Below are 72089 nucleotides of genomic sequence, written 5' to 3'. Positions count from 1 at the left end.
CTTACATGACCACCTTTTTCATCGTGGGGCGAACTCACTTTAACGACGGAGAACGGGATGCCGATTACTGCCAAACTTTCGTTGAAAATCAGGCAGGAGCTGCTCTTAATTGGTTTTCTTGGTTGGAGGCCAACAATAAATAACTTTAAACCACTCTTAACTGTATTCATGAAACACTACCCGATGTTCTTAGAGAAAGGAGCTTACGATACTGACCTGTGGGCCATGTCTCAGAAGGATCAAGAGTAACTTCCCTCCTTCATCTGCATATTCAAACTATTCTCTCCAACATCGCTGTGAGTGATGGTGCAGGAATACCCGCGTTCCAAAATATCCTATGGCATGACTCACGCTTCCCTAAAGAACTCCTCAATAAGCCAGCCACCTTGGAGGATTCCCTCCACTGAGCTTCAAAGTATGTGGAAATTGAAGAAGAGAAGAAAGCTTTTACTGAATAATGTCGTCAATGTCATATCGAAAAGATAGGACAAATGAGGATATTAATGATCAGCGAAGGGGACGCAGACCAAGTAGAGACGAAAATCCATAGATGGGTCCTTTAAAGTAACGAAGAAGACAAATCCGAAGAAAACAAAGAGAAATAAACTTCAAAATCACGGTCAAACTAACCCAAGTCGAACACATGGAACAAGAAAGACAATGAAATAGACAATCCCGACATATGGTGTGATTATCACAGCAGAGGAGGACATACCACTCAAGAATGTCACGGTTTCAACCAAATTACACGAAGAAGGATTAGCACATTTCAAGGAAGCTATGTCAAAAGCCAAAGAATTTATTGTAAAGAGAGATCGGTAGACCAAGAGCTCGGAAATACCATGACCACCAAGAAAGAGAGTGATATGCTAAGGAGGATTTACGTGAGGAAGAGAAAGGAGGAAGAGAGGAGAGAAGAGCAGAGGATTGAAGAGGACTTGGAGGAAATGGAATGACGTGGCATTTGTTTGTTACGAGTCGCTTTAATGAACTTTGTATTTGTGCTTGGGCCTGGAGTATATAAATGAACCCAAGAGGAATAAAGATAGTTAGTTAGTTGGATAGTCTGAGGCTTGCTTCTCTTTAGAGAGCAAGATTTTAATTGGCTTAGTTCTCTGAGCTGTAGAGACTAAGAGAGGGAGGTTGGGAGGTTACGCAATCAATATACATCAAGATTCTATCAAATTGGTTCGGTGTGAGCGCTCTGGATCGAGAAACTTCGCGCAACAATGCCGAAAGCGACGAGAGGCGACGGCGTTAGTCAGACGGAGACGATGATGACCTTGGATGGACTAGCGACGACGTTACAAGAGCATACAGCGTCTCAGGTGGAGATGAATCAAAGATTCACGGAATCGTTCTTCGAATTGGAGAAGAATGCGAAGGCGATGGAATCACGAATGGAAGCATCGCTGGAGGCGAAAATCGAGGCGTGTTACGAGAAGATGTGTGAAAGGCTGGAGAAGAAATTATCAAAATCGATCGAAGTTTCCGACGATTCACCACCTCCGTATCGTCACCCTAACTATCAGGGTCATCAATCGACCTCAGATCTGGGCCGTAGCGGAAGGCAGGACGAGGTAGCTGATCGGAACACGGTAGTCGGAAGTAGAGATAGAATGCTGAAGCGCGTTGAGCTGCCTATCTTTGATGGCGCAGATGCTTATGGCTGGTTCGCATTGGCGGAGCGATTCTTTCGAATTGGAGCATATGACGAGAAGGCTAAGCTTGAGATTGTTTCGGTGAGCTTAGCAGGAGATGTTTTGAGTTGGTTTAACAGCGAGATGCATCGCAGAGATTTTCAAAGCTGGAGAGAGTTCAAAGAGAAATTGATAGCGAGGTTTAGCAAAGAGAAGTTCAGGGATCCTAGCCAACCGTTTTTTGCGGTTAAGCAAACAGGGACTGCTGCTGAGTATATTCACGCATTTGAAGATTTGTCTACTCAAGTGACGGGGTTAACAGATAGACAATTGGAGGGCATATTCATGAATGGAAACAAGATATGCGTGAGGTTGTGAATATGTGTAAGCCAGTGGATTTGGATGAAATGATCTCTTCGGCTTATCAAATGGAGGACAGTGTGTTGTATAAGGTGGTCTGTAGAGAGCGACAGTTGGAAAATAGAATTGTTTCCAAAGCTGTTCCAGCAAAGACGTATTCAACGGCGAGGAGCAATCCAGGGTGGAATACTAAACCTCCACAGCTGAAACAGAGTGACAATGGAGCGCAGAGACCTCAAGTGAGATTGACTGAAGCTCAGATAGCTGAGAAGAAGAGGTTGGGGCTGTGTTTTACGTGTGATGATAAATGGTCACAGCAGGATTGGTGTCCCAACAGGTCCTTACAAGTGCTAACGGTTATCAATGGTGTGGAGATGGAGATAATGGATCAGTCTTTCGTCGAAGTCAAGGACGAAGTGGAGGAGACAGAAACGTCTATGATGGAACTGTCATTAAGCTCTTTCTTGGGACAATCTTCACCTACAACTACGAAGTTGAGAGGAGTTTTTAAGAAGAACCAAGTGGTGGTATTGATTGATAGTGGAGCGACACACAATTTCATCTCGCCGTCTGCAGTAGAGAAAAACAAGCTCACAGTTACCGCAAATACCAAGCTGAGAGTTTTGTTGGGAACGGGGACGTCAGTTCAAGGAACAGGTGTGTGTAGTAATGTGAGTGTGAGGTTGCCGCAAATGGAGTTTGAAGCCGACTTTATTGTGTTGGAGTTAGGCAATGTTGATATGATTTTGGGAGTGCAATGGTTGAGAACATTGGGTAAGTGTGTGGTGGATTGGGAGCGTGATGAGTGGTCTTTCTTTTACAAGGGAGTACAAGTGTCTCTTCGAGGTGACCCAACTCTTCATGGCCAAAGAGTATCCCTCAAGACGTTTACAGTGGGTACGACAGTGGGTAGGCACGGCGTGAAGATGGAAGTACATTCTGGAGGAGGGAACGGTGAGCAACCAAAGGAGTTACCAGGCTCTATTGCTCAGACGTTACTTCAATATGCAGCGGTATTTCAAAAACCAGTGGGATTACCTCCAATCAGAGGCAGGGAGCATGCCATTGTGTTGCGGGATAAGTCTAAACCAATAAGTGTCAGACCTTATAGGTATCCGCAGGCACACAAGGAGGTGATGGAATCAATGGTTCGAGAGATGTTGGAAGAAGGGTTGATAAGACCGAGTCAGAGCCCTTATTCGAGTCCAGTTCTTTTGGTTAAGAAGAAAGATAATTCACATAGGTTTTGTGTGGATTATAGAGCGTTGAACAGAGCTACAATTCCCGACAAGTATCCCATTCCCATGATTGACCAACTGCTGGATGAACTACATGGAGCTAGGATATTCTCGAAGTTGGATCTGCGAGCAGGATACCATCAGATACGAATGCAAGAAGCAGATGTTGAGAAAACAGCATTTCGTACTCATGATGGACATTTTGAGTTCTTGGTGATGCCTTTTGGGCTCACTAATGCTCCTGCCACATTTCAAGCTCTGATGAATGATCTCTTCCGACCGTTCTTAAGGAAGTTTGTATTGGTCTTCTTTGATGATATCCTCATCTACAGCGGCACGGTAGAAGAGCATGTGAAGCATTTGGAGATGGTATTGGATGTCTTTGTGGAACAGAGGTTGTTTGCGAATAAGAAGAAATGTGCATTTGCTCAAGGGAAAGTGGAGTATCTAGGCCATGTGATTACCAGTGAGGGTGTTTCAACTGATAATCAGAAGGTGATAGCAGTTCAACAGTGGCCAAATCCGAAAACAGTTAAAGAATTGAGAGGTTTTTTAGGTCTTACTGGCTACTACAGAAGATTTGTGCAGAGTTATGGGTCGATTGCAAGACCTTTGACAGAGTTATTGAAGAAAGAAGCATTTCTTTGGACGGAATTGTCTCAAGGTGCTTTTGAGAGATTGAAACAGGCGATGACTTCAGCTCCGGTGCTAGCATTGCCTGATTTTACAAAGTTATTCATAGTGGAATCAGATGCTTCTGGTTTTGGTCTGGGAGCTGTGCTAATGCAAGATAATCACCCTATAGCATTCTTTAGCCGTGGGTTGACGCATAAGGAACAACAGAAGCCAATATATGAGAGAGAACTGATGGCCATTGTGATGGCTATACAGAAGTGGCGACATTATTTGCTGGGGCGTAGATTTGTGGTGAGGACAGACCAACAAAGCTTGAAATATCTTCTGGAGCAGAGGGAGATAACATTGGACTATCAGCACTGGTTAACAAGAATACTGGGATATGATTTCGATATAGAGTATAAAGTTGGGCCAGATAATAAGGTGGCTGATGGGTTGTCACATATTAATCACGAGGAGAAAGTAAGACTTACACTTGATCTGTTTGCGTTAACGGTTCCGTCATCACTACAGCTACAAGACTTATATAAAGAAGTGGATGAGGATGGAGTGATTCAAGAAATGGTGAGGAAGCTGGGAAATAGTAACAGATTGGTGATCCCATCAAACTCCACACAGATTCAACTGATTTTGCAGGAGTGTCATGATAGTGTAATGGGAGGTCATGCTGGAGTTTTGCGAACCTTACAACGTGTGAAAGCTTTGTTCTATTGGTCTAAGATGCGGAAGAGAGTGCAGGAGTATGTAGCAGGGTGTCATGTTTGTCAGCGACACAAGACTCCGACTCTTTCTCCGGCGGGGTTGCTACAACCTATTGAGTTGCCGGTAAGGATTTGGGAGGATGTCGCTATGGATTTCATTGAAGGACTACCTACTTCGCAGGGGGTGAATGTGATCCTTGTGGTGGTAGACGGGCTTAGCAAGTATGGCCACTTTATGACACTGAAACATCTGTTTACAGCTGTGGATGTTGCTAACAAGTTTGTGAAAGAGGTCATAAGGCTACATGGATATCCCAAGTCCATTATTTCAGATCGGGATAGAATTTTTCTGAGTTCATTTTGGAAGGAGTGCTTTCGACTATCAGGAACGAGATTGCGTTTAGTACGACATTTCATCCGCAGTCTGATGGACAATCCGAAGTGTTGAATCGATGTTTGGAAACGTATCTTCGATGCTTTGCCTCGACTCACCCGAAGATTGGTCGAAGTTCATTCCATGGGCAGAGTGGTGGTACAACACCTCTTATCATACAGCTTTGAAGTGTACGCCTTTTCAGTTGGTTTATGGTCGAGATCCTCCGCAGTTACTTGCTTGTGAACCTGGTTAAACAGCAAATTTTGAGGTGGAAGCTGCCTTTCAAGAGAGAGATCGTATGTTGGTCACTATTAAGGATAATCTCTTACGAGCTCAAGAGTTGATGAAGAATAATGCTGATAAGCATAGACGAGATTTGGAGTTTGAGGTGGGGATGATGGTCTTTCTGAAACTCAGACCGTATCGACAACATTCGGTTAGTCGTCAGTTGTTTCAGAAATTAGCAGCTCGTTACTATGGACCGTTTGAAGTAATTGGAAGAGTTGGGAAGGTTGCTTATCGTCTGAAGCTGCCTGAGTCGTCGCGCATTCATCCCGTCTTTCACATCTCTCAGCTGAAACCGGTGGTGGGCGTTTCAGAGGTGACTTCAGCATTACCGCCGTTGTTGGATGATAGTAATGAGGTGGTAGTTGAGCCGGAGACTATTTGTGACACTCGTTATGACAGTGACGGCTACTTGGAAGTGCTGATTAAGTGGCGTCATCTTCCAGATCACGAGACTTCTTGGTTGAGGGCGAATGAAGTTAAACATCAGTTTCCGAATTTTTCACTTGAGGACAAGCTGAAACTTGTGAACGGGGGTATTGATATGCTAAGGAGGGTTTACGTGAGGAAGAGAAAGGAGGAAGAGAGGAGAGAAGAGCAGAGGATTGAAGAGGACTTGGAGGAAATGGAATGACGTGGCATTTGTTTGTTACGAGTCGCTTTAATGAACTTTGTATTTGTGCTTGGGCCTGGAGTATATAAAGGAACCCAAGAGGAATAAAGATAGTTAGTTAGTTGGATCGTCTGAGGCTTGCTTCTCTTTAGAGAGCAAGATTGTAATTGACTTAGTTCTCTGAGCTGTAGAGACTAAGAGAGGGAGGTTGGGAGGTTAAGCAATCAATATACATCAAGATTCTATCAGAGAGGTAACGTGATAGTAAAAGGAAACCCCTTTTGTGATGATTCCGTATGAGCACTCAAGGGATGTGGCAGGTAAGTAAATTATATATCCACAAAGACTAGAGAGATGGTAGCAGATGGCACAATCATCGAATTCACAGACCAAGAAACGGAGAACCTAGACTGGCCACATAACGACCCATTGGTGATATAGATAATGCTGATGGACTGGAGATAATCAGGTCATTAGTAGACACTGGAAGGTCAGTAAATGTGATCTACAAAGACATACTGGACAAGATGGAACTAATGACCTTTAAATCAAACCATCTAGGCAAGCCGTAACAAGCTTTAACGGTTTCTCACAAAGTCTTTTTGGAACCATAAGGCTACCGACCTATGTCAGTGGATTCATGTTGGACACTAAGTTCACAATCATCGACTGCCCATATATATATAAAATTATCCGTGTGACACCTTGGATATACAAATGAAAGCGGTTGCATCGACCTACCATCAATATGTCAAATTTCCAACAGCAGGGTGTATAACCACCATATATGGAAGTCAAAAAGCAGCAAGGTTGTGCCACATCCATGAACTTCTGTTCAAAAAACCTAATCGATTACAGGCAGAGCCCGAAGAAATGGCTAAACCAAAAGAAGGCGAGGATGGTAAAAAGAAGTAGAAGGAGTTCAAAAGCTAAAAACACGGTTCATGATGAACCTCATATTTTGTAATAAAAGTGAACTACGGCAAGGCTTGATCCCACTTAAGATACGTAGACAACCCTTTTTGAGTACATATATTAATAAAATAAAATTTCAGAACATCAAGTTCATTACGAGCTCCTTAGCTCTGAGTAAATACGAGCTCCCTAACTCTAAAAATAGACACGAGCTTCTAAGCTCTATCCTTGAAACGAGCTCCCAAGCTCTACAAATTCTATAAATCTATAAAGCCTCATGTCTTAGAGCTCCCTCGTTCTTTACATCGGCACCCTGGCCAGGCAGTCCTATTTCTTTTGGGCATCTCTCATAGGTTCCTTGGTGAAACGACACCCATGCCCGTGAAAAGAATCTTCTGAGATCATTTACCGTGCCCCTCCCCCACCCCCTGGTAAACACTTGAGAAATTCAAACCACCAAGCGTCCTAAATAACACTCAAGTGGATACAAGATAAGCCGAATTACTCGCACCTATTACCAATTCTGATACAAGATAAGCTGAATCTACTTCACACCTATTTTTGCCTTGAAATACGCCAGACCTCCTGCATCTGATGCCGCTCATACATAATAACAAAAGTCTTGGCAAAAGACGATCTTAAACCATAACGATAAGAAAAAAATTAAGCTGAAATGCTGAAATGTCGAAAGAAAAAGACTTATTAAGGTAAAAGCCTCCTCATGCACTTGTTAAAATAATAACCTTCCCAGGTACTTCAAATAAATTAAGTGGGTCACTATCAATTACTCTAAATAGTTTGAAAATTGTATTTATCAATTTTTATATGGGCTTTAGACCCATTTTATAAATAAGTGTAACACCTAAAATGCCAGTTTTTAATCTATATTATTAAAATATAAGTAATATAAGTTTTTGTTTGGCAACACAAATAGCAGTTAAAAAAAAAATAGTGATGTTTGGAAACAGAGATATCAGTAAGTAAAAAAAAAAAGTAATAGGCTTAAGCTATTAAAAAAATTAGAAGTCCATTACATCTTATCTTATATATTAAAACAGAAGTCACAACCTTGATTCATGTGTGATTTTTTTTTAAAATGGACCTAATGGATCTATTCCTATAAAGTCATGTTACATATAATCTCTAATCTTATTATTATTATGCCTAACAATATTCCTAAAATTCTGTTTTGAATAACCATCATTAATTATCTTCCAATAAATAGAATTGTAATCTGCAACTTATTGAATGTACTTAACCACTAAAATCTCGACCACTATTCTGTTTTGGATAACCAGCATTAAAAAATATTTATTTCTTGAAAAGCAACTATAATCATAAAATCTAAGTAGTCGTAATTTTTTTTTAACTTGAAAAGCAAGTATACTCTCAAAATATCTCAATAGATACGATTTTTTCAAAAAAAACTTGCTTGAGTATTACAACTCCTTGAATATTTTATGTTATAGTAGCAGAATATATAAAAGAAATTACACAATTACAACTCCTTCAGGATTATGGACACAATCAAAAAAATATGGTAAAATTATTATGTTTTAAAAAGTGATAGACACACCTCATATACATTATAATACTAATTTAGAATTGAAAACAAAATGTTTATATAAAAATAAATGAAAACAAACATCTGCGCGGTTGCGCGGGTCGAGATCTAGTCTATCTTATTAAAGTAGAAATACTTTAAGCTTTTGTTTGGCAACATAGATATCAGTTAAAAAAGTAGTGCTGTTTGGAAACATTGATAGCAGTAAGTTAGGAAAAAAAGTAATGGACTTATGGTATTAAAAAAATTGGAAGTCCATTACATTATATAAAAAAGTAATGGGTTTATGTTACTTGATATACATATTCAAATCAAAATAATAATTTAGAATTGATTTATATCAAAAATTCATTCAAAAATATACATATATTCAAAAATTGATTTTTACCATCATATTTTCCAATAATCATTATAAAAATGTTTTCAATATATATAAGAAAAATACAATACAAAGCTCAATTTCAAACACCAACTTAAATTTTTTTTTTATATTTCACATTGAAATTTAAAAATATAATATATGTGATTATTTATATGATTGTACGTATAAAATATTATTAATTATAAAGAAACTTATTTGATGGTACGTATAAAATATGATTAATTATATGTTAACACATATTTTTGTAATCTATGATGACACATATATGATACATAATAGTGATTAGGGGTGGACGTTCGGGTTCGTTTTCGTGTCTGTTTGGGATTTCGTGTTCGGTTCAGATCTTTGAGGATTCGGTTCGGATTTGGTTCGGATTTGGATAACCAATTTAAATTGGTTTGGTTTAAATATTTGGATAGAGAATTAATAATTACTTAATTATTTTTGGAGTTTTGAGTATATTTTAACTATTTTAGATATTTACGTTTAATTATTTGTATATATTTTCAAGTATTTAAACGAACTTAAAAGTATCATATATATTCTGGATGTTTTTCTATATATTAAATCTAAAAATAATTAATATATTTAAGTGTATAAATCTATTTTGGATGCCCAAAATACTTCGGTTCATATCAGATTAGGTTTCAGTTCTTAAAATGCCAAAATTTTGAATAATTCAGAATATTTAATCAAATTTCGTTTCGGATTTGGTACTATTTATTTGGATTGGGATCGGTTCGATTCTTCGAATTTGAGTTTTTTGCCCAACTCTAAATAGTGACATAAAAAATAAATAGCATCATATTTTAAAAAAAATACCGCACAGATAAAATCTAGTTTGCTCTTATACATTAAAGTTTATAATTTAGTTTAGGACCCAGAAAAAAGTAAATCATGGATCCATCACGTCACAGATATACATAATGTTTATCCGTTGCAAAGTGCGTGTAGTAACCTCGATATTTAGTAAATTAGTTGTTTTTTTTTTGCATCATGTGCATAAATTTAAACTTTAAATTTAAACAATATTTAAAACTAAAATTTTGTTAATATTTAAGATTTTATTATTTTTAGAAATATTTTAATTTTAATACTAATTTGATTGAACAAAATTAAGATAAAATAATATTTTTTTATTTTAAATTTATATATTTAAATTAATAATTCTGGATAAAATTTTTTTATCTATATATTTCGGTAAAGTGTATAAAACTAAGAGAAAATTTAATTAGATATAAATATTGGATAATTATCAAAAAATAATATTAAATATTATTTCTAAAATTGTTTTATATTAAATGGAAACCAATGGTATTAGGATTAGAAATTTATAATTTTTCATAAGGAAGAGTGTCAAACTATTCTCAAGATATTGAAGGAATATGATGTAGTATCCGATCAACTTATAAATTTTGATAAGTCCTCCATTCAATTTGGGCACAAAATTGAAGAACCTTTTAAACAGGAGTTACGAGATATTTTAGGAATCCAGAATATTGGAGGAATGAGATCTTATCTAGGTATTCCAGAAAGTTTAGGGGATCCAAAATACAAGTTTTTAGCTTTGTGCAAGACCGGCTAAATAATAGAGTTAATGGGTGGATATTTAAATTTTTCACAAAAAGAGGAAATGAAGTAATTATAAAATTAGTGGTTACGGCATTACCAAATCATGTCATGTCTTGCTACCATTTACCTAAGGCGGCCGCTAAAAAACAGACAAGTGCGGTTGCACAAATCTGGTGGAGTCCAGGGAGAAACACAAGAGGCATGCACTGGAAATCATGGGATAAAGTATGTGTAAATAAGGAGGACGAAGGTTTAGGATTTAAAGATATCACTGATTTCAATACAGCGATGCTTGGTAAACAGTGAGGCCAAATACTTTATTTGCTCGAGTTTTTAAAGGTCGGTATTACAGGAACGCCTCACCCCTGGAACCGATTCGTTCATATTTTTCGTCATATGGCTGTCGGAGTATTGTTTCTGCTAGATCTCTGGTTAACAAATGACTAATTAAAAGGGCGGGATCAGGATCATCTATATCTGTATGGAATGACCCATGGCTCCCAACCACTCGCCCGAGACCAGCAAACAAAAATCAACACAATTTTTACCCAGACCTAACAGTGGATTCTCTTATTGATTCTACTTTGCGAATCTGGAACTCTCGGGCACTCTGGGATTTGATGGATCCCGAGGATGTGAAAATTATAGAAAGCATACCACTGAGTAGAACCCAGATGGTAGACATGGATAGCTGGCATTTCACAAATAATGGGAAGTATACGGTTAAATCAGGATATCATATAGAACGGGTCTACCCAGATAGGGAAAGACCACCTTTAATGTTTGGACCTACAGTTGATGCATTGAAGGCGTTCTATTGGAAAATATGATGCCCCCCAAAAATGAAACATTTTCTATGGCAATTAGTGACAGGGTGTATAGCAGTAAAGAAGAATCTGAAAGTGCGAGGGATACAAGGGGACATATGTTGTGCACGATGTGGAGCGGATGAGGAATCGATCAACCATGTGTTTTTTGAATGTCCTCCAGCACTTCAGGTTTGGGCTCTCTCCAAGATACCATCAAACCCAACTATTTTCCCCACAAGCTCCCTTTTCACAAATGTGGATCATCTCTTTTGGCGAGTCTTCCCGCAGATGGAGGATCATCAGTTTACGTGGATACTATGGTATATCTGGAAAGGAAGGAATAGTAAAGTTTTTAGTAATTTGGATATAGATCCTCGAGATACGCTCAAATTGGCAGAAACAGAGTCAACACTTTGGGCTGAGGCACATGTACTAAAGGAAAACATGATAGTATTACCGGTCGAGCCTACAACCCTTCCATCGATCCTAGGACGATGGTACTTCACAGATGGTTCTTGAAAGGAGAATGATACTTTCTCAGGACAAGGTTGGCTCAGTACTTTAGAAGGTTTTGATGGGCTGTTGGGGGCGAGGAATGTCCGGGCTTGTCTCACTCCTCTGCATGCGGAGATAGAAGCTCTATTATGGGCAATGGAATGCATGAAAAACTTACGTCAATTTCAGGTTACGTTTGCAACGGATAGTTCTCAATTGGTGAAGATGGTTTCAGAACCAGAAGAATGACCAGCATTTGCAAATTATTTGGAAGATATCAAGACCCTGAGAGAAAGTTTCATTAGATCAGAGATCATCTATGTACCAAGCACGCAAAACTCAAAGGCTGATAGTCTAGCACGCAGTGTCAGGAAACAACCGTCTTTCGTCGTTCACATGGATCAGGATCTCCCGGTGTGGTTCACAGAGTCAGTATGAGTTTGTAATTGATGACAAAAAAAAATTATAATTTTTCATAAATTTCAGAAATTTTTGAAGATTTTTAGTACTAAAAATTGTATAATTACAAAGTAGAATTCAATAAAAGTTTAGAAAATTTTAAAAGATTATTATATTTGTATTTACATGTTATATTATTTTCTCTTAATAGTTTATGAGTTTTTACAGTTGTCCAAAAAGAGTTATTACCATATTTTAAAAAGCTTACCAAAAATATATATCTAACACTAAATGTGAACGTCCTTGTTATAATTAATTCAAGTCATGTTATATTTTCTAGCAATCCATATCATTTTTCCTCATAAAAATAAAAAATGGTAATGACACATAAGCAAATTTTTTAAAAAATCAATTCTTAAATAATGGGTAGGTAAATGAAGAATTTTCATGTTTACCACTTTTTAAGTACAATTATTCACGTTTACTAACATTAAAAAAAACATTTTCAAAAATACAGTCTTCATTAAGTGAAAAAGACTCTTATACTCTTGTTTTCTATATATATATATATATATATAATAAATATTTTTTAATAAATAAAATATTTTTTATGTTTTCGAATTATACTTTTTCAAATTCGAATTTTTATTTAATTTTGTTTTTGAATTTTTGTTGGGAAATTGCAAAAAATACCATTTTCAAAATACCTCTTTTCATGTTTACACTAACCACTTTTACCCTCAAATTTAATGAAGGATAAAATATGTTTATAACCTTTTGATTAACTTTGACAAAAAATAAACATATGGTTAACTAATCTAAACGTAAAACGTCAACTCTAAACTCTAAACCCTAAACCATGAAACATCAACTCTAAACCCTAAACCCCAAACACATCAACTCTAAACCCTAAACCCTAAACCCTAAACCTTCAAATCTAAACCCTAAAACATCAACACTAAACCCTAAACGTAAACCCTAAACCCAAAAACCTAAATCTAAACTTAAAACATCAACTCTAAACCCTAAATCATCAACTCTAAACCCTAAACCATGAAACATCAACTCTAAACCCTAAACCCCGAAACATCAACTCTAAACCGTAAACCTTAAACCTTCAAATCTAAATTCTAAAACATCAACTCTAAACCCTAAACGTAAACCCTATATTTTTCTGAAATTCAAACCCTAAACCTTAAAAACCTAAACCTTCAAATCTAAACCCTAAAACATCAACTCTAAACCATAAACCCTAAACGTAAACCCTAAACCCTAAACGTAAACCCTAAACCCTAAAACCCTAAAACAACAACTCTAGGGTTTTACGGTTTAGGGTTTATGGCTTAGGGTTTAGGGTTTAGAGTTGAAGGTTTAGGGTTTAGAGTTGATGTTTTAGGGTTTAGGATTAATTTTTTAGGTTTTAGGGTTTACAGTTTACTTTTTAGGGTTTAAGGTTTAGTGTTGATAGTTTAGGGTTTAGTGTTGATGGTTTAGGGTTTAGGGTTGATGTTTTAGGGTTTAGAGTCGAAGGTTTAGGGTTTAGGGTTTAGAGTTGATGTTTTAGGGTTTAGGGTTAATTTTTTAGGGATTAGGGTTTAGTGTTGATAGTTTAGGGTTTAGTGTTGATGGTTTAGGGTTTAATGTTTAAGGTTTAGGGTTTAAAGTTGATGTTTTAGGGTTTAGAGTTGAAGGTTTAGGGTTTAGGGTTTAGAGTTGATGTTTCGGGGTTTAGGGTTTAGAGTTGATGTTACAGGGTTTAGAGTTCGTATTTCAAAAAAAAATATTGGGTTTAGGATTGAGAGTTTAGGGTTTAGAGTTTGTATTTCAAAAAAAAAATATTGGGTTTATGATTGATGGTTTAGGGTTTAGAGTTTAGAGTTGAGTTTTAGGGTTTAGGGTTTGAATTTCGAAATACTATAATTCTAAAAAAATAAAAATAAAAACAATTATTTTTTATTTTTTATTTTTTTAGATTATTTATTTATTTAATTAATTATTTATTATATATATAAGGAATAAGAGCATGATAATTTTTTGCCACTTAATGAAAAATGTATTTTTGAAAATGTCCACTTAGTGGTAGTAAAGATGAAAAGTGGTAGCGTGGTTGTGGTAAACATAAAATTTCTCCATTTTTGTTTTCGATTTTTTTTAAAAAGTTTTTTTTTGAAAATCGAAAATTATTTTTGAAATAATTTTTAAGATTTGTTTTATATTTTTAAAATATTTATTAATATATTTATTAGAATCTTGAATTTCACATTTCGAAAATCTTATCTTACCTTTCAAGTATAAATCTTAAGTCTAGATTAATTAATTTTACGATTATAAATATTTTTTATCTTTTATTAAAATTGAGGGTAAAAATGATTGTAAACATGAAAAGTGGTTTTTTTTTTTTCGTAACGTATGAAAAGTAGTATTATTAATATGTTATTTTTCGTAATTATTTTAAATAAATAGGAAAAGTGATAAAAAGCACGTGTGTTTGCGATTGATGTGGCGTCCCTTAAAACCACTACCACTACCACTACCACATAATGGAATCCCACCACATAATATATAACTACGAGATCTGGTTTCAAAAGGCAGAGAAATGGCGACTGAAACTAAAGTGATAGCTCCGGTTGGAAGCGGAGAAAAAGGATGTTGCAAGTCAGGTCCCGGATATGCCACGCCACTTGCCGCAATGTCTGGTCCACGGGAAAAGCTCATCTACGTCATCGCCGTCTACACTGGTACACATTTCATTGTATTTGTTTTATTTATATGATACACGTGCTTTTAAACACTAAATAAATATGCAGATATTAGATTGACCTAGGATCAATATTTTTAAATCCGGTCTGGATATTTAACGGATTATTCTCTGAGTCATAGGGTCATTGAGTCGATGGTGGTTCAATAGATTAATAAATTGTAATATAGTTATATATAAACATAACTTTATTAAGCAGTGAAAAAATTAAAATTATATCAAATTTTATATGTAAGATATAGTTAAATATTTTAACTTTTCTTATGATTTAAATTTTCGTTTCGTCTGCAGTAAAAAAATGTTTAATTTTTGGTATTAATTTTAAATACCAAATAAGACCTTTGGCTAAAAATAAGATAGTAAATAATTAAGTTAACTATTATGAAATTAACTTTTAAATCTAAAATAAATATTTATATAAAAACTTATAATATATTTTCAATATTAAAAATAAAATAATAGTTTCATATCAATAAATTTTGGTTTTGTTTATTACAATTTTCTTCATTTTCTGTAAATAACATAGTAAATTTTTTATCAAAGTCTACAGAATCATAAATCTTGTAGTTTCTTCAATTTTTGTAATATTAAAAAGTGTATGAAAGGTTTCATCATTTTTTTTAAAAATGTTATAAAAATTTTGAGTTTTATTTGGTCAACTGGTGTTGGGTCACGGGTTAATGCCATGTGTTTGGGTTTTACCGAGTTTTATCGGATTTAATTAACGGATTTTTTCGCTAAATCCAAACCGGATTATTTACGGGTCACTGGATTTACCGATTTGACCATAGATCTAGATCGGGTATGAAAACACCGCAAATAAGTATAATTTCTTTTGGATTGGTTTGAATGGGATTTTAAGGAACGGGACGAGAGAAGCCAGATTACTTGGCAACGGTAGATGTGGATCCAAGCTCAGCAACATATTGTAGCGTCATTCATAGATTGCCAATGCCCTTTCTTGGTGATGAGCTTCATCATTCTGGTTGGAACTCTTGCAGTTCTTGCCATGGTGATGCTTCTGCTGATAGACGTTATCTCGTGTTACCATCCTTTATGTAAGATCTTTCAGCCTTTCCTTTTTTTCCCTTAAGTTTCTTTCTTGAGGATGACACAGTAAATTTTTTCTTGTTTGATGAAGATCTGGTCGCATCTATGCAATTGACACAAAGGCAGACCCGAGGGCACCATCTTTGTATAAGTACGTAGATCCTAAAGAGATTGCTGAAAAGACAGGATTGGCCTTCCCACACACAACTCATTGCCTTGGCTCTGGTGAAATCTTGGTGTCCTGTCTTGGGGACAAAGATGGAAATGCCCAGGGGAGTGGGTTTCTTCTTCTCGACTCTGACTTTAATATCAAGAACAGGTAGCTTATTAAGAAAATCACTCTATTTTAATTTCTTATCACTTTTTTTTTCGAAACACTAAACTATAAATCCAATTGTTATAGTATTTTAATTGAATGTATTTTTGAAAAATAGTATACAACTTAGTATATTTCAAGTAATATCTCTATTAATATCTTAGCATAACTCAGTATTCCAAACCCAATTTTTTTCTTAATTTCTTATAATCACTATTAAAGGGAAATTCTAACTTTAACTCAAATTTAATACTATTTTCAAATTTACTTTAAATGATAATTATTTTACAAATAACTTAAATTTATATGAGAAAAATAAAATTAACCTTCCTAAATTATTTATAAATATTTAAAAATGATTTACAGGAGTTTATAAACCCAACCCACCCACTAGATATTAAACCATGAAAAATAATCACTAAACTATAAATCCAAGTGTTATAGTATTTTGATTGAATGTATTTTTGAAAAAATAGTATACAACTTAGTATATTTCAAGTAATTTCTCTATTAATATACCACTGTTTGCTTATTTGTTTTTGTTTTTAATTCTGAAATTTTGGTGAAATAAACAGTCTCGGGCAGAAAATGCTATCTTATCACAACTCAGTGGAAAACACAAAACCGTTTTCATTAAAAATAAAAATATTAAGGTGATGATTTTTGTATTGTTTTTAGTTTTTAGTTTTTGGTTCTTGATTTTGAAGTAGATTTTAGTTTTCCAAAATCTTTAATGGTGACATTAGATTTTGGTTTTTGATTTTTCAAACTAAAATAAGATATATATAATGGAAACCATTAAAAATGTTAGTATTATCATTAAAATAAAGAAATTTATTTAAAAGTTTTTCCAAAATATATTAGAAAATAAAAACTAATAGCTATATTTTTAAATAATTAATTTTAAAACTCCAGAAAAATACACAAGTAATAGTTAATATTTTTTTTAAACTAAATAGAATTTAGTTATATTTCTTAAATATGGTAAACTCAATAAAATTTATACAATTCAAATTTTAAAGTACATTTAATTCAGTAAAATTAATTATTATATTTTATAAAAATATTTTAAAGATGGTACGTATAAATAATATTATGGAATTCAAATATTTTAAGATATAAAGTAATAGATTTATTTTAAATAAAAAATAAAATGACAATTTAGTAATGTGTAATCATTATAACGAACAAATTTAATAAATTTTTATAACATTAAAATCTGAAATATAAATTAAATAATTATAAAATTAATTTAGCTAAAATGACTCAAATAACTTAATTGTTTTTAAAAGATTGCTTTTGTGGAACTCAAAACAACATGAATATAATCATCCACCATTTGTGATTCTGAATAATTTAGAATTTTATTTTTAGTTTCTTTCACTTAGTATTTTATTGCATAGTTTAATTATTTGTTCAAAATTACCTAACCAAATATAAAACGTATATGATCAAATATTTTTTTAGTACAGGGATGAAAAATAATTGGTCAAACTGTATGTATATAATCACTTATTCTATACTAATAAGTATATATCTTTTTTAATAACATGATGGTGAAATGAACGTATGGGAGTTGGAGAAAGAAGATATGATTTTTTTTTTTAAATATGACTCAAAACAAAAAGTCAAACAAAAAACTAACACATGATTGTTTTAGAACTTTTATTTATCCTATTCACTCCAAAAGTTTGGATTATTCAAGAAAATGCCATTACTTTTTTTTTCTTCTAAAATAATTGTTTTACTCTATTATTCTCATCTTCATCAAGTATTTACAATATTGTCATTGCAATGATTACACAACCACCATGAACAACCAATTTGAAGTTCTTAATGCACTTAAACATGAACAACCAATCGATTTTCACTCCTATCTCATTTCTTATGCACTAAAACAACATCTTTTTCACTTTTTTTTTATATTCATCAAAAAAACCCTAAGATTTTGATTCTAAACTTTTTAAGGTTCATAGAACCATTTAAGCTCATGATTCTGGATCATTAACAAGTAAGTCGCTTTGGTGGTGAAGTTTTATGTGGTTAGAGAAGTTAAGCAAGTTATCTCACTAGTTGAAGCTATGAAATCATTTTTTTCCAGATCTGACCGTTAGAAGACTTCCGTATAAATCTTTTCCGACGAGAATACTTAACGGAAATCTTCTGGTCAACGCATATATTAGTTTTCCAATTGAGTTTTTTAGAGACGACTTCTCTGTAAGTCTTCCAACTTTTATGTGTTAACAAAAAAAAAATTCAAAAATACCAAAGAAGACTTCCCGGTAAGTCGTCTAGGATAAACATATTAGTTTTGCAATTGATCGGATTGTGTCAAAAATTTGACTTTTTCTTCTAGCATCTCAAATTTAAGATTTTTGAGATACGATTGATTTTACATCCAAACTTATCATCAAGATATTGATTTGAAAATAAACAAACAAACAAACAACATTTGAGTATTTGCCTAAAAAACATTTGAGCATTCGCATCCTAATATAGTATGCAGCCACAAAAAAGAACATATCACAAGTAAAAAAGTGTATATATCATGAAGGGATGGCCAGTGAAATTGCATATTACCAATGCCATGCCTTGTAATGTAACATCGTGTTCTTGGGTAGACAAAAGGCAAAGTTTTAAGCATTTAAATGGACTTGATATGTATATTTTTTTAGGGGATTTCTCAGGTGGGAGAAACCAGGACATAGTCCCTTGTTCGGTTATGATTTCTGGTACCAACCTCGGCACAAGACAATGATCAGCACCTCTTTGGGAGCACCTAAAGCCTTCTCCAAAGGTTTTGATCTCCAGGACGTTGCTGATGGCTTCTATGGAAGTCATCTTCATGTTTACAGTTGGCCAGGAGGTGAAATGAAACAGTTAATTGACCTTGGAGATACTGGTCTCATACCTTTGGAGGTAACCTGGAGTCAAATATCTCACACAATCGTCATTTGCTTCTTCTTCTCGTCAGAAAACATAAAAGGAAATAATTTTTATCAGTTTTTTTAATCTTTTTAACTTATAATTTATATGTGGTTGCAGATCAGATTCTTGCATGATCCATCTAAAGATATAGGGTATGTTGGGAGTGCATTGTCGAGTAATATGATAAGATTTTTCAAGAATAGTGATGAATCATGGAGCCATGAGGCAAGTCTACTTTCTTTATCTTCTTCTTTACCTTAAAGATATGATAACCCATAAATGAACTGGATTTTAGGTCGTTATATCAGTTAAACCCATAAAAGTACAAAACTGGGTTCTTCCAGAAATGCCAGGGCTTATCACCGACTTCTTGATCTCTCTGGATGATCGATTTTTCTACTTTGTGAACTGGCTTCATGGAGACATTCGCCAGTATAACATCGAAGACCCTAAAAACCCTGTCTTAACGGGACAAATTTGGGTGGGGGGTTTACTACAAAAGGGTGGCCCTGTTAAGGCTGTTAGAGAAGACGGCGGTACTTACCAGTTTGATGTTCCTCAAATCAAGGTTTGTACCAAACAAAATTTAATCTTTTGGAGCATCTTAGCTTCTATTTTTTCTTTGCTATAAGCTGTTATATTATATCTCGGTGTTTTCAGGGGAAATCTCTGAGAGGAGGACCTCAAATGATTCAGCTTAGCCTTGATGGTAAACGACTGTATGCAACAAACTCGTTATACAGCGTGTGGGACCGTCAGTTTTACCCTGAACTTATGGATAAAGGATCACACATAATTCAAATTGATGTTGATACAGTGAAAGGTGGTCTCTCCATAAACCCTGATTTCTTTGTGGACTTCGGAGATGAACCTGATGGTCCTGCGCTTGCCCACGAGATGAGATATCCCGGTGGAGACTGCACATCTGATATCTGGATTTGAATATGATCCATAAGAAAAGATTTGAGTCAGTTGTTGTCTTTTGTAGTGTAATAAATAAGTGTTTTCATTCAGACAGAAAGCTTGTTTCTCTTTTGTGTAATAAATAAGTCTTTTGTAGTGTAATAAATAAGTGTTTTCATCGAGATTTAAGTGTTTTCATCGGCGGTTAAATAATAAATTAAAAATATTTATGTTTTATATAATTATAAAAATATCAAAATCATAATATTATAATAAATATAAAATTTATATTTAGAAAGTTATAGTTTTAAATTTTTAAAAATTATAGAAAATATTTTTATTTTAAAATTTTATAATATTAATTAAAATATAATAGATATATTTTAGTATTTTTAAAATTAAATTTAAAATTTTTATTGAATATTTTTATATTTATATTGTTTAAATATATATATATATATCCTCCCGCAACCGCAACCGTAAACGCTAACTGGAACCAACTTTTGGATTTATGAGGTTTGGAGCGGTTTGAGCGATTGTTGCAAAACGCCAACAACTGCTACCAACCGCAAAAGCTGCGTTTGCGGGTGGTAGCGGGAAAACCAGTCATACCCTTAATCAAAACTTTCGGTTTATATTATGTCCAAATCTTTTGAGTTTTGAGCATTTCCGGTGGTGCATGTTTTATGAATATTTAGTTAGGGATTAGATGATAATCCGCGCGCATGCGCGGCATGAGTTTTTATTCTAATGTTTATGTTTGTTCATTAAATGATTTATCATTTTACAATACTACAATCTTTATCGATTGTAAAATGACGAATACAAATATTAGTTTTTTAAATGTACCACCGTTGTTGAAGAGGTAACGCATTACAACTCATTTTAATTATTTTTAAGACTTCATGTGCACAAAAGGAAATTAAGTTTTGAGGCTGACACAAATCATTAAAACCAGATACGCAACATGACAAAAGGATATTAGGTTTTCTGCTCTCGATTTTTTTACTATTGACTCTCCATAAGTTCTCATTTAATATTAAGATCAAAATAATTTTTCAATGAAAATTTTGAAATTAACATATTTATATATTTTATATAGTATATAATTTAATTTATATGATATTAATATATATATATATATACATATAATATGCATATTTATTAATGAGACTTCATATTCTTACGATTTTAGATCATTTGTATCTTGCTTGAACAAAAAAATTTAAACTATTGATCACAAAACTTTCAATGTGAGATTTTTACCATTTTTAGTACTTTATAGCTGTTTAAAAAAAATCAAAATATAATATATAAGAAAAAATATATTTTTCTTATTATATATTCTTAATGTAATTGTTTAATTTTTAATAATGTAAAATTTAAAAAAAGAGAGAGGATATAAAAAATTGTTATAAAATATGTATTTTTTATAATCATTAATTGTCATATATATGTTAATTATATTAGGTAATTCAATAGTTTTTATTTAAAGAAAGAATTGAGAATATTCTTTTGTACACTACTAGTCAATTTGATAGTTAGTCTAATAAAAAGTATAATAAATATTTATATGTACCAACTTATTTTTCTAAAGATTCTAAAAATCATTATAGTGATGACACGTGGCTACGAAAACATGTTGTAATGTTTCAGGATTAATATATAGGAGTTGTTAAGAATAACATAAAAGCGGATCTTAACGGGATTGTTTTGTAAATATAAAACAAAAATTAACGGGTTTAAACGGGCGGGGGTTCTTTCTGCGGTGTTTTTTTTTTTGGAAAAATGTTTGATATACTCTTGCAAAAACAAATTCTCATATACTCCTCTTTTTTCCTTTTTTTTAATTTTAATTAAACAATAATAAAAAATTAGATTCCAAAACAAGTCTAACTATTTACAACTTTACCAACCGGGACTATCCAACCCATCATCATGTCCATAGGTATAGCTGTCAAATGTTCCGTCCATGGTCCAAATGGGCATAACCAGTTGGACCATTTCAGTTTTGGGCAATAATGGGTGGTCCATATTGGACAATGGTCCAAACAAATGTCCAAGACCAATAGAGACCATGTCTAAATGGGCATGCCCATGGACACCCAATAAAATTTATAATTATTTTTTAATTATTAGTTTAGATCTTATTTCTAAAATTTTGAAATTATGTTTACTTTCCAAAATTATAAAAGTATTTTTTTCTTGTTCGAAACCGAGAAATTGCGTTTTTCCGCCAAAACCAGAAATTGCGTTTTTCCGCCAAAACCAAAAATTGTGTTTTCCCGCCAAAACCGAGAAATTACGCTTTCCCACCGAAACCGAGAAATTGTTTTTTCCCGCCAAAACCTTGAAATTGCGTTTTCCCGCCAAAATCGAAAATTGCGTTTTTCCGCCAAAACCTTGAAATTGCGTTTTCCCGCCAAAACCGAAAATTGCGTTTTTCCGCCAAAACCGAGAAATTACGTTTTCCCGCCAAAACCAAAAAATTGTGTTTTCCCGCCAAAACCGAAAAATTGTGTGTTTTCCGCCAAAACCGAAAAATTGCGTTTTCCCGCCGAAACCGAGAAATTGCGTTTTCTCGCCGAAACCGAGAAATTGCCTTTTCCCGCCGAAACCGAGAAATTGCGTTTTCCCGCCGAAACCGAGAAACCTATGGATCATAGGCTAAATTCTGATTCAGTCGAACAAAATTGAAAATCGACCAAGAGTCGTTAAGTTCTTTTCAACATTCATTTTCTTCCAATCGACCGTTATCTCTCCTCTTCACCACCTTTAATCCATCGAAATTTAACCAATCCTAAACCCAGAAACCGACAAATCAAACATGCTTGAAGTGAAGAAGGCTCGGAAAGGCGTGCAAAACATGCATCCGTCCATCTGGGTGGAGTTGAAACGCACAAAAAATTCTCTGTAGTGAACTCTATTCCTCCTAAAGTAACCCGCCTAAACCCTAACCTAGACACTGTAGATACCTCCATAGAGCAAGTTGTAACCGCTAGTATACCAAGAGGAGGAGGAGGAGGAGGAGCATAAGAAGAAGAAGAAACAGAGTCAGTGAACAAACATCAAATGGCGGAGTCAGATCCAACAATATGTAATTGAAGGCGTAGGATTTAGTTCAAGTTGAATAACTAGACGAAATTTTGTAAAATGTAGGAACACTTCTACTGATTTGGATAGTATAACTATGTTCGATTTAGTCAATTTGACTGTTTGATTGTAAGACTATGAACAACTTAGTAAAAGCTTTGAATGTTGGAACCATTTTTCTGTGGAGTGCAAGTTGCAGAGAAGGAAACTGAAGCCATGCAACCGCTGAAGATCTGTTTTCCTCCAACCGGGTATGTAAAAGTAATTAAGATTTCATCAAAGTGTTACGTTGTAAGGCGAAAAGTCTACTAACGAAGAAGCTGAATCAAATGAATATCAACTGGTTCTACAAGCATCTATAATTCAAACATTTCTTTCATTTGAAAAACGCGCAACGCAAGTGAATAGAAATGTGGATGCTCGTTCTTCGGAAAGCTAAAGTACATAAGCAAATGGAGTTATGGTTAATTGTCAATGGCGTTCCAATCCGATATTCTCTCAGAGTAATGGGTCGTATCTGTGGACAATACTTCCATGCTTATCCCAACAACTATGAAAGGATGGGTAGTACATCTTTTATCGAGAAGCATTTTGAAACATGGAAGAAGATTACATTCGATCATGTCGAGAAGAAGCTATTGGCATGAAAGGACCTTGCTCTCGGGATCGTCTGAAGATGTGAGTTATGTACTTCTTATCCAGTGTCATCTTCGGATCCAAAAAGACTGGAAAAGATGTACCATATGTGGAAAGTTTCTTCCGGAGACGTTTTGCATTCCAGTGATCTATATTTGTGCACAAAATTCCCCTGGAGACGTTTCGCATTCCATAAGAAGTTAGATGATGTGTCCTGGTTATTGGAAAGTCCCGAGGGTTTTCGGTAACGAATTGGTTAGTTCCAAGCTTCAATATTCGGTTGGAGGTATTCCCAAATGTTATCTCGCAGTGTACAATTTATATATGTATAACATGGTACAACTTAGGTAAACATTGTTAATTATGTTGTTGTTTTTGTACCTTTTGTCGTTTGAGGCAATTTCAGTTTTGAGGAACCATTACCGTCAAAAGGTGCATGATCCAGAGTCTGACTGCATGCGGATGTGCAAGATGAAGTGCACAAACGTAGGTGGAAACAAGTCTTTCACTATCAAAGAAATGAATGAGAGACTTGACACAACTAATGTAATATATTATTTATTTGTTAATTAAATATAAGTATGTTTTATTGTATTTTATTTAAATTGTGTTTTGTATACACATGATATTGAGAGTATCTTCAAAGACATGCTCTGAAAGAACTCTTTTGACGTGCTTGGAACGACAAGGATGATGCAGTTGTTGATCGTTGGATCAAGAATATACTTAAGAAGAAGAAACAAATATGATTTCAATCAATGATAAACATCGACTACACTGCCCGTACAACTCAAGTAGAGCCTCCATCTTCTCTTGCTATTCATGATACTCCAGGTGAGACTCCCGTGGTTGAGAAACCTGGTGTTGTGGGTGTAAATGAGCTTCAATCTCGGTTGAGGGAGGAGTTTCGAGATGGTTTGAAGAAAATGAAATAGTTTTTCATCAGTGAAAAGAATGATAAGACTGAGTCTTTAGAAGGAGAAGTGAAGTCGCTAAGGATGAGTGTTGTTGGCTAAGGTGTTCTGGAAATTACTCAGGCAGTGGTGAAACAAGTTGTTGACGATGCTGATATCCAAGTTGATAAGGAAAAGGCTATTGATGATGAATTAAGTGAAATATAAAGTGATGAAATAGTTTGAGAGAAGGATAGTGCCAAGGATACTGAGAAGGACAAGGCTCGGGATGATGAGATGGAAGTTGCTAAAGATGATGGTGTAACTTTGGCAAATTTTGTCAACCAATACAAAAAGAAAGGAAACTTAAGTAAAAGAAGGTGGTCCTTCCAAAAAGCCTAAGGTTAGGAGTTCTCTTGTGTTAAGAGACAAGAAGGAAAGAAATGAGAAGGATGGAAATCAGAAGAAGATAAATCACAAGAAGAGATAAACTTGAAAAAAGTATGATATTATGCCTTATTTTCGTATGCCAAAAATTATGCCTAATGTGTTTTGTTAAAACTTGGTTGTTTTTGTTTGTAGAACTTAGTAAACTTAGTAAAACTTGATTTTTTGTGGTTGGTTAACTCGTCAAAAAGTTCCAAAGTTTTATTTTTAAATTGTCAAACGTCGTAGAACTTAGAATTACTTGGTTTTTGTGGTTGGTTAGCTTACTCTTCAAAGTTTTACTTTTGAATTGTCAAACTTCGCAGAATTCGTCAAGCTTTACTTATGTTTTCCTTCTCTGCATTCAAGTCGAAAGTTAGGTCCTCCAGGGTCTTCTAGTAAGCCTATTTTTCAGAGATATACTTGATTTCAAGTTGCGCTGATGCATTTGCATCTTTTTCCTTCATTTGTTCATTTACCATGTAAAGGAATGCCCTGTAATGTTCCTCTGATGCCTTTTTCCCCATCTTGATTCCTTCCTCTGGTGTTCGTCCATAGTCATCTTCCACTTGACGCTTCCTCTTCAAGTCGATGGAGCCCTACATGTTAACCTGTTCAGTGGATGTATCAAAGAATCAAAGAGAGAAAGTACACGGAAAGTACAAAGTACAAGAACATGCATTCAGAGATTAAAGATGGAGAGAGGAAACGTTTACTCAGATATATAAACTTTGACGAAGTTTATGAAGGAGAGAAAGTACATAGTATAAGAAATTTTTCTCGGATATTGAAGAGAGTTTTCGGAAATTGAAGATGGAGAGAGGAGCGGGTATTTATATACAAATAGGGGTTTCCATTCATTAATGGATGCGACTCTTCATTGCCATTCATTGATGGATGCGACTCTTCACTTCATTTTTAGTGGTTGCGCCTCTTCGTTAACTTGGTCAAACTTTGTCAAGGTATTATTTTTTCAGTTGTCAAATTTCGTAAAACTTAAAATTACTTGTTACTGTGTTTTGTTAACTCGGTTCAACTTTGCCAAATCATTACTTTTTCAACTTAATATAACTCTGTCTTAAGTATAATTTCGGGAAACTTTGCCAAAGTTTTACTTTGTTGATGTTTCTTGTTTATAACTTGTTGAACGTACTGATAATTCTCCTTGTTGGCTCTGGAAATACTAGGTAGACCTTGTAGAACATAAAAGTCTTAAAAATACATAAAGTCATACAAGTCTTAGCAAACAAAGACTTGTATTATCTAAAAACAAGTTAGCTATAGAGAAGTATTAACAAACACATAAACTCATACAAGTTTTAATCTCATGGACGACGGGCCATATATAAGCTCCTTAAGCTTTGCAATCTCTTCAGCCATCTCCGCCACATGCTTCCTTAAGTGCTAAAGCTCTTCCTGGACACCGAAAATCAACGAAAGTGGAGGCCATCGTTCTGCACGTAAAAGAAAAAAACTCTCAGATATTTTCACATAGTCATACAGATAAATAAAATCTAAAATTACATCGAAGTCCTTGCAAGAGAAGTATCTACTCCCAGGAAGTGTACTGGAATCTGCTAGATACTTTGGATTTGGAGAAACCTCATCGACGATTCGTCCCCCACATGGGAAACGGCTTGGAATCCCGAAGTGGGCATCGGCTACGTACCGTACCCAATCATGTAGAAGTTTTCATTCATATTCTTCATCTCTCTCTTGTTCATTTTCTCCTCCCATGGATCCATGACGCGATGGTGTCCGTTAGATATTGGGTTCGTGTATTGAGAGAAGAGAGAGAGAGAGATGCAGAGAGAACTCGTAGATGAGAATGATGAAAGAGAGAGTGAGAATTTCATGTCGTGTATTCTATACAATTTTTTTGGCACCAATTCATTTTCATTTTTCCCCTAAACGATTTGAGGGGTCAAAGTTTCACGAAGTTTGCATTTTACAAATAGCTTCAAAGTTTCACTTTCCTATTGTTTTCATTTTCTTAGTTTAACTGGAGTCAAGAGACTTGTCTTATAGTTATCACACTTATATTCAGTTTCCTGGAATCATTTCTCATCTAACAATGTAATAATATACTTAATTTCATGATATATATATATATATATATATATATAAGTTTTGTAATATCAAAAGGCCATTATTATGAAAAATCCATAAAAGTATAAGGTAATACTTGTAAACAAAAAACAAGTATTAAGTTTTAAATAATTCTTCTTTTAAATTTAAATCACCAAACATTGTTACTAAGTTCAGCTAAATTTTCCTATCGTATTAATGAAACAATTTCCTCTCAGATATAATACCATAAAACATAATTTAGACCAAGTCTTACAAAGTTTGGCTTTCATGAAAAACAAACATTAAAATTGTGGTTCTTGTGTTCCTTGTGAGTTTTGTGAGTCTTTTGTTCATTGTGTTCCTAGTGAGCCTTGTGAGCAGTGAGTAGTTGAAATACGATTCCAAGCTCATATTCGGCACTAACTTATTCTTCTTCTGACGTTCTCCTACTGAAGCAAAGTATTTTTTTTCTCGAATTCTTCTTTGTGTTTTTGTTTATTGTGGAGGTAAGACATACAACTTTTTATTCCTTCCGGAATAATCCATTCTGACATATGTAAACTAGATATATAGTCCTCGTACACGCCAAAGCCCATATATACCTCAACCAAACAATAAGACGAGCACAAAGCATACAAATACACATGTCATATGGTGTATCATCATGCTTGGAGAACTTATAGGTTGCGGCTATTGCATGTACACATGGGTATCCATCTATATCTAAGTACATGCAGCTACACGTTTTGCATCTCAAGGCCACCAAATAAGTCTTACCATCATTTCCAATGAAAGCATATTCAAGCTCAAAAGAGTTCATCTCAATCAAAAGTATTTTCCACCCTCTGCACATATACCATGCAATTCATTCTCCATAAAAGGAACCAATTTGTTGAGCCCTTGGTCCAGCAAAATCATCCTTCATGTGTCTGTAATCTGTTAAACTACTCTGCAATTTTTTCAATAATTGCATCAATCATCCGCAGTAAAGAGTACGTCCGAGCCTTATTAAAAATTATATTCTAAGACTCCACACAGTTAGAAATGTCTATGTTGTACTTTGCAACGGGAAATTTAAAATTTTCCCATTTTGGAACTTCAACATTTTTATTTAGATATCTACCACACGCTGGATATCTCTGCCTAAAATCTGCATATCTTTGTTCAAACTCAGCCTCTGCATAAACTATTGCAACTCCTCTAAATTGTCTTGAAACCTCGTCCCTGCCTTCTGTAACACAGTTTCACATTGTGAGAAAGATGATAGATACAATACTCATGTTGAGACATCGGGTACACTTCAGATATTGCCCTGATGAGACTTCCATTTCTGTCAGAAAGTTCGGGTAATTCCAAGTATTTCCCTACTCTACATCCTTTTCATTCCAATGCATTTGCTCAACCGAAGCTTTGAGGTTTCTCAGGGCTCTTCTTGAGAAAGTGATTGAGGATTTGGTGAAGTTAATGGATTTCCCGGAGGTTTCTTCATATCACTACAGAATATCATTTAGTGTTGACGCGATATCTTTGTTAGCCTTAAGAAAGAACATTGTGTAATCCGCAAACATGAGCTTGTTGATTACAAAATTCCTCTAGAAACACGAACTACCACCATTTTAATTTCTTTATGAGCTCTGTTAAAAGGATTGAGAGAATTTTACTACACATAGTGAAAATGTATCCAATTCCTCTTCTCGGTTTAACTCTTCCCATAGGTGATCCGTTGATGAGAAAAGAGTATGTAACAGAAGAGACACATTGCATAATCTAAGAGATCCATCGAGGGTGGAACCCTAGTCTTTGCATTAACTCTCATTCTAATCTGCCATAGGTCTTGCTCATGTTCATTTTGACCGCCATATAGAATCATTTTTTTATTAGGAAATTATTAAGAAGTGGAGAAATTTTTGGATTATAAGAACATTGTCAGAGATTTCTCTTTTTTCGGGACTAAATCTGATTGATTCTTAGAGATTGTAGATAAGAGGAGTGGCTGAAGTCTTTTTGGTCAAGATCATGGAAATAACCTTGACTAGATGTTGCACAGAGCTATAACTCTATACTCAAGAAACAGTACGAGGGCTGTGCACCTTTACGATGAGTCTAATGTGTGTCTCGTTGAGTTTTTAGGTAGTCTACCCAATTCAAAGAAGCTGAGAATTTCAGCTACAATCTCACCCATATAGACTACCAATTTGAGTGAAAGACGATAGCCAAGAAGCCATACTCATCCGCTTTAATCTTTTGCGGTGTCGGTGTATAAATAAGCTTTGAATTATCCTCTTCCAAAGAAGCATGTTTTAGAGCATAATGTATGGTTTCCATTCCACTTCAATCCTATGATATAAATAGTGTCTATACGTACTTAATCACTACTTGGGGATCTCTTCTGATTTATACACTATTTTCCCTTTGTTATCTTCAGTAACCGAGAAATAATTTGTTCTCTTGCAGTTCTTTAAAGCATCATGGAAAAATTCAGTGTTTCAATCCCCTGATATAGCCACATTAGACGACTTCTTTGTCTCCAAAACGCTTCTTCCTCCAGGTAACTGTGGCTCATATCAATCAGTCGTGATTGATTGAATAAGGGATTTATCATTTACCAAGCTTGACTGTGCCTCTTCTAGTTTCATTTTGATACTCAATGCACATTTTACTGTTACGCTGCTGATTCTTACTCCATTCAGTGATGCCATGTCGGGTACTTGAGATGTGTCTAGCTATAGGCATGTTAAGAGAGGCATACCACGTTTCATTCGCTAGATTTTTGAATCCTTTATTTTCATTTATTATCCGATCATGTCAGGAAATTCCCTCTAGATTTATTTTTGCTTTCCTTAAACATAAAGAGAACATGCTTGTTGTCATAGCCCTTATAAGACATGTAGTGGAAATTAGAGTTTAAAATATTTTTGCCCATGCATTGGTTGCAACTTCTCTTTTAAGTCAACATCTAATAAAACACTACAAGAAAACAGCGATATTCTGACGGACATTCCGACGGAAAATGAAATCCTCGGAATATACCGACGAAATTCCGAGGAAACTACAGTCCGTCGGAATATTCCGAGGAAATTCCGAGGAAAACTCTGTTCCTCGGAAAACACCGATGAATTCCGAGGAAATATTATAGCCGTTGGAGAGCCGTTGGGGGATTTTACAAAATTCCGAGGAAATTCCGACGAACTAGTTTTGTCCGTCGGAATTCCGTCGGAATTTCCTCGGTATGTCGGCAGGATTTAAACTATAAATACAAGCACTCCTCTTCCTCTTCATTCACTTCATATCTTCATCATCCCTCTTACTCTATTTACACACGAATTTGATTCATAAAAAATATGTCTTCTTCAAATTATTTTCGTTCTTGGATCGATCGACCTCATTTGGATCCGAACACGAGATTGCTTACGGAAGAATACCAACGAGGTATAACTGAATTCATGGGGTTAGTTCACCGACAACCGGAAGCAAAAACAGGTATGTTAAGATGTCCTTGCTCTAATTGTAAAAATAGAAAGGTTATTAAAGAGTGGGATGTTTGGACTCATCTATATTTGAGTGGGTTTACACGAAGTTACAAAATTTGGTATCATCATGGGGAAACTGATTATGAACATGGTAGTACTAGTGAACCTCAGCCAGCGGTTAGATTAGAAGAACCAATTAGAACGGATGTAGATTATGGTGTAGGTACTGAGCAGATGGTAAATGATCATTTTAGAGGGGAAGATTTACCCAATGCAGAAGCTAGGAGATTTTATGATATGTTGGATGCTGGAAAGCAACCATTGTACGAAGGTTGCAGAGATGGTCATTCAGCTTTATCATCTGCTACAAGATTGATGGGCATTAAAACAGATTATAATTTGGCTGAAGACTGTGTGGATGCGATTGCTGATTTTGTAAAAGGTATTCTACCCGAGGATAATGTAGCTCCTGGTTCATACTACGAGGTTCAGAAACTCGTAGCTGGTCTTGGTTTATCGTATCAGGTAATAGATGTATGCAGCGACAACTGCATGATTTATTGGAGGGTGGATGAACAGCGGGTTACATGCAAATTTTGTGGAAAGCCTCGTTATAAAGATACAATTGGAAGAGTTCCAGTGCCATATAAAAGGATGTGGTATTTACCTTTGACGGAAAAGTTGCAGAGGTTGTATCTGTCTGAACGCACAGCGCAACCAATGAGATGGCATGCGGAGCACTCAACAGATGGTGAGATCAGACATCCTTCAGATGCAAAAGCGTGGAAGCATTTCCAATCAAAGTATCCCGACTTTGCGTATGAGAGAAGAAATGTCTACCTTGGATTATGTACTGATGGTTTCAGTCCGTTTGGCAAGAGTGGAAGACAGTATTCTCTATGGCCCGTCATTCTTACACCATACAACCTCCCCCTAAACTTGTGCTTGCGACGAGAGTTTTTGTTTCTCTCGATTCTCGTTCCTGGACCAGAGCATCCTAAGAGATCACTTGATGTGTTTCTTCAGCCACTAATATATGAGTTGCAACAACTATGGGCTCCAGGTGCTGAAACATACGATGTTTCGTGTAAAGAAAACTTTCAAATGCGGGCAGTACTAATGTGGACAATAAGTGATTTTCCAGCATATGGTATGTTGTCTGGATGGACAACGCATGGAAGGCTATCATGTCCATATTGTCAAGATAACACTGATGCTTTCCAACTAAAGCACGGAAGGAAAACGTGTTGGTTTGACTGTCACAGGAGATTCCTACCACCTGATCATCCATATCGTAGGAGTAGGAATTTGTTTACGAAGAACAAGAGGGTGTTTGACAGTCCACCTCCGGAAATTTGTGGGAAAGATTTGAAGATACAACTAAGAGATTTTGGTGCAGAAAGGACGCCAGAAGTCGGTGGACATGAGCGTTTTCCGGTAGATGCTGTTGGAGAACTACATAACTGGCACAAAAAAAGTATTTTCTGGGATCTGCCATACTGGGAGGATCATCTGCTAAGGCATAATTTAGATGTCATGCATATTGAGAAGAACTTTTTTGACAATCTCATGAACACGATCCTTAATGTTCAAGGTAAAACAAAGGATAATTTGAAGTCAAGACTGGATTTAGTCGATATATGTGCTCGTTCAGAACTTCATGTTGATGAGAATGGTAGGGCTCCTTTTCCCATATACCGACTTGATGCAGCGGGAAAAGATGCGTTCTTTGATTGGATTTCAAACGATGTGGAATTTCCAGACGGTTACGCATCAAATTTGCGTAACTGTATCGACAGAAAGGAAGGAAAGTTTACTGGCTTGAAAAGCCACGATTGCCATGTAATGATGCAGCGCCTCCTTCCGTTCGTCTTCAAGGAAATATTACCACGAAATGTTCTTGAAGCAATTGCAGGGATAAGTGGTTTCTTCCGCGATTTATGCACGAGATCAGTGACTCTTGAAGGTATTGAAAATTTGAAGACTAACATAGCCGTGATTCAGTGCAACCTTGAGAAGATATTTCCTCCCTCATTTTTTGATGTTATGGAGCATCTTGTTATTCACCTGGCAAGAGAATTGGAACTTGGTGGTCCTGTGCAGTATACATGGATGTATCTGTATGAGCGGTATATGTTCCATTTGAAGAAGATGGTGAAAAATTTAAGTAGGGTGGAAGGTTCTATAGTCGCACAGATGATCAATGAAGAAACTTCAAACTTTGCCGAGTACTACTTTCCAGCAGAAGTTCAGACCAAAAACAGAAGACCTGCTCGGCATGATGATAGAGGCGAACGGACAACATATCATGTTACGGTTCCAGACATTTTCACAGACGTTGGACGACTTAGCGGAAAACCAAAGGACCGTCGACTTACTGAGCAGGAGCGCAGTCATTTGCAAACATATTTGCTCACCAACTGCGAAGACGTTCTTCAATATGAGAGGTAAATAAATGAGCTTACAAATTTTTATTTTAACAAGTTGAAATTTAAATCTTAATTAATTACATTATTGTCATCATATACAAGATTTTCATGGTAGAAAAGCGGTTCGAGTATAGATATGCCACAGAGGACGAACTAGAAGAAATGAAGCAGAGAGAATTTACTGGATGGATGTTTACTTATGTGAGTGCTTTAAACAAATTAAAATATATTTTATCACATATTTATACTAATTCACATTTATTGATATAATATATATATATGTGCTATTAATAGGTGTCTGCTGGTTGCATAGTTGGCCTAGACCCATGTTCTGGAACAGTCCTTCAATGTCTGCTTTGATTCCCAATATTGTCATCGTCTCAGGACATGCTAGTTGTGTAGCCGGAACGGCTACCTTCTTCATGTTGTTGTAGTGGGTGGTATCAGACTTATCCCACTTCTTTGGCCTTTGCTTCTCCAGCTGTGACGAACCCGCTTCTTGTGTGTTTTTCTTTGCTGATGTTTTCGTGCGCTTCATTCTCTACAAAATAGAATCATTGCTCTCAACATGGTTATAATCAATTAAGAAGGCAAAGCTGAACATGAAAATGAAAAGCGAAATCGAGTTGTGATAAAAAAAAACGAAATTGAAAAAAATTCTCTATCCCTAAATCATCTCAAATCATGTTCCAAACTCGTTGATCACAGACAATTGTGTTCTATTCCATGTTTAAACATCTGTTTCATGCATATTTGATCAAGGAATCAACACGGAAATAAGAAATTCACAAAACCCAAAAAATTGCTCAAGAACACGATTTCAGAATGTGGAGATTTGCGGAGTATACCTGTCTTAGGGTGAAGACGAGTGTAGGAATCAGGTAGAGCTCGAAAAATCAAGTGGAATAGAGCCCAAAATTGTTCAAATCGGATGATTATAGAGAGAGAAAGGGGGGGGGGGGCGAATTATAGGGGAAATCGGAGGGGATGAGAGTTCTAAGGTTTAGATCCAAAAAGGTCGGGTTTTGCCTTATAATTCTGTTTTCCGAACACGCATCGATAGATGCGTTTTGTTTCTATAACGCATCGATCGATCACATTCTTACGGCCCGGGCCATCTTGGTAATCGATCGATGCGTTTTTGTTCTATAACGCATCGATCGATGCGTTTTTAAAAAAACATACAAGATTTTCCGAGGAAATTCCGAGGAACAATTCAGATTGTCGATCGATCGATGGGATACTCTCATCGATCGATCACAATCTTACGGCCCGGTCCATCCTAGTAATCGATCGATGCGTTTTTGTTCTATAACGCATCGATCGATGCATTTTTAAAAAAACATACAAGATTTTCCGAGGAAATTCCGAGGAACAATTCAGATTGTCGATAGATCGATGGGTTACTCTCATCGATCGATCACAATCTTACGGCCCCGTCCATCCTAGTAATCGATCGATGCGTTTTTGTTCTATAACGCATCGATCGATGCATTTTTAAAAAAACATACAAGATTTTCCGATGAAATTCCGAGGAACAATTCAGATTGTCGATAGATCGATGGGTTAATCTCATCGATCGATCACAATCTTACGGCCCGGTCCATCCTAGTAATCAATCGATGCGTTTTTGTTCTATAACGCATCGATCGATGCATTTTTAAAAAAACATACAAGATTTTCCGAGGAAATTCCGAGGAACAATTCAGATTGTCGATAGATCGATGGGATACTCTCATCGATCGATCACAATGTTACGGCCCGGGCCATCTTAGTAATCGATCGATTTGTTTTTGTTCAAAAACGCATCGATCGATGCGTTTTTTTTTAAAAAATTACGTTTTGAAACCCCAAACACTAGTTCGTCGGAATTTCCTCGGAATATTCCGAGGAAATTTCGAAGAAGAAGAGGGTTTCGTCGGAGTTCCCTCGGAATAATCCGAGGAAATAGGGTTTTTAAACCGAAAACAACGTTTTGCCGTTTGAATAACACCTATATAACCCTTATTAAGTGTCTTACGTTCATTATGAAGTCAAAAATTTGTTCCTTACCGTATAATTAACACTTTTCCGATTGTATGAACGAAATCTCGCAACATAAGAGAAACACTTATACCTTTTAACGAACGGTAAAGGGAATACTTTCAATTAGTTTTGAAATTTGTTATTTCATGGTTTATGCTCATGTATACAAAGAATCCTCAATGGTATGCATTACAATTGTATAAGAAATGAAATACGGCAAAAAAAATTGATGTTTTGAAACCCCAAACACTAGTTCCTCGGTATTTCCTCGGAATATTCCGAGGAAATTCCGACGGATATTTTACTATCTGTCGGAATTTCCTCGGAATATTTTCATTTTACCGGGCAAATATTTCGCGAAAATTGAAATTAGAATTCCGACGGAATTCCGACGGATAATGTCCGTCGGACCCTAGGCTTTATAACCACGAGCCCCTTCTTCTTCCCCATTTCTCTCTTCTTCCTCTGCGCGACTCCTCTCTTTCTCTCCGGCGATTTCCCCCTGAAATCCGACGATATCTCCGGCGATCTCCCTCTTCTCTTACACAAATCATGTAAGGACCCTATCCCACTCTCTTAGGTTCTATTTGCTAGGTTTTTGTGTAGTTTTGATAGATTTTTGTTAGGGTGATTGGTTAGGATTGTGATTTGGTTGTATAATAGGTTTAGAATTGTGAGTTGGTTGAATAATTTGTTTTGTTGAATTGATTTAGAATTTTTTTATAATTTTTTTATTTTTTGTATTTATAAAATCGATTTTTGTATATAAAATCGATTTTTTTATTTTACAAAACGATTTTTCTATATAAATTCGATTTTTTGGATTTTACAAAAAAAAATTTCTATATAAATTCGATTTTTTGGATTTTACAAAACATTTTAATTATTAAACAATTTTTATTTATTAAAACTATTTTTTGTTTATTAGAACTATTTTTATATATTTATTAAAAAATTTTAATATATATAAATGTTTTTCTGTGATTAAATTATTTGGGATTTTTTTTTAATAAAAAAAATTAATTTATATATTTCTGTATTTATTAAATATATTTTTTTAATTTACAGGTCTCATGATGATCAGACCCGGCCTCGACAGCGTCGTGGTCGTGGTGGTACGGGGAGCCAGTCTCGGGATTCCAGCCATTTTCAGGATTCCCCTTCGCCCCACAGCTCCAACCATACATCTCCCTCTGCTGCACCCGCTCATGCTCCTCTCGCTCTCGCTGCTGCATCCGCTCCTGTTCCTCCGGGTCCTCCGGGAGTGATGAGGGTTGCGGAGTTGGTTCAACAGCCCGGTCGTGACCATCTTCCGTATCTCACTCCGTATCCACATGGACGGGGTCAAACATGGTAATTAAACATTTTTTTTCTTTAAATTTGGATTCATTATTAACCGTTTGTTCTTTTAATAAGGTTCAACCGATCCGGGAACGGGATCAGCGCATGGATCAACCGTATGATGTACTCGGCCCTCGACAGTGGACATCCGACTTTCACTCACTTCCCAACCGACAAGCAGGTTCTGTGGTTTCGTCAGTTTGCGGTAAGTATTCTAATTTTTTACTTATATTTTTAATCTTTAATATAAATTTTCTACTAATTGTGTTTTTTTTTCAGCAAGAGTTCAACTGGAATTCCGATGAGACGCTCTTTATCTATCACCACTTCGTCCATAAAGTAATGGACAACTATGGGAAGCAGATCCACGAGTGGAAGAAGAAGTGGGAAATCAATAAGGTTCGATTTAATTTATTAAACAATTTTTTAATTTATTAAACTATTTTTAATTTATTAAACTTTTTCTTTTTTTTTTAATTAAAAGGTCCCAAAGTCGATGAACGACACGGTCTGGAAGGAGTTGTGTGTGCATTGGGATAAGGAGGAGACGAAAGAAACTTCTTCCACCAACTCCACCAACCGCAGGAGCGACCGTAAAGGGAAGGGCATCTACAAGCATAACTTGGGTGCTCAATCTATTGCCACTCTCGGAGATCGCATGGTAAGTTCAACCGCTTTTTCTTCAATTATTTGAGTTTCAGAATTTAAATTTATTGTGCATTTCTTCTAATTTCTAATGTTTCTTTAATTTTATGTTTTTTTTCAAGGCGGAAGAAAATGATGGCGAGCCGGTCGATGATCTCGCCCTAATGAGGAGGGCGTATACCAACAAGAAGACCGGCCAGATTGATGACGGTCTTGTGAGGGACGTGGTCGACCTGGTCCAAACTCAGGTGGTAGACGAAGTGTCTCAGCTTCAAACCGAGGATGACGCTTCGACGGCTTCGACCAACTTGTCCCGGTTTCGAATCAACGAAATCGTTGAATCCGTAAGTTCTTTTTTTTTAAAAGTTCAATTCATTTATTTCTTGGTTTAAATTTCTAAATTTGGCTTTTTTCTATTCAGTCGGTTCCAAAGAAGAAGGGACGTTTGTTCGGTTTGGGTCGTCGCACCCGGTCGGTTCCTCCTTCTTCTGCACCACCGCCCTTTGTTGATCCAGAAGTACTTACGGCTCAGTTGAAGGACAAAGATGATCGAATATCTTTGTTGGAGACCCAGATGGCGGCTCAACAGGCGGGCTATGAGGCACAGAGGAGGCTGAACCAGCAAATGATGGAGATGATGCAGAGGATGTACCCGAACGAGGTGTTCCCGGACGTGCCAGACCCGTAGTTTTTTTTTCCCCAATCTCGGAATGTTTTATTTTTATTTGTGAAACTTTGAATATTAATTAGTATGATTTTAATTTTACTTTTAATTTCATATTTTCGAATTTAAATTTCAGAAATTTTATTTTTTTAAAAAAATTAATATTTTTTACATTCACAGAAATTTTATTTTTTTAAAAAAATTAATATTTTTTACATTCCGAGGAAATTAATTATATTTTTCACTAGATCGATCGATGCGTTTTTGAACAAAAACGCATCGATCGATCCGTTTTTTTTAAAAAATATAGCGAGGGACATTTCCCTCGGAATTTTCCGAGGGACAACTCCCTCGGAAAATTCCGAGGAACGGATCCCTCGGAATATACCGAGGGAACAGTTCCTCGGAATAAACCGAGAAAAAAGTCTGTCGGTATACTCCTATCGATCGATGTATATATGTCCAAACACGCATCGATCGATGAACTTCCGAGGAATTATCCCGACGAAGTTCTACCTCGGTATATTCCGAGGACTTTTCCGACAAACAAGGGATCCTCGGAATTTCCTCGGAAATTTATTTCCTTGGAATTCCGTCGGAAAATTCCGAGGGATTTCAGAGGAAAAAAAGAAATTCCGAGGAATTATTTCCGACGACGTGTTTCGTCGGAATTTCGTCGGAATAACGATATTCCGACGAAATTCCGACGATTTTTTCCCTCAGAATCCTTGATGTTTTCTTGTAGTGAAATAACTCCCTTTTTGTCCTCTCCAAGATAGAAGATATCTGAATGTTGAAAATCATATAAATCGCACTTAGAAACGAGAGTATGCAGATCGCTGAAAGATACTTCTATTCGAGGAGGTCAACCAAGTGTCTAGGCATTGAGGATCAATTCGTCTAAATATCCAGTGATGAACCAAGAATCAGTGTTGGGCTTGGGTTTCGGCGAAATCAATGTTGGAAAGTTCTCGAGAAACTTTCCTAAAAAGAAAATAAGAATACGAAAAATTAAAACTTCATATTTTTAAGACTACTACACAACAAGCTCCTCGCAAGGGATTATTCAAACCATAGAATGAACAATTCCCGAGCGCCGGAACAACCAAACCAGCATCGTCCGACCCATCGGAGAAACTCGCCCTTGGGCGAGTTATGAACCACTTCCAACTCGCCGTTGGGAGAGTTATGAACCACTTCCAACTCGCTGTTGGGCAAGTTATGAACCACTTCCAACTCGCCCAGTTGGATCAACCAAAGCTAACTCACCGTTCGGCGAGTTGGATGTTCCGTCTCCAACTCGCCCAAAGGCGAGTTGGATCAGTTTTGTCCAAATTCGCCTTTTCCGAGTTGGATCAGTCCAGAACCATGCATTCTCTTCTCCAGAACTTCCCCCTTCGGGTGTCGGTCAAACTGTCTCTTGTTTCGTCCCGATCGGAGTTACCGTTTAAACTTTACGGAAAAACAACAAAGACTTATTTTCTCATATAAAGTTCAGATCGATTGTGTAAAGACGATAACGACTAAACTTAACACCAAGGTTATCTCGTCTATACGATTAATTCGGATCGTCTCGTAAACCCGCACCGTACTGAAGGTTACTCTCTTGAAAAGAAATCGTAAAAAAAATTTCTTCGAAAAACGGCCCAAAGGGTCTAATACGCGGCAAAAGCCCACTTACGATTTTTAACGAAAAGTTGGCCCAAAGTCACTATGACGGTTTATTGAATATTTGCGAGAAGAGATAAATGTCAAGTTCGAAGATAAATGTCAAGTTGGAAGATAAATGTCAAGTTCGAAGATAAATGTTAAAGTTTCAAGGGATAATCACAAAGATTGGGAAAATGGAATATTTCCAGGAAAAGATAAACTCAACCTAGAAGTGGAAAAGGAAGGCCAAACCAACCTAGGAGGAGTATATAAGGGATGCGAAGGCGAGAGGCGCAAAAAGACTTTTTCTAGGCATCCAGAAGAAACTTAGCACTTAAAGCAATTTAGGAAATTTTCGTTTTTGTTATCGAGCTGGGACTTAACTAGGTTACACAGTATTAGGTCGATATAACTAGGGAACTCGCCGACAGTTCTTGTGGCCAAGGCTCATACCTGTTGTAAAATGCTCATACACAGATTCGAATAAGATCTCCATTGCTCTCTTTTCAATTCATCAATTTTTTACTTAGCATGTTTTCGTGTTCTGATCGCTTGGCGTTTGGTTTAGCATATATCCGGACCTCTGGAAAATTTAGGGTTTCCTATCTTTTCTAATTTAACGGAAATCGACGGTATAAATTTCGATTCCCACAGTTTGGCTCTAGAAGGAGGGGGTATGGATCAAATCTAACTCTCAGCCGTAGGCGCTCGATCAGACATGGTAACAAACGACCAACAAACTCGTGTTGATGAAGATATCAACGACAACATTGGCACTACTCCAGCAGCAAACATATCCGCGGTTAACGCTAATGCTAACACCGCATCGTTTAAGGAGATGTTCACCGCCTTCAAAAAAATGTCGGAGGAACAGGAAAAGCTCATAGGCTATCTCGCTAAACAGGTCGAAACTCTAACAGCGAGAACCAGAGCCATCCTACCCCACGGAGCAACAAAGCTTGCAGAAGAACACTTGATTTCGCGACTCCGCCCAACAGACCGGGGAGCACGCATGATAACCCGACATGAGAAAAATATGACGAGGTAACCCATGCCGTGACTAGGAAAAACTCAGAAAACCCTCCACCTCCCGTGCGGGAAACGGAGGATTACAAAGTAGAACAAGTTAAATTGGATCCCAGTGATCAGTCCGATCATTTGGACGAGGACGCAGACATGCATCCAAGGAGGACCAGGAGCCGCACAAATTGGCTATATTCTTCATTCAAGAAACCCATGACAGAAGAAGAGGAAAATATCTTCCGGGTCGAACAAGAAAGATTCGCCAAGGAACAGGCCCGAATCACTCGCAGCAAACACCGACAGACTCGGAATGTTGCTGACGATGATCTCGATGAAATTTGCCATCTCCTTGATTCATCATGAAAACGGCTGCGGAAGTAAGAGCTAGGAAATCACAAATTCACCATGCTACCAGTGCTGCGCTCGAGATCGATAGGCTCCTTGAGGAAGCTCGGAAGACTCCCTTCACCTCTCACATTACCGAGAAAAAGGTCTTGGACCCTAGAAAAATTAAGATTCCTACCTACGATGGCACCACCGATCCTAAATCACATCCGCAGACTTTTCAGATCGCCATGTGGAAGGCCATGCTAAAGGAAAATGAAAGGGACGCCGGCCATTGCCACCTCTTCGTTGAAAATCTCCATGGAGCAGCGCTCGAATGGTTTTTCCGCCTTAGGTGAAATTCCATCAGAAGTTTCCGCCAACTCGCTTCGGAGTTTCTCAAACAATATTCTATGTTCATAGATAGTGAATATTCCTACGTCGACCTCTGGAGCCTGGCCCAGAAGGAGGACGAATCTCTCCACGACTTCTTGAACATGTTCAAAATCGTCATGGCAAGAGTTAGGGATAAGCGATAAGGTGGCGATAGACGCTTTGGTACAAGTCGAAATTCCAAAAATGGATAACTCTCGGCAAGCCGCGGACAATCCAAGATACCCTCCATAAGGCTACGGATTACATCACCATCGAAGAAGAGATGAAAGTTCTGTCGCTAAATCATAAGTCGACAATAACATCCTCGAAGGATGCGGCATCAGGTCAGAAATCTAAAAAGAGGAACTCTTGTAACAATAAGTATGTCCATCACGAGGGGGAAGAACTCCATGGGGCACATAACTACGCTATTAATTTCGAACAAGGAAGGATATGGGAAATACGTGGACTAGAAATTTGGGTTACGATGACTTTGTCTTCTGCGAGTTTCACCAGACGCGAGGCTGGCCGCAAAATTACTCGAAGGAGAAATCTCCGAAGTCACCGGTATCAGGGATTTCATCCGCGATTCCGATCGCCCATAGAAGACTGATAGAACCCCAGAGAATCCTTCACAAAGGAACCAGTCGGGCAAAAAACGCGAGAGAAGGCATGACGACAAAGGAAACAACAATAATCGTTTCAGAGTAAATATGATCATCGGCGGATCGCAGTACTGCCATGACACGGCGTCGTCCGTCAAGGCCTACCAGCGGAAAGCTGAAACAAGCACAAACTGGCCGACTGCGTCTCCACCCGGAGACGTACCAAACGACGCGATCACCTTCGAGGAGGAAGAGACCAGCGGAATCGACCAGCCCCACTGCGACCCACTCGTTATTGATCTCGTAATCAGGGATCTCGAGGTCGCAAGGATCCTAGTGGATACGGGAAGCACGGTCAACGTCATCTTCCGCGACACTCTCAATAAGATGAACATGGAACTGGGCGAAGTCGTACTAACGCCAAAACAATTGACCGGTTTCTCGGGCATAACGTCATAGACACTTGGATCGATTAAGCTCCCAGTGATGGCGAAAGAAGTAACAAAAATTGTTGACTTCGCGGTCGTCGACCACTCGACAACCCAGCCATCTACAACGTGATCATGGGATCGCCTTGGATAAACTCCATGAAGGCAGTTCCGTCAACATATCACCTAGGTATCAAATTCTCTGACTCCTAACGAAATCGTGGCGATCTGGAGATGCCAAATAAAATCGCGACTTTGCTTACTGGCCGAACACAAACTACGACAAGTCACGACGACCTCTATGGCAAACCTAACGAACGAAGACAACTCAGATAACTTCTGAAAACGCTTTGGAAAGAGATGATCCAAAATCATCCACTCGGCCGTGGAAAACAAGAAAGCTCCCGAGCTCATCGCTTCAGACATCCCGGGATACATATCACCTTGATGATGTACTGTTCATCTCAGTGCTCTCAATCTTTCGTCTACTGGTCCCTAAGTTCAGTAGTTCAAGAATTCGATCAGCAGAATAGACCTACAAAAGAAACACTTCGACGATCAGGTTTAAAGTGATCTCCGCAAATCTGGTTTTACAGGAGGAGTGGTCTTATCGCATCTAGAAGGAAAGAAAGGTATAGAGACCTTGATTGATCGCAGGCCAGCAACTACTATTCCCTGCTCCATATTATTATGTGAGAAAGAGTAACTCTCATCACTGAAAGATCACCTCAATGACCTCATACACACACACACACACACAAAAAAGACGAAGGAGAAGAACCAAATTTATCAAAGGGAGGCTTACTTCATTGTAGACTTCAAGATAGGAGCAAGTCACTTCAAAGACATCAGAGCTCTTGTCACACTTAATCATGTCAAATATGGTATTCAGGCTGAGAACCATCAATCCAGGGTCACTTCGTGTTCCAACCATTGTATATGTTTTGCCACTAAGAGCAAAAAGAAAAAAAAAATACGATGCATCATTGAGTCAGATAACCAAAAAAATTGGAGAGGCCATACTGCATTAGTTTTCCTGAGATAGAACGCCTAATCAAAAATCCAGTTTAAGGTTTAGATTACTTTAGCCAGAATATTTTTGGTAAGCTAAGAGGCACGCACATTCACTTGTAGTCTTTGCTATGCTACATCACTGCATACCTTCCAGTGGAACCATAGACAAACACTGTAGCGTTGAGTCCATGAACAACCCCAGAGATCACAGAAGAAATACTCCTATACACATTCTGAAAAAAAAAATACATTTTTAAGAGTCATAGCTCACTATTCAAAATCACTAATACATCCGAGACAATCTCGCAAAACGAGTAAGAAACACTCACGGCACACACTGAACTAAGAGATGGCTTGATCCCCGTAAAGGGTACGTAGGCAACTCGTCCTAAGATGATTTCAGTTATCCTCCTCTCTAAAAGGGGGGGGGGGAGTGGTTACGTATACGTATACTTGTATACTCCCACATTTTAAATATCAGTCCATGTAGTTGATATTTTTAAAAACTTTTACGGTAATAAGAAAACACAATATGATTTCCTATAAAATCTCGAAACTCACTTTATTGTATCTCGCAAATCGCTTTTTGACCACAATAGCAATCCGTGATTCCCTAAAAGAAAAATCCCAAGTACAAAGCAAAATTGTATAGCCCATAAACGGGAATTTTACGAATTCAACTTATCTTAATCCAGATACTTTCAAAGTATCTCGCGGACCATGAAAACATTTGCAACACTAAATTATTCCAAAAATCCGAAAACGTTTCATCTACAGAAGCGGTACGTTAGGAAAAACGATTCCTAACAAACTATTTCGACCACAAGATCAAAATCGTCATTCGGACCTTGTCCTAAAAAAACGTAAAAAATCACTTTACGCAAAGGAAAAAACATATTTTCGAAAAAGCGAGACTTCGCAAAAACTTCTGAAGGTATATTTCCAAGACATCAAATAAATCTCTAAAACAGTCCGTTCGCGACTATAAATTAACAAAGTTCGTTGATTGGCCCCGGCGAATACTTTAGCCGTCTTAAACAAACGCAAACCGACTTTCCTCTTCGCAGGAATGGTCACCCGTACATCCGACAAGGATAAATAGCGTGCTATAAAAGAAATCCAGAATTTTTGGTCAGCACTTCTGAGACTTAGAATTTGTCTTGGAAGAGATGCTCAATTCATACCTGACAAGTCGAATAAGCCGAGAACCTATCGCGGACTTTAAATTGGTACGAATCAGGTTGAGATCGCATACGTAAGCCGAAGTAGTCATCGCACACCCTAAAAACGACGACAAACCTAGGTCTTATCATAAACCCAACACACTGGTCTTTAACATCTCAAGGCATAGTATTTGACGATACGAGATCCCAAAATTTGTCTCTTCGTATATTCCACGTTCACGAATCTTTGTAAAATTAAAAAAAAATCGAATTTCTTTGCCTAAAACGAACAAAAAATACGAAGATCTATCAAAGGAGTTAGGTATGAGATGACAACTCATATTCTTCCCTCTACATCTACAAAAACTTACGAACTCTTTAAACATAAATATCATAGTTCATTAAACGACAAAGCTGCCCGACGGCAAGGATTCAAAGCCACACACAGCCAGTCCGATAACATAGAAACACAGCCACACTTCGCCAAAGATAAAAATAAACGGCCACACACGCGGCCTAAGTCAAGCGAGTTTCAATATATAACATAAAAGAGAGAACATATCCCCTTCAGATACCAACTTCGCCAACGCTCTTCACAGGTCCAACTCGTAGTTTCCAAACATCGACCGACCGAACGAGCAACAAAATCCAGGGCAGTTGGCTGGTTGACCTCACCGGCTTCATCGGGGATTTCCAGCTTAACCTCTTCTGAGTCGGGAGACACGGGGATCGGAGCCCACTGATCCAAAATCCTCCCTTTGATCTGAGGAATCATGGAAACCAAGTTCGCTTTCCTATCCATGCGATGGGTCTGTTTAGCCAACTCCTTCTTATAAGAATACTCGGGGACTTGGGTAAGGTATAACCCGCCAACGGCACCACGACACTCGCGATAATTGCCAACAGACTTGTACGTCTTGCTAAGCTCCCCGAACTCGGTTGAGAACTCAGTAAAGCGATTCTTCATAATATCATCAACCTCTCTCTTCCCTTTCCGATAGGCTCTGCGAGCTTCCTTCGCAGCCAACTCCTTCTCACGAAGGGAGTTCGCTGCAGCCTCCTCTTTCAAATGGGCAAGCTCTTCCTCCGCCACCTCGGCCTTGAACAAGGCCGTACGCGCTTCCGTGCGACACACCTTAAGAGCCTCGGTCACAAGGTGAAGGCCCTATGAAAATTTCCCGGAGTTAGCAGTCTTAAAAAATAATAATACACTTTCAAATCGACGGAGTCACCTATACGCTTACAACTCGACGAAGTCACCTACGGTAGAGGGCATCCTAAAATCAAAAAAACCGTCGAAATCGGGGGTAAAGTTTCCAAATCCCGCTGGCCTGGCCATCGAGGAAGTTACAGAACAACTCATCCGACGGATATTCCAGCCCATCGACAGCGCCATTGTCATAGTTTTCCATGACAATCTGCTTGTTCTTAGGAGATCTTGACCTCTCCCTTTCACCCGAAATGTCATAACGGAGATGGGGGAATATTTTTTCAATATTTACAAGATTTTAATACCACTTACTAGCAAAACAATTGTGGAGGCTGATAGAAAAACCGGAATCCTTGTTTGCAAAGTTTTTTTAAGGAAGATATTATCAGAAGTCTGTTCCAGTGGATCAAATAAAATCGTACTTGCCATCATGTGGTCGGAAAATATGATCTCAGCTAGATCTCTTGTTATAAAATGGTTAATCAAAAAAATGGATACAGAAAAATCTATCTCAATATGAATGGTATTTGAATTAATTTTTTTGATAATTCAGGGTTCTCCGCTTCGCGGGTCATTCCCTGGGCCCGGTTAGGCAGCGGACCAGCTTCACCCAGGAGGTTTTTCCCTGAGCCCGAAGGCCCAGTACCCACTTTAGTGACAGGGATGAGCAGTTCGCCTCCGGCTGGCGTCGAACCCGGAAGCATGACAATTGGCCCCCAAGGCTCTAACCAGTAGAGCTGACTCATCCCGTCTGGTATTTGAATTAATGCTCCTTGCGCAAGGTCAAAATTACCAAAACATCAAAACCAATTCTTAAATCGATTACTCACTATGGAAATTTTGATTAGTCCAGTGGATCAAACCTAGAATTTGGATTTGTTTTATGTATATATATATATACACGCGTGGATAATGTGAAAATCATTAAAATTATGGTGGTAAGTCATATCTCTATACCATATATATTAGGATGGCATTATACTGTATCAGGTACGTATACGGTGAAAGCGGGCTACAAAACATAACAATTATCCTCGGACACGAGACCATGCCTTGTTTTGTATGGACCAGATACCAAACCACTTATGACTTACTCTTGGAAGCTTCAATGTTCTCCGGAATTGCAATATTTTGTTTGGCAAGTAATCTCGAGATGCTTACACGTCACAAAAAAAATATGGCCACGTGAATTCAATGTGATACACAATGTAATTAATGTGGAGCGGATGAATAATCAATAAATTACATTTTATTTGAATGTCCACCAGTTTTACAAACGTAAGCGCTATCACAAATGCCCTCTCGCCAGGAGGTGTTTCCAGTGTGTTCCCCTTTTTCAAATGGATTATTTATTTTAGAAACTTTCAAAGAATTATGACTATAATTATTTTCTGTAGATATTGTGGTATATATGGAAGAATCAAAATGCTGAAATTTACATTAAAATTTTGAAAATTCACAAAAGATTTTGCGGATCGCATAAATAGAAGGTGCATACTGGGGAAATGCACAACTCAACAACTTAAAAATCTCAAAGGAAAACTAGGTTACTCATTTGTGCCAGCAAATGGCAGATGTACGATGGTGTTATTTGTATGGAGCATGGAGAGAGCAAGATATTGATCCAGTTCAAGGATGGTTCTGCAGCGTATAAGATCCAAATACCACAAGGGCACGAATATCCGGTAAAGCCTATCACCTTTATATATAGAATGTGAAATTTTGATTTGGACAATAAAGTGCATGAATACTCCTACAATTCTTGAAGGTGGTATTCATAACGGATTGTTTTAAGCTGGTGAAGATGGTTCTTACACTTAGAGCATCTTCAACCCTACTCCATAATTTACTGCAAAATAGAGTGATGAACAAACAAAAAACTCATTACTCCATAAATAGAGTAATCACTTTTTTTTGTTTGTTCATCACTCTATTTCCCACTCCATTTTGCAGTAAATTATGGAGTGGGTTGGAGATGCTCTTACGGAATAGTCGACTTTCACTATCCACTTTGACGATTTTTAACGATGTGACGAGTTCTTTTCAGACTTTACAATCAAATATATACCAAAACCAAAAAAACATAATGATTGATAACCTGTACGAGGTGCTCGAAGTTCTCATACCACTATGATATATGTTAATTTTGTATCGTCGGTTTGGTTTTCTGAATCGGTGTCTATTTCGAAATGGTAAAAAAAAACGAGTCCTGTACGTAGACACTTGACCAGATTCGATTTTATTTTCTTCTTATTTTGTTAGTTGATACGATTTGCAATATAGTTTTATCAGTTTTCTGCATGAAGACGCATTCTTAATTCAAATACATCCGTACACATGGTCAACTCAGCTTACAAATTTGTTTTTTTTATAAGTAAACCTACAAATTTTTCATAATCTAGTCTATTAAAATTGAAGTATAAAATAATATTTCCCTATTTTTAAATATTTTTTTACAGATTTTTATTTTTATTTTAACTAATTCTAACAACTTCATTTATTACATTTTCTATTAATTCAAAAGCATTTTGTACATAAGTATAAAACATAACTTACTTATTTGAAATGTTTTATTACAATTTTTATTTTTTTCACTCTTTTAATTACTTTAATAATTGTCTTTACCATAATAATTACATGCCAACTATAATAATTTGATATGTTTGAATGCAATATTTCTCTAATTGTGACAAGAATTCAAAAGAGTTAACAAAGAGTTTTTTTTTATTTGCGTAAAGAATCAGTTAGGCATAGACATTCATGTGCACATTTAGGTACATATCATTTTAGTATCAGCTTTTTGGGTTTTGAAATTATGCTCAATTGGGGTATTATAAATTTCCGGGTGAGTTTCGAGTTATGTCCTCCTAGATCTGGGTGGATTCGGTTTTGAAATATAAGAACCTAAAACTATCCAAATAATCAATGTATCTGAAACTGGTTTGGATATTTGTGCCAAAAGTAACCATATTACCTGATTCGGTTTAGATATTTTGTATCCAAACTAAAATTAACCTAAAAATAACTAAATAACCAAAAATGACTATAGGAACATAAAATTATTTGACTCTGATGTATCCAATTTGATTCGAATTCGACTCTGATGTATAGGAACATAAAATTATTCAAATAATTAGTATAAATTTAGTTATACAATGATACATATAATATATATAACGCTAATTATGAAAAAAATCAAAAATTAATTTATAAAAAATTGAAAACTAATATCTGTGTGGGCAAAAATAGATTTGTATACACATATGTTTTAACATTGCATCACATATAATAGATATATCTATACACATATGTTTTAAGTTTTAACATTTCACTAGGTAATAACCTGCGCCTTGCGCGGGATGTGATTATTAGTTTTGTTATTTTTAATAAAAACACATTAAATCAGTTTAATCTGGAAATCAGTTCGGTTTTAAGTTATTTTTTGGTTTTTAATCTCCTAAAATATAACTATTATTTTAAATTAATATTTATTTTGGTTTATTCGGTTAGAATGTTTGATATTTTAGTTTTCTGGTAAAAAACAAAAAATTACTATTATTTGTTTATTTTCATGTTATGAATTTTAGATACTCATCATGTCGAACCAATGGTTTCATATCATAGTTTGTAAACGGATAATAGTTCAATAAAAAGAAAATAAAATTATTAAAACAAATCATTTCACTACAATTTGGTCAATAGTGAAAGAAACATTAAGAAAAAAATATTTCAACTTCAAAAAAAAAATAGATACTTCAGTTGTGATAAATAGTTATTCACAAAGTGCTCACATCAAGATGCACATGTATTTGTATTCAAAAGTATATAAAAATAGTTGAGTAATATATAAATATAAATATATTGTTAATTAATATTAAATGATATTTTTGTTCAAAATAATACATGAAAGATAAAATTAAAATTAATTAAAAATTAAAAAGGCCTTGACATAAGTGAATTTTTTTCACATAAAGAAAAACAAATTGTATTCGTAAATAGAGGTGGGCACATATCGAATATCTGGGTATTTGGAGGCATTCACGTCGTTTCAATCTTTAGCCACCTGGATAGTCGGTGACTCTGATATCCAAAATGATTTAGAATTTTAAAGAATATCCAATTTGATCCGTAGATAAAATAAAATTTTAAAAATAACTGAAAATTTTAATAATAACTTTTTATTACAAAAATAAAATATTATTTAACTTTTTAAATTTTAATACCTAATATAATAAATTTAATTCATAAAAATATTGTAAAACTATAATATATATAATTCTGTACATATATGTATATATATGTATATAACAGATCAAATTAGATATTTGTTCCTAAAAATGTAGGTATTTGTGATTTGCTTTTTTTTTAATCGTATTTTAGTATTTGATTTGCTTCGTAGAGTTATGGATATCTATATTTTTTGTTTCAAATCAAAACGGATAATGAATCAAATCAAAAATTTATAAATATTTTGCACAACTTTATCCGTAAACAATAAAAATAATATATATATATATATATATATATATAGTTTATCTTTTGATTCGTTATTTGTTTTGATTCGAACCGAAAATCTAAAGTTTTATTGGAACCATGCATGTGATTTTTATATTAAAAAATACAAAATATATAGTGTGAACACATTTATGAATATAGTGTGAATGCGTTAGCATATTTATTATCAAATCATTGTGAGGTTGGCACGTGTCTATTACAGTGTGAATGTATTTTTTAGAATGCTTCTCTTTTAATATATAAGGGATCACATATCTCTTACTTTACACAAGACTTTTTATAAGTACTAGGTCCGTGTCCGCGCTACGCGCGGATTGTGCCATTATAAAATTTTCCTTTTAATTTAGTATAAAAATATCATTTGATTATTTTGTCATAAAGAACCAACAAAGCATGAATTGAAAAGTAGCTATTAATTTGTTGTTCTTTGTTTATGTTTTATTGATGATCTCTTTTAGTCTTAAGATGTACTTACAACAGAACTTTTATGCATGTAAGTTTAATATTTTCAAAAAAATTCAGATCAATTAGAGTTGGGCATTTTGAATAGGATAGAATGAGAATTAAACCATGCATATCGAGATGAAGTGGTTATGCTTTTCTTTAGAGAAACATATTTTGTTTTTTTTTTAAATCATTGAAAACATGTCGACAGTGTAACTTTTAAAGTAGCATTCAGTATGAAACAAAATATTTCCATCAAGATAAAACAATTTTACGACTTGAATATTTATTCCAAGAATCTTCTTCTTCCTCTGCCCTTGTCACTTTTGTTGTTTTAGCCGATGTAACCCTTTTGACGTATAAAAAAACACATGTATTCATTAACAAACGATAGTCTAAGAAATAGATCTGTGACTAACCATAATATATTAACACAATGAATGCTACTTTAATCCAAGAAACGGATCTGTGATAGACACCACACAAAATTTGAAACAGAGAACATCAATTTAAATTTATCTTCACGGCAAATGTACTCACCTGAGTCTTTGTAAATCCCTCCAACAAACTTCCAGGCTGTTTCTACACCCCCACAAGACTTTTTTAATAGAAAACACCATTAGCTGATGTAGATTTTTATAGAAGAAATATTCATGATTCTTGAAGAAAAACTAACCTCAGATGAGAAAACGTGACTGTGAACACTGAGAACTTCATGCTTTCCAGATTTTAAATCTTTTAGTTCTCATTTAATAATCAGAAACAAAGGATGACATAATAAAAAGAAAAGAAACAGTATGACTTCAGATTTTTCATGTATAGTTACCGCTGTTAGGCTTCGAATTGTTTGCCACCTTTTGCTCTTTCTCAACATTACCCATATACGGCTCTTCTATCTCCTTTTGATACTCACTTCTTGTTTCATGACTTACTTCCATTCTAAGAATGTATGCGCCAACATCTCAACAGTCACATATCAATACCGCGTAGCATTTATGTAAAACATTCATTCACAAAAGTACACTTAACTTCTCTTTACGTTGTTCTGCCTCAGATGTTCCTTCTTCCAAAGGCTTCGTTGGTGCATAGTATAACTGAGGGTCTTCTTTCGTCCTGAAACAGCTGTCCACATGCAGTCAAACGACTCAAATGCAAACACATTAACATTACAATTTCTACCTACTCATAGTATGAACTTTCACTAATGTTAACTAATATTAGTAACTAAGCATGCTGCTGTAGTAGTACCTGGAAAGAAAAAGTATTTAGTGTGGCCGACTGATCAAGAGATATAGAGAGACGAATATACAAACGTACCCTGAAGATTCATCAAAGACATAATCAGATTGCAAGGCTTCAGCTCTGGCTATGAGCAACCACAAGATCAGGCTATAGAGAATCAATGGGTTTGTTGGAAGATGATGTGTTCAATGCTACTGTCAAGAAGATGATGCAAAGAGTGAGTACTTGAATAACATGCCAAGCGGCTTGCAGTGGATGCCACTCGTCTTTGTCCCCATGAACTGGTGTGAACTGCCCCAATGTCCTTTTCACCTTCTCTCATCAAACACACAACAGCTAGGACCATGTGCATGCATCTTGAGGTTGAACAAAACCTTAATTTGCATATAATGTTAGGCTGGCGGCTAATGACAACCCACTCATATGTTGGACCATCGAAAATAGCGTATTGTACACATTCCAGCCCAAATCCCTACCAACATTAAAAACAATATAAAAAAACATTACTCAGCTCTATATAACAATTGATTGAAGACAACGTTTCAGGTTTCTCTTTTCCTGCGTCAACATTGTGTGCAGTTGATGCTCATATGACTGTAAGATAAAACCATCAAGAAAACAAAGGAAGATTATCACAAATTAATGAAATAAGTAACAATAGTCATAGCAATTCTTAAGCAAGATCATGAACAGATATCTACGTTTGCTTCTAATGAATAAGCCTTCTATTTGGTACAGATGGTTCCAAAAACTTAAGCACGTTCTTAGCTGTTAGTGCATTTTATGGGGGTGGGTTCTCTTCTTTATGATCCTAAAAGTGTGAATAATATCAAAAACATCCAACTTTAGTTTGAAATACAGACGTAAGTTAAAAGTAAAAGCAATACCTAAACATGATTTATAGAAGTCTACAACTTGTTGGTTAATATATAAGTTCAGAAGATGATTTAGAAATTACAGGAAAGAAACCAAATCTCTTGTTCAGAACACTTGGCCTTAAGCAAAGCATTTTTGCAAGTAACCTCGTGGTGCAAAGCTTTCACCTGAAACATATTCATTCTTAAACAAAGAAGTGAAGAACTGACACAACATGTGAGCAAGGAGTAGTAAGTTCTGGTTGCACCTTGTTTCTAGAAAATTTTATCTCCTGTAGAAAAATAAATGGTTTTCTTTGGTGCATAGGACCTTAAATTAAACCAAGATATGTGTGCAAACTGTGTATTCCTCCATTTACAACTCGTATCTGCTTAGCTCAATTGTTTTACATTTTTATTGATTAAAGAAAATACTTTTACATCTCATGATCTCAAATAAAACCAAAATCAAATCTAGTAATTAATTTAAGACAATGAGATCGCAAGTTAGAGACTTACAAACCCAGAATGAGATGTCAACCTTACTTGCCGCTAAACATGTTTCTTGAAAATTAAGATCCTCTTTGAGTTTGAGAGTTAGTGATATCAAAGAAACCCTGTCTCATCTTGTGACCAATGAAGATCTTTTCATCATTCTCTCCTATTTTTATACCTATTTCATATGAAATTCAAGAAGTAAAGACTGAAGTTCAAAACTGAAATAAACCCAAGAAATACTCCTTTTTTACTGATCAAGATTAAAGGGAAAAAACTTTAATCTAAATTTCCGAACCTCATGCCATAAGGGACATATTAGTTGGCTTGAGCCAAAAGACTACATGTTGTTTGCCAGTCCCTCCGATCGTAGTGGTTAATAACACGGTCAGCTGTTTAGAAAGTTTTGAATTATGCGTAACAGAAGAAGGAAAAAAACTTAGATTGGATCAACAGTCTAGAAATTGTAAAGTTCTCCAGAAAATACAGAATCTTGAAGAAAATAAAGACTCTTACCATGGAGATTCAAATCAAGAAGGAAAAATCTGAAGTTAATCTCTATGATGCAGACATGAAGAATATTTAAGAACATGTATCTTTGGATTTGAGCGAAAATTTGGTACCTTTGTTGCCGTACGTGCGTTAGGATCTGTGGCAAGAATAAGGTGTTAATCATTTCTCGGCTTTGGCTGAAATTTTCCACTTATACATTAAAGATGAAGCGGTAGGAGTCATTTAGAGGTCTTTAATATTAATTTCGTTTTTAGCAAAAATAAATAAATATTAATTTGGAACTCAACCTGTTTATTGAAGATGAGAATTTAATTGTAAGGTATATGAAGAGATTGAAACTCTTGGTTTTCTGGTTTGTGCAGGCAGCTAATACTAATAGAAAATCGGAAGAAGATGTAGCAAACCGTCCGCAAAGTTTCATTTTTTTTCAAAGAAATATGATGTGGATTTTACAAAATGACATGGTAGTTTGATAACATATGATTAGTTGATTTAATTGGCTGAGGTGGATAGCTTAAAAACCTCCCTCAATCCCTTTTAGTATAGTATATAGATTAAGATAACAACGTCGACAATTAACTGATAATACAGCTAAAAAAGCTTTGCATTGACAAATCAAGATCACGTGTGGGTGTGTGCGATAAACGCAAAGGAGCGCCATAGAGACGTGTAGCTTAACAAGTACCGAATATAATATAATATCTTTTGTCAACAACTACAGCAATATATAATATATATAGTTAAAAGTTCAACCAAAAAAAAGAAATATATATATATAGTTAAAACTATATCTGATTTCAGAGACGCAGAAAGAGAGTCAGAGATCGAAAATGGTGACTAATACTGAAGTGGTAGCTCCCGCGAGCAACGGCGTTGACGGAGGATGTTGCAAGTCAGGTCCTGGTTACGCGACGCCACTCGCCGCCATGTCTGGTCCACCGGAAAAGCTCATCTACGTCACCGCCGTCTACACTGGTACACATCTGCTCTTTTGTTTTATATTTTCTTTAACCTGTTAGAAATTCCAGATCGAACGTTTTCAAAAGTATTTTCAGACAGAATCTGTACTTTTAACGTTGGTTGATGAATGATGATGTGAAAATCTTTTTAGTAGGTCCTACGGAATCTCAAAGATTCTAGATCGAAATCACCCCTTGTGATCTCTCTGTTTTCAGTTTCCTGATTAGATCTCTATGTTTTAAGGATAAATTTATGACTAAGAATCTTTGTTCTTTTCTATTGTCTGGTCGAATCTTACTTTTAAGATCTCTTTTTGATCCTACTGTTCTTTGGTTGTGGATTCTTCTTTTTAATATATTTTTTTTGTTGGTTTTGAAGGAACGGGACGAGAGAAGCCTGATTACTTGGCAACGGTGGATGTTGATCCAAACTCACCAACCTATTCAACCGTCATTCACAGATTGCCAATGCCTTTTGTAGGTGATGAGCTTCATCACTCTGGTTGGAACTCTTGCAGCTCTTGCCATGGTGATGCTTCCGCTGATCGACGTTACCTCGTCTTACCATCCCTTATGTAAAGTTCCTTCAGCCTTAATATTTAGTGATGTTTAAGTTCACTATCTTGATCTTTCTCTTTGTTTGAATTATAGATCTGGTCGCATCTATGCGATTGACACAAAGGCAGACCCGAGGGCACCGTCTTTGTACAAGTATGTGGATCCTAAGGAGATTGCTGAAAAGACTGGATTGGCTTATCCACACACGGCTCATTGCCTTGCCTCTGGTGAGATCTTGGTGTCCTGTCTTGGAGACGAAGAGGGAAACGCCAAGGGGAATGGGTTTCTTCTTCTTGACTCTGATTTCAACATCAAGAACAGGTCGCTTATTACAAAACTAACTCATTATGTTTTACTTTCTTTCTTTTCAACTATAAGTATATCATTGGGGGATAATCTCAGGTGGGAGAAAGAAGGACATAGTCCCTTGTTTGGTTATGACTTCTGGTATCAACCGCGGCACAAGACAATGATAAGCACTTCTTGGGGAGCACCTAAAGCCTTCACCAAAGGTTTCGATCTCCAACACGTTGCTGATGGCTTGTACGGAAGCCATCTCCATGTTTACAGTTGGCCAGGAGGTGAAATGAAACAATTAATTGACCTTGGAGAGACTGGCATGTTACCTTTAGAGGTAAACAACATAATCAAACATCTCATTTATATGTTTTCTTTCTTCAGACTAACATTAATAATCTTTGCCGGTTGTGGTTGCAGATTAGATTCTTGCATGATCCATCTAAGGATACAGGGTATGTTGGGGGTGCTTTGTCGAGTAATATGATACGATTTTTCAAGAACAGTGATGAAACATGGGGCCATGAGGCAAGTCTTCTTTCTTCTTTATCTTTCTTTTCTTGTTTTATTTCAAATGTATGATTAACACCTAGTGCAAATTGATTTTCAGGTGGTTATCCAAGTTAAACCACTGAAAGTAGAGAACTGGATTCTTCCAGAAATGCCGGGGTTTATCACCGACTTCTTGATCTCCCTCGATGACCGGTTCCTCTACTTTGTGAACTGGCTTCATGGAGACGTTCGTCAGTACAACATTGAAGACCCTAAAAACCCTGTCTTAACCGGTCAAATATGGGTGGGAGGGTTACTACAACAGGGCAGTCCTGCTAAGGTGGTTGGAGAAGACGGTAACACTTTCCAATACGATGTTCCTCAGATCAAGGTTTGTACCCAAAATATTTAATCTTTTCGAGGTTTTAAATTCATAAATTTTAGATTATGCATCGTCTTGAAACTGCTTCTTCCCTGGTAATTTCCAGGGGAAATCTCTAAGAGGAGGACCTCAAATGATCCAGCTGAGCCTGGATGGGAAACGATTGTATGCAACGAACTCGCTCTTTAGCGCATGGGATCGTCAGTTTTACCCGGAACTCATGGATAAAGGGTCACACATAATTCAGCTTGATGTTGATACAGAGAAAGGTGGTCTCTCCATAAACCCTGATCTCTTTGTGGACTTTGGTGATGAACCTGATGGTCCTGCGCTAGCCCATGAGATGAGGTATCCAGGTGGAGACTGCACTTCCGATATTTGGATTTGAGTTTGGAAATGTTTAAAGACTGAGGTTCTTGTGTGTTTCGCTTAAATAAAGTTTTATAGTTGTTGAATAAAACGTGAATCCAGACAATTTATACTTTGTTTGTATACTTGCACTCCTTGTGGCTAATAAACACTATGTTTTAATCGTTTTCTTTATATATACCTCAGTCTTTAAACATTTCGAAACTCAAATCCAAATAATCATAACAAATTGGGTCTGCTCAATTTGCTAATAAGTAAGCCTGGGTACGGAGCAAAAATCCGAAAAATTCGTAGTATCCGTGTATATCTATATTTGTGATTCGTTTTGATTCAAAAATTCGATATTCGCTGATTATTCGATTCGATACGCCAATTACATTAAAAAAAGAAAAGATTAATATATATATATATATATAACATAAAATTAAATAATTTTCTTTAAAATATCAATTTTAAAGTAAAAATAATAATATCATACTACCAAACTAATATTTTTAACAGAAGTTGTAAAACAAAATTCAATATTAACAAACCTAATAAGAAAACTATATGTTAACATTTGACTCAACATAAGAATTAAATTTTTCTATACAATAATCCAAAACAAAAATTTAAAATTAAAACAACTTAAATTAAAACAACCAAATTATATCATAAAATATGTATAGATATAATAGTTTTTATATACAATTACATTATATATCTATAAATATACGGATTGGATCGGTATCCGGCTTTCCAAAAAATAATATTTTTAATTTTCATCGTTCTTACGGATATCAAATTTTGCTTTTTGCTTTGATTCGAAGCTTAAAGATATCCGGATTTTCTGGATAGCTTATCCAGCCCTATTAATAAGTACTAGTTTTGATTATTATATAGTTATGATTATCATACAACCTGAATCATCCATTACCATAATCAATATTTACAGATTTTTTTTGTTATATATTTACTGTAAATACTGCTAATAAACTAAACAATATTTATTCCTAGGCCAAGTGAATGTGAAGAAGTGACGAAAGTAGTCATGAAATACGGACAAACATCAGGCCAATGTATTAACTTTGAGAAATCTTCTTTACTCTTTAGTAAGATGATCAACGTAATGTCAGGCAAGAGATTAAAGATACACTTGGGATCCAAAATGAAGGAGGAATGGGGACATATTTAGGAATTCCAGAAGATATTATCAGATCCAAATGCAAACTCTTTGTATTTCTCAAGGAAAAACTAATGCATAGAGTGAATGGATGGACATGACGATGTCTTTCAAAAGGAGGAAATGAAGTTTTGATTAAATCTATCTTGCTAGATCTTCCGACATATGTTATGTCTAGCTTCCTGCTCTCACTGGAGATATATGAGAACCTCGCAAGTGCCATTGCACAATTTTGGTGGAGCTCAAATCCTCCAAAAAGAGGAATTCACTGGGCAAAATGAGAGAAGCTCTGTCTACCAAGAGAGGAGGGCGGGATTGGTTTCCGAATGATCCATGAGTTCAACCTTGATTTATTAGCAAAACAACTGTGGAGGCTAGTTCAATACCTTGATTGGTTAGTGGCTCGAGTTTTGAGGGGAAGATGCTACGTAATGAGTTCGCCTTTACGAGTAAACTCTATAAGCAGCCTATCTTATGTGTGGACTAGTATTTCAGCGGCACGAAAGCTATTGCTATTGGGAATCATACAAAAGATACATTCTGGATATGAGGTTAAGGTGTGGGAGGATCCTTGGATCCCTACAACACCAGCTAGGTCGGCTCGTCCTATAGCCCCAATTTTGCACCCGAACATAAGAGTCAGCAACCTTATTAATCAGGAATCGAATGAATGGAATGTTGGATTACTGGAGGATTATGTTAGCCCTGATGATATATCTTTCATAAGGAGTTTGACCATAAGCTCAACTCATCGCCGTGATAAATTCTGTTGGAACTACATTAGGAATGGCCAGTAAACTGTTAAATCCAGATATTGGGTAGCTCAGAACTTATTAAAAACTGGGGAAGAAAATGAGGTGCTGGAGCCAAGTATCACTAAGCTTCAAGCCTTTGCTTGGACGATAAAAGCGCCTCAAAAGATATGCCATCTTATATGGCAATTGATCAAATGTCATGTGGCAGTAACGAGGAATTTAATACGGCGTAATATGAGGTGCGATAACTATTGCCCACGACGTGGAGAACCAGAATAATATGTCACTCATGCCATATTCGAATGTCTGCCAGCTTTACAAGCGTGGTCCCTATCAGCGACTCCAACTAGTCCAGATATCTTTTCGGTACCGAGTATTTACGCTAATATGGATTATCTCTTCTCGAGAAAGAACAGTATTCTCGAGTCAGAATTAGACAGGGATCCTTATCCCTGAATAATCTGGTATATTTGGAAGGTCCGAAATGACAAACTCTTTAGAGGGATAGACAAGGATCCATTGGAGTTAGTTCGCTATGCAGAGAATGAATGTCAAGCCTGGTTTAATGCAAACAAGATGGTGCCACCAATTCTACAAGATCACAATATTGAGGAACCTCAAATCTTAAGCTTGGGTAACATCTGCATGTTAGATGAGTCATGGACATCCACAACATAGTTCAGCGGTTGTGGATGAGTTTGGATTGACAGCTTTGGGAAGGTTCAACTTATGGGGACACGAAATTACATTCGACGCGAGTTTGCCTTGCATTCAGAAGTAGAAGCACTGCCATGGGCGATGGAGAATATGATTCAACATTCGACATTCTAGAGCTTTGGAACAGATTGTATGGAACTGATCGCCATGATTAAGGAGCCTAATGCTTGGCCAAGCTTTGCAACAGAATTGGAGAGGATTGACTCTGCATATATGCTTCCCGGACTTCAAGATCATTCATATTCTACGAATGCAAAATTAGATTTCTGACTCTTTAGCTAGGACTGCGAAGTTTTTCTATAGAGAGCTATGTTTTATTGGTTGTTCTATTCCGGTCTGATTACCTAGAACACCTCGAGTTTGAGTAATGAAATAGCTGTTCGTTGTAATAAAAAAAAAAAAAAAAACTAAACAGCATTTATATAGTTTTTTCAACCATACATTGTACATTTGTATCTATATAAATTTGGAAATGTTTAAAGACAGGTTGTGTTTCAAAAAAAAAAAGTGTTTCAAAAAAAGTTTAAAGACTTCGGTTCTTGTTCAAATTCGGTTTTTCTTCTATATTCCACGAAATGCTTTGTTAACATTATACAAAAAGTATGAAAATTATAGGTTTTGTTTTATCTGAAAAAGTATCGATCAAGGTTCTTAAAATCGGTCTCCCGCTTAGGCCCCCGCCTAGGCGGCAACTCGGTATTATCCGAAACGATTTTCTTAAAATTCAATTTGTTCGATTCAAATTAGTTTAAATTATTCTAAATCGGTTTAAAACGGTTTAAATCGATCTAAATTTGTCTAAATATGTTAAATTAAGAAATAATAGTATTACAAATCTACAAATTTGTCTAATTTCTTATGTTTTGTATATCTGATTTTGATAATGCATCAAAATAATTTTATAATTAAACTTAAAAACTAAAATAAACCATATAAATAACTAAAATATATAAAATATATAAAATAAATCAATAATTTGCTAAGGTTTAGGCCTCGCCTAGACCCCGTATAATCCACCTAGTCGCTAGTCCTCCATAAAGCGCCTAGTTACCGCCTAGCGATTTTTAGAACTTTGGTATATATCAATAGTCGGTAAATTTGCCAGTTATTATTCGGCTTTACAATATCGTTTACATTTTCCAATATTTATTTTATAATGTCCAATTTTTTTATTTATTTATTTATTAGACTTTAAAAATTTTGTTTAACTTAACTTTTAAAACTTTGTTTATTTTATTTTACATCAGTTGTTTCTTTTGGTTTTCTACCGTTGAATATGGACCGTTGCTTAAGATATCAGCTAAGAAAGCATAAGGGGCGGCTACTTCTTAGAATCGTAAGTCATCGGCCCACTAGCATATTTTGGAATAAGGTTCTAAAAGAGAAGAAAGCTTGTCGTAATCTTATATAGTGCATAGTCTGCACTGATTATATGTAATTAGATTCCTTCATTATATCAAGATAGATACTCGTTTGTCATAATTTAAAACTTTGTGATGATGATGAAACCAACGACGAGTTTTTATTTGTTTATGTTAGCAAGTAATATTTATTTGTCACCCAGTTGTAAAGGAGAAAAGATCAAGAATCATACCTTTTTTTCTTTCTAGAATCATACATTTTGATTCAAGAGTAAAAATTGAAAGTATGCCAATATATAAAATGTAAAACGCCATTGTAGAACTTATCTTCATATTTCTTTTCCCCATGCCAAACAGCTTTATACCTAATCAAAGAGGATAATACAATTAATTAGTGAATAAATATAGAATTAGAATATGGCGCATCATTTAAAAATTGAAGACTTTAGCCGAAAAATGCAAGTAGTGAATAAGTATAGAATTATATTCCATCTGTTTCCTATAAGTATCATTTTAATATTTTTTTTCTTGTTACATCAAAAATGTCATTTTAAAATTTCAATGCAAATTATATTTACTTTCAACTGAAAATTAATTGCAAAGTGAATTGATTTTATAAATAATTTTTATTATCTCAAATACTATTGGTGAAATAAGTGTAAATTATTTAAATACATTTTAATCATTTTCTTAATCTGTGTGAAAAATATCAAAATGATACTTATTAAGAAACAAAGTGAATAACTTATCTTTGTAAAATTGACGGCTTATAAAATTTTATTTAAAAAAAAAAACAATTAATGAATAGATACATAATCTGTGGAAGCCCCCTTGGTGCAATGGTTTGATCAAAATTTCATTAATGTTTTTACAACAGGAGGTTTGGGTTTCAAAAGCGAATTATGCATAATATTAGAGAAAAAAACTTACAAGCAATGTTCGGCATGGCGCAAGAACTATCGTCAGGAATGGATCTCATAGGACGGTTCAGGGTTATGCAGTTAGACGGAAATTCTTATAAGGCACGTAGAATTATCGGCTATAGTATCGTCTATGTAATGTTTCTTATTGTTTGTAATATCATAGTTAACCAATGTTAAAAAAAAAAATAGATACAAAATTATACAATATGGCGCATCGGCATCATAACTTATCCTCCTGAAAATTGACGGCTTAAAATTTTTTGCTCAAATACCCATTCTGAAAAAAGGAAAAAAAATCATGTTTTATATGGAAATAATTATCCTTCTACGAAAGTAAATGAGATTCGATTAGGCATAACAAGTTACAAACCAATATCTTCAACTATAAATAATGGATGTTACCCCAACCAAATATATACAAAATTCAAAGTAATAAAGAACATCAAGCATGGAATACTACACATTTTCTCAAGGGTTTGCCGAAAACGACCAGGAACGTGCACCGGGAAAGCATCACGTTAAGAAGACGTGGGTTAAAGAACGTTATGAGAGTGATGAAGAAGATGGTTCGAGAGAGGAAGAGGTGAACCAAATGATCATAAAAGAAGAAGAAGATGAAGAAACTAAAGGCATGGTGATGTCATCTAGTACGATGCTAACAAGTAAGGTGAAGTATCTCAACTATGGAGCTCTCAAACATGATACGCCACCGGCAGCGTCTAGTGGTGGAGGAAGAGTCATGCCTCCTCCGTCGAACAGGTACCACCGTGGCCATCCCAAGTACTACAGATGCAGGGGTTGAAGTGAAAAATCTCCGGAGATTAATCTGTTCTCGAATTAATAAATGAATGATAAATAAGTTTGGTAAGTATATATATTTACTTTCCATGCAAAATGTTTCACCATGTGCTTGTAAGTTGTAATTTCTGTTGCGAAATATTTGATATCTAAGAGAAAAAAATAATATGAATGATCATCCAGTACTTATTTAGTAATTTGGTCACTTGGTCCGATTTTAGAAAGCAATGTATTGGTTCTTTGCTGGAAACCGCGGAATCAAGTACATGACACGCCCTTAGTTTAAGGTGGTCGGTGCCTAAAGAATCGCGGATATGAGTGGCCCTTGGTTCCACGATATACCTTTTCTTTCTTTTGGACAAAATTATGCATTATATTCAAATAACATAATAGGTAACAAAATTTTACAATGTTAAACACACAGTCGAGAAAAAATATATTTAAAATAAACATATCAGAAAGAAAATAGAAACAGTTTTGAAACATTTTCACCACCCCCAAAAAACTCCTTAGACTTCGAACCCCACTTATCAAAATTATTAAAAAGGTTCACGCTACTGTCGATCAGATCTTGTCTTTGATAGAGAAACCAACTGTTTATCAGTCCAGAGAATGTCCTAATCCAGATCGATCAATAACCCCCTCCCCCTCCCACTTTCGATCTAGAGTCCTCCGCCAATCCTTCTGGCACATTGAAAATATCCCTCTTGTTGTCCAAGAATGGAGTCCAGATACAGCATCGAACAAGACCTAAGTTATCAGCTATTCCTTATGTATAACCCACTGGATTCTGAATCAGACTCCTTGTTAGGCGTGGATGCACATCTGCATCTTCGTCTGTAGGTTTGGAGTGACTGTTAGAATCCAGATCGACGCGTTCGATTTCTTCATCCTCTTCACCTTCCTCGATAGGAGGGAGGTCTTCCGGCTCTTTCTGCGTTGGCGCGAGAGTATTTTCGTCGGGATTTTGTCCAGACGATTTCCTCTGCGCGTTGGCAGACTGGTTGACAGGCGCCGTGAAATCGAGTCTTCTTCCGCGGATTCGGGTTGCTCCACGCGGAAGAACGGCCCTGGTTCTTGCTGTTTGGCCTTCAACCTATTTAGCGAGAGAACTCATGACCTTATCTTGTTCTGCTGACTTCTTTTCGAAGTTTGAGAACATCTTCTTGACTTCCTCGAACGCTGCAGTGTTTGCATCGGCGTTGACCGGAGTTACGTTCGTCGCTGGAGTCTTCTCAACGTTGTTGTTGGCGGCAGTGCCGTCACGAGTTTGTTGGTTATTGAGATCGTCGACTGACATGTCTGGTTGAGCGGTGGTGGTCAAGAGTTAGATTGATCCGTACCCCCCCTCCTTCTAGCGCCAAACTGTGGGAACCGAAATTCGCATTGTCGATTTCCGTTTAAATTAGAAAATTTAGGAAAACCCTAATTTTTCAGAGGTCCCGGATATCTGCTAAACCACACGCCAAGCAATCAGAACACGAGAGTATGGATGAAAAATAAATATATGAAATCGAAAAGAGAGCAAAAGAGGTTTTTATTCTGAATCCGCGTTTGAGCGTAACAACAAGGTAAGAGCCTTCGGCCACGAGAGCTGATGCGCCCCGAATCAGCAGCAGAAACAAATCAAGAAGGCTTGGCCTATGAGTTTGAGATCAAACGAGATGGGCTTGAAGTATACTGAAAATGTGTTTATGAATATGTTTCTGCCCAAAGAAAGAAGGGCTTGAAGTATACTGAAAATGTGTTTATGAATATGTTTCAGCCCGAAGAAAGAAGGGCTCAACAAGAAAATACAAGTCATGTGATATCACTCAAATTATCCTAAGGAGTGATTTATACTTTCTCAAATAAGAGGTCGAGTTGTAGTACTTAGGGATCGAATTCACAGGGAGCTAGGGAACCTAATGGATCTAATATGATTTTTTAAGTAAGAAGTTTTTAAGATTTAAAATGTAAATTTGCAGTTTTGGTTGAGCAAGTAATTGCTTGATTGATTGGTTGATGTTTTGGTGCTTAAAAGGAAATAACTAGACTTAGGGTTTCTATTCAGGAAACTTGGAATTATAATCCTACAGATGCCTAATGTGTTTCATGCATGATAATGTAAAGCTCAACTGTCAATTCAACAAGTCCATCAGCTATCGCATGTTTGAACTCGTCTATTAACTAGATCTAATGACCTAAACAGATGTGTTCGATCAATAGCAGTGTCGATCGATAATCCAATAGGAATATCGGTCGAAACACCTTTCGCTCCGTCGATCGATTATCCAATATGAATATCGATCGACGCGCTTCTAGTTAAGCTTTATGCGCGGGTTGAATGAATGCTTACTAAGCTCACTAGATCAGCTCTCGCCTTACTCTTAGCAAGAAACTTAGCTCAGTTAGAATGTTTTCAGGATGAGAATGAAGCTCTCGCTTTTATCTATCAATCCTAGGGCAAGTTCTAGGTAGCTAATCTAGAAAAATGCATTAATGAATAATTCTAATGACAATTACCACAACTCAGCAATCTATAGTTGGGACTAATTCCTCATAACCTATTTAAACTCTAAATCCAACAGTGGAACTACTCAAACATGGCCAAGCAATTCATGAAAGCAATTAGGTTAGAAAACTTCATAGAATAGTAAAATAGATATTAATGGAGTTCCAATCACAAATTATAACTTTGGATCTTCTCTCCAATCTATCACAATCCTAAAACCTTTTGCTGAAAGTAATAAAACTAAAAATACAGAAAATCGCACTTTTGCCTCTAACATGGTGGCAAAGTTTATATAGTTAGATTAAAACTCGTCAGGGGTAATCTTATAAATTGGTGAAGACTTGGGCTTCAAGTTGGCTGTGACCAAACGGGCTTTCTACGCGCTTTGCTGTCGATTGATGTTCAAGTGTGAACATCGATCAATATTCCTCCTCCAATATCGACCGATTGTCGAGCTCGATGGTCATCTCGGGTGCTTACTCCAAATATCTCCAAAATGCTCCAAAATCATCACTTATTTTCAAATCACTCATGATCTTATAAATATAATAAATAGACTCTATAATATTATAATAGATAGTAAAAACACCTGTAAACCATAGACAAAAATGGGTCAAATCCATGGTCTATCAACTCCCCCAGACTTACCCTTTTGCTTGTCCTCAAGCAAAACAAACAGGCAGTCTCTCTGAAAGAGGTTTGAAAACAGCAGGGACTCACATGATTTAAAACTTAGAATCATCACCTCTACAATATTGCAATCCACATCTAAAAAGTCCTAATCACAAAAGCACATTATACCATATCCTAGCTTAGCAACCAAATTGACCTAGCCAACAACTTAGCAAATCTTGTCTAACATTCCCCTCTACCAACCTCATTTCTTAGCATAAATAAAAGTATAGGCTTTACCTTGGGAGTATCGATCACATGATGCAAGGATTTTCAAACAAGTATCTAGACCTGCAGGTAAACATTAGTTCTTATCCTCTCTCTCTACTAATTTCTCTCATAGTCAAAGTCTACTTATATTTGCAAGATCATTGACCAAGATTGGACAGGCTTGCATGAATCAAGCCTTAATGGTGGTTGCCACCAAGTCCTGTTCACTTCTTTTTGACCTATATCCTATTATTATTTATGAAGCAAACCTTAATGGTTGTAGCCACCAAGTTCTGTTCTAATCTTTTACCTATATAATTCATATGAAGCAAGCCTTAATGGTGGTAGCCACCAAGTCCTGTTCGAATTTCTTCCTAAATAAATCTCTAATATATATAAATATAAATATAATAATAATTATTATTATTATTTTTTAATATTAGATCTATATCTATATATATATTTCGAAAATAGAAAGAGAGATGGTGATAAATCTATGTACACAAGGCTTTACCTTCTAGACTTGTTTGAAGAATCCGATCTCATGTATACCAAGCCCCAAGACAAGCAGTTGTGTCAAGTTTAGTGTTGGAGGTCAGCTTTGGTTCCTTCAAACAATCTCAGCAAGTATAACATAGTTGACAGGTTGATCCACTTTAGTATCTTTAGTACTATCTGCAATCAGTAAGTCTAGAATGGTGCTAAAGAATGGTTAGATAACAAACAAAAATCTAATAAGTTCATTATCCCCTTCTTGACTCAATAAAAACTTTATGTTTGAAAATATATTTTTATAATTCATAAGTAAACTAATATCAGTAAACCTCCCCCAGACTTAAACTACACTGTCCCCAGTGTAAATTCAGTCGGAGTTATGGTGATAATAAATCATAAGTACTCAATGTAACAAGTTAGAACGATATACCATACCGGAATGAATGTCGACCGATGTAAGGATGTTGATATCGGTCGATGCAGGTGCTGTACTGTCGATCGATGTCGACAGTGTCTCATCGGTCGATACTAAGGGCAATCGTCTACTCGGATCTGTTGTTATTTTTTTATATGACCTGCAATAAATAAAAGCCAACATATATAATATATTAATAAAAACTAAATAAATATTACCTAATAGTGGGTTGTCTCCCACTCAGCGTTTTGTTATAGTCATTTAGCTTGACTTTGGAGGTGATTGAGCTAGTGATGTTGAAAGCTGGCACTTGTTGGGAAACAAGTCTCCATATCTTCCTTGTGCTTGTTGAACCATGTACCAGTGAAGTCTCTCATTGCTTCATTAACTCTGCGCCATTTGTCCTTCATTATTGTAGTTGCATCTTCTATCTTCTGCAATCTATCTCCAAGACTCTCCAGATTGAACTGATGTCTCATAAGTCTGGCGTAAGTGTCGGCTGAGATCTCCTCTCCATGGTTGTGTGTATCAGACATGTCGGATGTTATCTTTTGTACTAGCCTCCCTCGGTTTGAAGCTTTGTTGACCGATATCTGTTGATGAATGTCGGTCGATTTGTTGTTGCGTCTGTCGATCGATGGTGATGCTTCTGGTCGACGGGCAATGTAACTCTGAATCTCCACCAATTCCCCTTGAATAGCTTCTATCTTTGAGGTCAAAGCACTAATGCTAAGATCCATTGGGAAATAGATGTCATCACATCTCCCATCTAGCCTCTCTTCTGTTGATTCCAAGCTCTGTAGATCCCTTATACTATCTGATCTATCTCTATCCTGGTGTGAAAAACTGGTTGAGACTTTATCGAATGTGGGTGTGGTGGGTTGGTGTCGACCGATGCTGGTATGCGGTTGTCGATCGACGTGCCTAAGCGACTGTCGATCGATGTGTGTAAGTGGTTGTCGATCGATGTAGGTCGAGCAACGTCGGTCGCGCTTTGAATTCTGGCTATGTCTTGCTTCCTCTCCTCCATGCAAGTCGTCAGCCAACTGATACTATCATTCAGTGGATAGTAGACACCATCAAGTTTCCTCTGGAAGGCTTCTTTGTTCTTCTCGTGTTCTCCACAAACTCCATAGAACATCTCATTGATCTTGTCCTTAGTGTAGATCTCTGGTATCAGCTCGGTCTGTGTGAATAAGCTAGCATGTTCAGGAAGACATATGTAGCTTGGCTCATCTCTTGAAGCTCTTTCCAGAAGTCTTCTGATATCTCTGCTGTGAACAAGAATGGTGTGTCCATCTAGATCTCTGGCATATCCCTGATCATCTCTGTAGATTCCATACTCATCATTCTCTTCCCAGTAGAATCTCCTGGTACCCAAAAGATCGAAAGCTCTTCTGCCGAATTCTGGCCTTCTGTCGACCGATGTTGGGACGTCAACGTCGATCGATGGTTGAGTTGGATGGCGAGTCCTTTGTTTAAAGCTTTTGTCTATGCCACCAGATGTGTCATAAAACTCTTTATGTTGGTGTTCTGGAATGTTGCGTTGATGTATGAACAGGTTGTCTGCTCCATTAGCTGTCTGAAGGATGTCTGCGATGTCCTCTCGAGATACGTACAGCGTATGTCCGTCTATTACTCTTGCGTAGCCATCTGGGTCCCTGAAAATACCAAATTCGTCTTGAGTTAGATACTGGTTATCAGATTTATCTTTTTTCGTTTACAATGGTTTTTGGTATTGAATGGATGTCGATCGATGTTGTATTGTTGATGTCGATCGATTTTGGACGGTTGTTGTCGATTGATGGATGGCTCTCCCTGTCGATCGGATGGCTGAAATGTGTTCTTTCCCAAGCAGCCGCTGCTCGATTCTGATCTGTTTCATCGCGTCTTTGCATGTTGAGAAGCTTCTCGTATGTGAAACCCTCATTAAGTTCATCATCTCCTTGATCACGGTATGCTGTCTCTACTGCGTAGCTCTCGTGATAGCGATTATATGCCCAACTGCCAATTGAGTAATCTCCATCTCTGGTAGCGTCGACGTTAATGTCGATCGATGGAAAGTAGGCGTTGTCGGTCGATTCTCGAAGGTGGTGTGGTTGTTGAGGTTGAGTGTCGATCGATGTTGAAGCGTAGTTATCGATCGATGGCGACTTCCTTTTCCAAGAAGAATGATGGAGAAGTCTATCTTCCTCGTCAAGGGTCGCTCTTTGCTCTATAGCTCTTTCTTCCTCATAATCTTCATCATAAGCCTTTGTATGCATGGTGTGTGTTGCCATTGTGGGCATGTAGTAGTCATTTTCCCAATTATCTGGACTACTGTCGACCGATTTTTCCTTCGGGGTGTCGGTCGATATCTGATGGGCACTGTCGATCGATGTTGCAGTGTGAGTTTCGATTGACGCTGAGTATTCTGTCTCGTACTCGTTTCCACAGTGGCAAGCTGCAATGATTCCTGGATCATTGATTCTTCTGGAGGTTGTATGTGGCTTTTAGACATGGATAGGGTTGTAGTGGGCATTAGGATCGATGAGTGTTAGACACAACTGGTTGGTTTGCAAGTTGCACACTGCTCCCATTGTTGACAAGAAGGCTCTCCCAAGTAATAAAGAAGAGTTTCAGTTCAGCTTGATGTCCAAGACATGGAAATATACTGGAACTAGAGCATTACCAATCTGCACCTCAAGGTCTCTCACAATTCCTCTTGAGTTCCTCTGGGAACAATCCACAAAAGTGAATAATTCCCGTGAAAGCTCCACTTACAGACCCAGATGGTCTGCCATAACCCTAGGAAGGATGCTGACTGATGCTCCTGTGTCGCACAAGGCATGTGGGAATTCAATACCCTTCACCGTGCAAGGTATTGCAAATTGCTCAGGATCATTCTTCTTCTTCAATGTAATCCTCATCTTCATATTTTCTCTAGCTTCACAGAACACTCTCTCAATGTCTTCTTTTGTCTCTCTAGTTTCTCTGAAGAACATCCACAATCTGTGGGTATAATAAGCTTCATTGAATGGCTTATCTAGAGGAATTCTGAAGACTCTTTTCCGGAAACTTACCTTTTCCTTTTCATTAGCCCCCCTCTTCAGATGTTTCGCCAATTTTTCCTTTCTTTTCCTTAGGGTTCTTCCCTTAGGAACCCTATCAACTTCCATAGGATCCACTCCATCATCTGAAGGTGTCCTGACGGCCTCCGGTGGGTTTTCTGAAGGTTTGGGTTTGGGCCTGAGTGCATTAAGACGTGCAACATCTATCTTTGACATTTTCACTCGGTACGTAATAGGTGCTCGTTGATCGATAGGTGCTTGTGGTTGTCGATCGATAACGGTCTCCAGATGTCGATCGATGGTGGGGTCAGAATGTCGATCGATATTTACGTAAACAGGGCTGGGCGGATGTGGGTGTTTTGCTGCGAACTCCTCGTGAGTCATGATCCTCATGGTTTGCAAGATCCGGTTTATTCCGTAGGTGTTGTCGAGCGATGTCCAGGAGAGGACGTCGATCGATTTTGAATGACCTCTGTCGAGCGATGTTCGTGGCTTGGTGTCGGTCGACACCAATGTGATCCGCCGAAACTCATCAGACTTTCTACTTCAAAATTTCCTTCTTGCAGCTTCTCTTCCTTCACCACTTGCCAGAAATCATCCCCAATGATGGCATTCACGTGGTGTCTCATCATATCATCTTCTACCCCTTTTGTTAAGGCTCCCTGCCTCTTAACAGCTTCTCATGTCTGAACAACTTGCATCTCTAGCTTCTTCACATGAGTGCTCAAAGTTTCAAACTTTGTGTTCAGGTTGGTGTCGACAGAATCAATCTTCCCATTGAAGTCCATCATCATGCGCTGCTGTCCCTCCAGGACTCTATCAAGCATCTCCTCAATCTTGCTCTCTTGAGTTGGCGGTGGTGGCTTCTGGTAGTAGGAGCTTCAATAACCCATGTTGTTGCTGTAGTTGTTGCTGTAGTGGTTGCTATAGGGTTTCTGGTGCTGCGAACTCTGGTTGAAGTTACCCCTATTTCCATAGGAGTTTTTGTTTCCTCCTTGGTTCCCCGAACCTTGGAATCTAGTTCCACTGATGAAGTTCACATCTGCTTCCTTTGCTCTACCCTTTGTGCCTACAGCCTCTGCTTCTTCAATCAAGCAGACCTGCTTCCTGAGAAGCTTGTGAACACTGTCCAGCTTTGCTTTCACCTCATCCATCTGATCATTCCCAATGATGGTGGCAGATTTCTTCCTCTCAAAGTCAATGTTCTTGGTGCTGCTACTAGATGCTAGGTTCTCAATAACTTTCACTGCCTTCTCTGGATTCCTGGTGTTGAAGTTCCCATTGCTGGAAGCCATCTGGTACTGCCCTGCGATGCCTCTGTAGAAAGTACTGAGCAGTTGTACTTCATTGAATCCATGGTGTGTACAGTCTCTTTGATAAGACTTGAATCTAATCCAGGAGCTTTTAAACGGCTCTGCAGGCTCCTGAGTGAATGTAGCAATTTTGCTCCTCAAGTCTTCAGCACACGCTTCATCGAAGAAGTTGCATAAGAATGCATTCTTGATGGCGCCCCAGGATGTTAGAGATCCAGGTTGTAACTACTTAAGCCAACGCAAAGCATCTCCAACAAGTGAGTACTTGAAGAGCTTGCATAGGAGGTAGTCTTCAGAGACTCCCTTGACTTTAATAGCAGATATAAAATCCTCGAACCTCTCCAGATGGTCCATAGGATGCTCGTGAGATAACCCATAGTAGGGTGTCTATCCCACGTGTGTGTAGTACTGTGGCTTCAAATCGAAATCCCTCTGAATTGTGGGATGGCGAATGGCTGATCGGTTGGTGTAGAACTGATCTGGACGGTTGTAGTCAGCCAACGTTCTAGTTCGAGCAGCCTCATCTACAGGTAGAGTGGCTCCTGTAGCATCAGTATCGGACTCAGGGATTGCAGCCCCCTGAGCTTCTATCATCTGACCTGCTGCATTACGCAGATGACCTTCCTGGTCATGCAGGTTACCTCTGTTATCTCGTACAAGTATCAAAGTAGCAACCATGTCTCGCGGCTCAGTATCGATCAATGTTTGGATTGAAGTATCGATCGATGTCGGATGGGGGATGTCGGTCAACGGAAGATGTGTGTCTTCGGTCGATAGTGGTGAGTGAGTATCGGTCGACGGGACTAGTGTCTGGGTCGATGGTGGTTGACAGAAATCGATCGATGAACAGGTGGTGTTATCGATCGATGAGGAGCGTGTTTCTTTGCGGATTGAACGCTCCAAGCTTGCAGGATCTGGTGAGAACAGTAGTTGTGTTTCCTTGTTGCTTCTAGTACTGCTGGGCATGTACCTGAAAATCCAAGAAAAAATTTTATGTCAGAAACTTAACAAAAATTAAATCAATAGGCGATCAAAGCTCCCCGGCAACGGCGCCAAATTTGATATCACTCAAATTACCCTGAGGAGTGATTTATACTCTCTCAAATAAGAAGTCGAGTTGTAGTCCTTAGGGATTCTAGGGAACCTAATGGATCTAATATAATTTGTTAAGTAAGAAGTA

The 72089-nt window shown here is 36.7% G+C and overlaps 4 protein-coding genes across 6 annotated transcripts; 3 read left to right on the top strand and 1 right to left on the bottom strand.

Annotated features, from left to right (window-relative positions):
- The first annotated feature begins 14510 nt into the window (after positions 1-14510).
- Positions 14511-20122, top strand: LOC106413823 (selenium-binding protein 1). 2 transcript variants are annotated; one of them, XM_013854565.3, is made up of 7 exons: positions 14511-14723; positions 15606-15801; positions 15885-16112; positions 18797-19028; positions 19155-19262; positions 19333-19605; positions 19698-20122. In XM_013854565.3, exons 1-7 carry the CDS (start codon positions 14582-14584, stop codon positions 19977-19979), a joined length of 1461 nt encoding a protein of 486 aa, XP_013710019.1. In that variant the 5' UTR covers positions 14511-14581; the 3' UTR covers positions 19980-20122. The 2 variants fall into 2 exon arrangements, with proteins under 2 accessions (XP_013710019.1, XP_013710017.1); XM_013854563.3 differs by having other exon boundaries at positions 18785-19028.
- Positions 20123-42476: 22354 nt separating this feature from the next.
- Positions 42477-45610, bottom strand: LOC125591874 (kinesin-like protein klp-3). The gene is made up of 6 exons (XM_048766771.1): positions 45479-45610; positions 44846-45379; positions 43199-43284; positions 42843-42987; positions 42632-42712; positions 42477-42572 (listed from the first exon to the last, which is right to left on the bottom strand). The coding sequence occupies exons 1-6, from the start codon at positions 45608-45610 to the stop codon at positions 42477-42479; spliced, it is 1074 nt and encodes a 357-aa protein (XP_048622728.1).
- Positions 45611-54160: 8550 nt separating this feature from the next.
- On the top strand, positions 54161-56708 carry LOC106415322 (selenium-binding protein 1-like). Of its 2 annotated transcripts, XM_013855989.3 has the most exons (7): positions 54162-54462; positions 54826-55021; positions 55098-55325; positions 55407-55638; positions 55722-55829; positions 55912-56184; positions 56282-56708. In XM_013855989.3, exons 1-7 carry the CDS (start codon positions 54318-54320, stop codon positions 56561-56563), a joined length of 1464 nt encoding a protein of 487 aa, XP_013711443.2. In that variant the 5' UTR covers positions 54162-54317; the 3' UTR covers positions 56564-56708. The 2 variants fall into 2 exon arrangements, with proteins under 2 accessions (XP_048621514.1, XP_013711443.2); XM_048765557.1 differs by having other exon boundaries at positions 54161-54462; positions 55098-55638.
- A 5057-nt stretch (positions 56709-61765) lies between these two features.
- Positions 61766-62457, top strand: LOC106416211 (protein RALF-like 32). Its single transcript, XM_013857054.3, has one exon. The coding sequence runs from the start codon at positions 61911-61913 to the stop codon at positions 62262-62264; it is 354 nt and encodes a 117-aa protein (XP_013712508.1). The 5' UTR covers positions 61766-61910; the 3' UTR covers positions 62265-62457.
- Positions 62458-72089: the final 9632 nt, after the last annotated feature.

This window comes from Brassica napus, chromosome C8 (genome assembly GCF_020379485.1).
Source record: "Brassica napus cultivar Da-Ae chromosome C8, Da-Ae, whole genome shotgun sequence".
Taxonomy (NCBI): Eukaryota; Viridiplantae; Streptophyta; class Magnoliopsida; order Brassicales; family Brassicaceae; genus Brassica; species Brassica napus.
Note: the sequence above shows the minus strand (reverse complement) of the source record. Positions and strands in the feature narration are given on the sequence as shown.

Coding starts and splice junctions, on each gene's coding strand:
- LOC106413823 (XM_013854563.3), top strand. CDS start 14,582: ATGGCGACTGAAACTAAAGTGATAGCTCCGGTTGGAAGCGGAGAAAAA. Junction 16,113..18,784: donor GACTTTAATATCAAGAACAG/GTAGCTTATTAA, acceptor ATATTTTTTTAG/GGGATTTCTCAGGTGGGAGA. Junction 19,029..19,154: donor CTGGTCTCATACCTTTGGAG/GTAACCTGGAGT, acceptor ATGTGGTTGCAG/ATCAGATTCTTGCATGATCC.
- LOC125591874 (XM_048766771.1), bottom strand. CDS start 45,610: ATGGCGCTGTCGATGGGCTGGAATATCCGTCGGATGAGTTGTTCTGTA. Junction 43,285..44,845: donor TGGATTTTGTTGCTCGTTCG/GTCGGTCGATGT, acceptor TTTTTTTTTCAG/AATGTGTATAGGAGTATTTC. Junction 42,713..42,842: donor ATCTTGAAGTCTACAATGAA/GTAAGCCTCCCT, acceptor AATATGGAGCAG/GGAATAGTAGTTGCTGGCCT.
- LOC106415322 (XM_048765557.1), top strand. CDS start 54,318: ATGGTGACTAATACTGAAGTGGTAGCTCCCGCGAGCAACGGCGTTGAC. Junction 55,022..55,097: donor CTCGTCTTACCATCCCTTAT/GTAAAGTTCCTT, acceptor TTTGAATTATAG/ATCTGGTCGCATCTATGCGA. Junction 56,185..56,281: donor ACGATGTTCCTCAGATCAAG/GTTTGTACCCAA, acceptor GGTAATTTCCAG/GGGAAATCTCTAAGAGGAGG.
- LOC106416211 (XM_013857054.3), top strand. CDS start 61,911: ATGGAATACTACACATTTTCTCAAGGGTTTGCCGAAAACGACCAGGAA.